At 35.7% G+C, this 72,089-nt stretch overlaps 2 protein-coding genes across 4 annotated transcripts in view; both read right to left on the minus strand.

The window, feature by feature from the left end:
- Positions 1-21,256: 21,256 nt before the first annotated feature.
- DCK (deoxycytidine kinase) lies at positions 21,257-50,321 on the minus strand. Its single transcript, XM_002919508.4, has 7 exons — positions 49,998-50,321; positions 46,101-46,216; positions 29,948-30,141; positions 28,589-28,736; positions 26,575-26,690; positions 25,694-25,784; positions 21,257-23,570 (listed from the first exon to the last, which is right to left on the minus strand). The coding sequence occupies exons 1-7, from the start codon at positions 50,086-50,088 to the stop codon at positions 23,544-23,546; spliced, it is 783 nt and encodes a 260-aa protein (XP_002919554.1). The 5' UTR covers positions 50,089-50,321; the 3' UTR covers positions 21,257-23,543.
- Positions 50,322-54,358: 4,037 nt separating this feature from the next.
- MOB1B (MOB kinase activator 1B) overlaps positions 54,359-72,089 on the minus strand; it is a 61,827-nt gene continuing 44,096 nt past the window's right edge. For all 3 annotated transcript variants that reach the window (XM_034671712.1, XM_034671711.1, XM_011225362.3), the window contains 4 exons: positions 69,242-69,335; positions 65,754-65,887; positions 63,290-63,453; positions 54,359-60,161 (listed from right to left, as the gene is read on the minus strand). In XM_034671712.1, coding sequence (XP_034527603.1) covers positions 60,084-60,161; positions 63,290-63,453; positions 65,754-65,887; positions 69,242-69,335 — 470 coding nt within the window. In that variant the 3' untranslated portion in view covers positions 54,359-60,083. The remainder of the gene's footprint in view (positions 60,162-63,289; positions 63,454-65,753; positions 65,888-69,241; positions 69,336-72,089) is intronic.

Here is a 72,089-nt window from a genome sequence, read left to right on the forward strand (position 1 = left end):
CTGCAACAAGATGGTCTGATGCATTTTGAGGGCCCATGATGTGTTGGTTAACTTTCAAAACCCCTTTATAGGACCACAGTTCTCCTATATCCAAATCTTTTCTCATGCTATCTTTTCTACATAGAATATATCCTTTTTTCCTTATAGTTCATCTAGGTTCTTAGAGAATCTTATTTTTTTCTTATCAAGATTTTCCAAATAATGGTATGAAAGGAAGACTTATTCTATCTGAACATGCGTTTTCCTGGGACACATACTTGGTTAACATAAATATATTTGTACTGATTTTTCTAAATAATGCATATTTAGCCATTAGATATATTTGCAGGATAGTAATTCTTTTGTCTGTTGTTGTATAGAAAACTCTTAATTATCTATTTTTGTTGGAAGAAACCAACGAAGCGCCGTAGGAGAAAAAATACCAGGAGCATGAGCCATAGCAAATCTTGCTTTCAAATTCTTAGGCATCATTAAGCTGAACAGATAACAACAAAACCAGCTGCTATTATATATAATTTTATATATATATATATAATTTTATATATATATATATATATATATATATATATATAAAATTAAAAGTATATAATCTGAAAAGTCCAGGACCAAATTTCATTATCCAACTTCATACAAAACCTTCACACATACCCTAAATTATATTTAAGTTCACTTCCATAAAATATTCTTTTTTTTTTAAAAGATTTTATTTATTTATTCGACAGAGATAGAGACAGCCAGCGAGAGAGGGAACACAAGCAGGGGGAGTGGGAGAGGAAGAANAGCAGGCTCATAGCAGAGTAGCCTGATGTGGGGCTCGATCCCACAACGCCGGGATCACGCCCTGAGCCGAAGGCAGATGCTTAGCCGCTGTGCCACCCAGGCGCCCCCACTTCCATAAAATATTCTATAAAAATTAATAACTACTAATGCTGAGTGACAAATACATTCCCATGTGCCACAGAAGAATTAAGTATATTAGAGGGAAAACCTGTACACTGAAGGGCCAAGGATGAAAGCAGATTCTTTTATTCATTCAACCAATATTTATCAAGCATCTGCTTCATTTTCCAGATACCATTCTAAGCACTGAGAACACGGGGGCAAACAAAACAAATCCATGCCCTTGTGGAGCTTCCATTCTAGTGGAGGAAGACAGACTATAAACAATATATATATTTGACAGGTGGGGTAGAAATAATAAGCAAACATAAAGCAAGTCAAAGGTAACAGTGAGAAACAAACAGTAAGAAGGGGATGCTACCAGATAGGTTAGTCAGATAACACCTCTTTAATAAGATGATATTTGAGCAGAGATCTGAAGATGTGCTGGAGAGAGCATGAATAGATCTGAGGGGAAAGCATCCCAAGCAAGGGCAACCAGCAAGGGCAAAGAATGGGACAAGAATGTGCTCGACATATTCAAAGAATAGCTGAGGCTAGTCTGCTGTGAATAACCAAGGAAGAAAGTAGTAAGAAGTGAAGCTGGAGATCATGAAGTGGTAAGGTCTTTTTTCTTGTCTCTGATTGAAATGAGAGACAAGAGATGGGATTACCCTTCTTTTAACCCACTGAAGAAGTCAGTCCTTTATTTCTATCTGGGATCAAGTGGAAGGAAGGTAAGGAATACATCACAGGAATCACAATGCCAAGGAGGGAACAGACTGGTTCTGACAAACAACAGACTGCCTTGAAGTCTACTTCAAGATCATAACATGTGGCTCTTGCAATTTTTTATCTGAAAACATCGTTAATAGCAGGGTGACATTTGTGATTTCCTTCAGTCTAAATGCAGTAACCTCCTATTTTCCCATCAGGTGAAATAGAAATGCTAGTCTAAATTCAGCCGAATCATGGTGCTAATAATAGCACAAATGTGAACAGCATCTTTGAGCTAGAGATCCCCAATTTCTGCTTCCGAATCGAGCTTTGTTATGTGTCCTCCAGGTTCAGGTTAATCCTCATCCTGTGGTGAACACACTTGAAGGAAAGGCATGGACACAATACCAGAGCTGGAACTTAGAACAAACCACTACCAAGCACTGGCCAGGCAAATGTGCCGCAAGCAGTAACCTCATCTTCCTAGTTGCTGTATTTTTAGCAGTCACTTCTGAGAAACTCATTTTGCCACATTGAAGCTACTAGAACAATTTTCCAACAAAACTTGCACAAAATGTCACCAGCTGATTTGTTTAAATCTTATAGTCTTTTCCCCTTCCTTCCTTCCTTCCCCCTGCCCTCCCTCCCTCTCTCCCTTCATTTCCCTTAATAATCATAGTTACATCCTAGACCTAAATGGTCTCCTTTAGATATGAAGTCTCTCACTACTTTAGTGAAAGAAAGATCTTTTACTGTGTTTAATTTTAATGGCAAATTAGGTACAAAAGAACATCTGTTTTGAGCAATATTAAGATTGTATCACTGCTCAAGTCCTCCTGGTGAATTCTCTTCCTAGTGAAATACTTTCATGGCCATTGCTGCAAAACAGATGAAGAATATTCTGTCCTTCCAAATGGATGCCAGTCAAGAAGCTACATGGGAATTCCTGCTGGTTCAAGTCACAGCCTACCACACCTGGTGCTTATCCCTGGGGTAGGAAGACTCTCATTCACTGTTCATCACTATGGAGAAAAAGACAATGTAACAGAAATTAAAAATGTGATGGTGTCACAAAACACTTTTAGATTCCACCTAGTTCTTCAGGTAATTAATTCCTATTCTATACTGTCATCTAATTAGATGCAAGCAAATGTCTCTTACAGCGCCTTTCCTGGATTTTTTTAGGAAGCTGCATCTATGAAGTATTTGTTGAGCATTATTATGTGCCAGCTATTGTTCTAGGTGCTGGAGATATAGCAGTAAAAAAAAAAAAAAAAAAAAAAGAAAAAANAAATCCCTGCTATTGTTTCCAGTGGATGGAAACATACATTATAAAATTAAATAATGAAATTCATAGCTTGGGAAATTGTGATAAACGCTATGGAGAAACATAAGCCAGGAAAGGAGAATAAGAAGGACGGGGGGCAGGGAACGTGCAATTTTAAATAGGTGGTCAGGGAAGGTTTCACTGACGATTCACTTGAACAAACTGAAGGATTCAAACCTATAAAATACCCTTTCAGGAAGCATTTTGACTTCATGTCATTTCTTCTCTAAAAACATATTCTCTGTGCTGGTTTTAAGGAAACATAGTTTATAACCTTGTGCATCACCTTACACAAATTCAAATATGTTAGCTTAAAGATGACCACTCTCACCATAATTATCTAACATTGTTCTGGACGAGACAGTAGCCAATGAAATTGGTCAATAGAAATTAGTATAAAAATAGCAAATGAGGAGGTAAACATCACAGTTTGTAGATTATCAATTGCTTCAACATAAAGGAAAGAGGGTGGGGAGCCAATTACAACTAAAAGAGAATTCAACAATGTGAACAGTTACAATATATGCGGACATTAATTGCCTTCATATGTATTGATACAAACAACAACCAGTTTAAAAATATAAAGGAAGATAAAACCCCATTTATGATAACAACAAAAGATGGCAAAATATTTAGGAAAAAATTTGACAACAAATATTTAAGAACTATGAAGGAAATATTGAAACACCACTAAGGAGTGCAAACAACCACCTTGAACACATGAAAATGAATATCAAGTTCATGATTAGGAAGATTCAACATCATGAAGATAGCAATTCTCCCTAATTTAAATATATAGATCTAATACAATCCCAATGAAAATACCATCAGAATTTTGGTTGGAAAATTAGCTAAGTGCATTTAAAGTGGCATGGAAAAAGAAAAAATCCACAAGGCTTTAGATATATCTTTATATCTAAAAATATAAAATTAATAATAAAAAGGGAACAAGTCTATTATATTATTTTTATTTTGAAACTTCACCAATTAAAATAGTGTGGTGCCACTGAATGAGTAACAGATGAATTAAACAAAATAGAAGGTCTAGAAATAGACATAAATATATTAGGGAATTTAGTATAAAGGTGGCATTGCACATCACTGGGAGAAAAGGTGGATTATTAAGTAAATGGTTTAGGAACAACTAGGTTAGTCATCTATTTAAAAAATGTATGTCATATCCTTTATATCAAAATAAACATTTGGTACATAAAAGTTATAAACTTAAAAAATATCACTAGAAACAAAAAGAATTTTTTAATAGAGTAGGTAGAGTCCTACTAGGTATAATACAAAACCTGGAAATCATCAAAAAATGATAGATTCAAATACATAAAAATTTTAAATTTCTGCAAGACAAAAACACTATAAGCAAAATCAAAAGGCACACACACACACACACAACAGATTTTCAACATGGATAAAAAGTAACATACATTGCTGGTGGATGTATAAAATGGTACCAATTCTATTGAGAGCAATTTGGTACAATTAAATTTTAAGTGTATATATCTTTGACTTAGAAGTCCTTTTAGAATTTTATCCCATATAGGTGATATATGTGAGAAAAGATATGTCCAATGATATTTATGCAGTATTACTTAAAATATCAAAATATTGAACAATTGGGATATATCCATATAATGGAATCAATGCAACCTCTGAAGAGTAAGGCAAATCTATATGTACTGATATGAAAAGATCTCCATTCTCTGCAGAAGCAGAGACCCCAAAGCCCAATGGATTAAGTGTGAGACAGAAAAGCTATGGATGTATGCTTCCAGCTTTTTTGTTCCTGAAGAGTAACAAAGAGAAGCTGAGATCAGGGCAAGTAGAGATGGAGAACGGACCTGGATGGGGTCCAGGACTGGAGGCCCTTTCAAAGTAGGAGTGGGAAATTTTTAGGTCCAGGAACATAAAGAAAAGGACTCAATGATGAGTTATTCTTAGTGTGGACTCCCCACTGATCCTTTGCCTGTGGACAGTAACCATCTTACCAACCTGGATACTCTTAAATAAATGTCCCTTGAAGAGAAAGTGGGACTTAACTTTGGACATCCTACATAGAGATGGATACCTAAGGGAAAATTCTGTCCCCTGACCAATGTGAAACTGAAGGGAACAAGTTGGAAATTTCTGTTTTTAAGAAGCAATCGATACCCCATAGCTATTATATATGTCATCCCAAGGAATTTGAAATTAGTCTCAATTCCCAAACTCTGTATCGATTATTCCCATTAACGATGTCTTCTATGAAATGCACTGTTAAAAACAGCTGTCCTGACCAAACTCATTTATGGTGATAGAAATCACAATAGTGGTTATCCTTAGGAGTAGGTAATGTCAGGGGGGGCTCATCTGAGAGCCTTCCATAGTCCTGAAATGTTACCTATTTTGATGATTGGTGGCTAGACATATATATATATATATATATATATATATATATATATATATGTTTGTTTATATAAAATGTTTGTTTAAAATGTTTAAAACTTACAGGCTTACTGTATATAAACTGTACTCCAATTTTTAAAAACTAGCCTGAGATCTCCTTCTATTTGACAACAACCTACTTAGACATGGGTTGTCCACATTCCCCTCTCTCTCCCATAAAGAATAAAACTCATCTATTCAGCAAAATTCCAATGCCAGGTAGTACAAATGCAAAGTCACAAGGAAAACAGAAACACAAATATATTTAGCTGACGGAGAGATCAAAAAAGAGTAAATAGTGAACTGTGGCTTCATCAAACATTTACAGAACAGTGCAGGGCAGAACAAAGTAGCTGATAATCAAGATATATGTTAGGATTATATTTGCTTTAGGGCAATTTACTTTTAAATTTGTAATTGGTTTTAAAGTCTTCATTTAAATCTAACGTTTTGTTAAGAGATTATGATAAAATTTTGGTTAATCATGGGTTTAGAAAACTATAATCTTTTAACGATTTTAAAAAGTGCTGTTTGAGATTTTTTAAAGACACTTTCCTTTCTGAGATGTTGCATTTGCATTGCCCTACTGCCCAAGAGCAGCTGCCAAACACTCTAGCAGGACTAAGAAAATAAAGTTTAATTCTTTTTCATACTGAATTTTCTTCTCTGCCTGTTTGGAAGACTTCTCCACTTTGGAAGGTGTTGTGAGTTGCTTTAGTTCTGGGTCTCTGCTTGTTTCAATCAAAAATACAACGGTCCCCACTACCCTATTCTCATTCCCCTTACTTCTCAACAGAAGTAAATTTTGGTGGAAGGGTAAAGAGCAAAGTAAAGTCATAGGCCAAGGGTGGCCAAAGTCAATAACCTCCAGGGCAAACCCACTAAGCTCCCTCCTACCAGAAGCCACAATCTGAGGGGTGTGGAATAAGCAAAGTCACTGCAAAACAAACTGCTGTAAGACGGAGGACTGCTGTAGGAAGAAGCTGCATCAGATTCACCCAGCAGCACCATCCTGTCCCATCAGCAATAGTATCTTTTGTAAGGATCCTATGCATTCTGAGCTCAGAGCACTAGGAGGCCAGGGAATAATCAGACACCAAAGAGAAGAAAGGACTTGCTAATATTAATAGCAATTATTCCCAACTTTATTTTTCTCTTCGTGGAAGAGATGGAAAAAAAGTATTTATGTTCTAATCCCAGAACAGAGAATACATGTTGGTACTTGGGAAAAAAGATGACAAGGAAAATACAGAATTTCATGTAGCCCTGCTAAAATACATCTACCTGAAATTATTTCTATTATTTATGAATCAAAAACTCCTGATCAATTTTTATATTTTCATCATCTAACCATTTCTGTGAAGACTTTACACCTTTGAACCCTCTAGAATAAGATAGCTGTGCTATTATGGAAAGGGAATTGAACCCGGGAATTAGAATATCTAATTTGAAAATCATGGCTTTGCCACTTAGTAGATATAAAATGGGAGAGAATACCTAGCTTCACAAGGCTTTCATAAGGAGTAAAAAAGCTTTGTAACCTGTAACAATTTATACAAATGTAAGGTATGAGAGAGGCTGCATTACCAGGTGGAAAGAACAGAGGCTCAGATCTAAAGACCTCCTGGTTCAAATCTCAGCAGTATCACTTTGACCACGTTAAGTTCTCTGAACTCAAATGCCCCATCTGGATTGTGGCAAGGATTAAATATTAACTTATAGAAAGGCCCGATCACTTAACAGACATCCAATAAATGATAGCTATTATTTTGAAGTTTTCTCCCCTTCCTTTAGTTATTTTTCATTCATTTATTCAACAAATATTTATTAATAGGCACTGTGCTAGGGTATAATCGTGAATAAGACATATACAATTCCTATCCTCATGGAGTTGTCATCTAGTAGTGGGCACAAACTGAAAATTATAATATAATTTAATATATATTGTTAATAGGGAAAGTATAGAGTCCTAAGAAGGCCCAGAGGAAAGACACTTAATCCAGACTCAGAGGCTTCTTGGAGAAAGTGACATTGAGCTAAAAACTGAAAGAGGAATAGGAATTAGCAAATGGAGAAGAGGGAGTAAGGGAAATTTTCTAGGCAAAGACACGTGCAGAGACCCAGAAGCAAGATACATCATGTTTGTCAAAAAAATACCTCAAAACATCTACCAACATGTACTCTCTGTTCTGGGATTAGAACATGAATACTTTCATATAAATTTTTCTGTCCTTTTCTTGTCCACTGACATTTTCATCTGATAAACAACCATTGCAGACCACCGAAGAAAACGTATTTTCATCTTCAGCCAAAATCCTACCATAACCGATCACCATCATCAAGCATAAATTCCTGGTTATGTGGTTTAATAACTCACAGCTTATATCCTTATCCCAATCTACTGATACTATAAACATAGCCTCAGACTGGATGATGATTACATACCACTCTTCAACGAGTTTAACAGTCTAATTAGAAAAAAAACATAAAATAGATTATGCAAAAAAATAGTACATGATAAAATATTAATCACAACTGGACCATGTCTGTAATTGATTTTGGTTGGGCAATAAATATAATAAAAATTTAGGCAAGGATAGATCATGATAAAAATCTTATAAATGCCACTGCAGCTTGGGAATATTTTTGTCATATCATTCAGTGAGGACCATGGGCTTATTATATACAGATACTGATGAGTTCATGTGTTTAGTCTTTCAATAAATATTTGAGGGTCTAATTTTATAATGTATACAACAGGTACAAAGGCAAAACGAAAGTCCTACCCATACAGATCTTAAATTTTTGTTGGCAGAGGAGGCAATAAACAAAACAAAAAATAAAGTGAACACTTTACATATATCTTATTTAAGCTTTGAAACAACTCCACAAAATAGGATTTATCATCCTCCTTCTACAAAGGAGACATGGGATATTGAATAATTTGTCCAAGGTCAGACAGCCAGCAAGTAGCACAGCCAAAATTTTAACCTATGTCTATCAGACTATAAAGCCCATGTCCAATGTGAGCCATTCCATTCCACTGCTGAAACTTTCCATTTCCCCGAACCACAGAGGTTGCTGGAGGCTTCTCTGGTACATGGTTTGTCCTGAAATGGTGGGCCCAGGACTTAGCCAAATGATTCTCATAGTCTTTCTTCCCATCAAACTAGGTTGTGAGCTATTTCTTACTCCTGCAGTGTTCTTCCTCCCGTCTGCCTTGCTTTTAATTGTGATTTTGGTGTCCATTTCAAAATATATCCATGGGTTCCATTCCATGCAATTCTCTTCTCTGCTCTTAACATCCTCCTCCATTCATTTTCCTCATTCATCCAAAATAGCTGCTAAGTAGCACTGTACTCCCCTTCAAAAGAATGGCACTAATGGGCAACGTGGCAACTGTGGTTATGTTGGAAAGACTACTGTATTTGGATTTATACATATTAACAATAGCTCTACCATGAAGCAATTAAGTGCCTGGCCCTTTTCTACATTATCTCATTTCACCTTTTCAATAACACTGTAAATTATTAAAAATTGTTCCTGTTTTACAGATGAGGAATTGAGGTTCAGAGAGGCTAGTTACTTGCTCAAGGCTGGGGTATAATAAATACAGGTCTTCCCATGTGCTTCCTCTACACCATGCTGTGATCCACCTAAAACTAGAGAAGTCACAGAAATGTGCATTTGAAAGGACCCCCTAAGATCTTTTACAAGATCCCTTCTGGTGCAGACGTCATGTAGGTATCCTTTCTATAGAACACTTTCCAGTCATCCAATCTCTTGAAATCCTGGTTTTGTCACATGCAAATTGGGACCTCTGTGAGCCTCATCTATCTCATCTATAAAAGGGAATACTACTATTTACCTCACAGTTATTGTGAGGATTTAATGACAAAGTACGGAAAGGTCCTTGGCAGACAATAAAGCAATTTACAAATGCTCCCTGAACTTCCTTTAAAGTAAGTTAAACCTGTAGAAAAATTTTATCCTTGAATTTAAGTCATTCTAAATTAATTCTCCTTTATATGTCACTAATTTCATAATGACAGATTTAAATAGAGCAATATATCCACAGCTTTTCCTACCAGGCAAAATAATTTTACATTATCACTAAGACGGAGCTTCCAATACAATCTTTCCTCAAACTGTTTTGGAAATGGAGGAAAATAATCAACTTTGAAACAGCTATGAGAAAGTGAATTTCATCTTAAATGTGCAGTTATGTAAAATAATTAAAATAGCTTGCAATAGGACTAGCTTTAAATCAATTTTCTTGTAAGCTTTATTAAAAGTTGTGCATATTTAAAAATGCCAATATAACTATAATAGAAAACATTTACTAAGCACTTACTTAACCATTGTTAACTCATTTAATAAAATTATTCAGTTACAGGAAAATGATAATTTAACAATTAAAGAAAAGTTTAACAGTTAAAGGAAAGTTAGCGTCAAAGCTATAAAATAATATAGGCAAAAGAAAAGCTATATAGCATATGTAAACCTGACTTTTAATAGAGCTTTTGGTAAATTACAAAACCCAACAACAGAAATGTTTCAAAACACTTCATAGAAACTATAGATAAAATAGGTTAAATTTTGTCATCTAGAAAATGCCGACATGTATGCTCATTTAAAACTGATCCATGGGTATAATATTGTCTCTTTATCCATGTAAATGGAAAATCACATATCTCTATTTACCTTCTATTTATTTCGCTTTCAAATTCATCTTAGTATATTAATCTTAAAGTCTGTCATTTCCAGGATTGTTTCTGTGCTTCTTTCCTTGGCATTCATATTGTTTCCTTTTCTTTTCCAAGGATTTTATTCTAAAAAGCCATAAAAATGTGAGCAAATATGTATTTATGTGTGTGTGTGCATGCATGCACAATATAGGCATCTTTTTCTAAATTAATATTTCTTTTGATAATGAATATAAATTAAATCAGGACAGAAGGTTCATCCCTTCCTCACCCCCCATTAAGGCAAAAAGGTAGGAAATACATCATGTCTTTTGTACTGCATAAGCCCATCTCAGTAAATGAAAACACTTAGTGTTTTACTTACAGCCAATGTCCTTCAAATTGCTTGTGGTGATGTTTTTCTCAGCAATGACGTCTGGAAAATCAAAGAAATTCAGTTTTCCACCTTCTAAGCTTCTTATATCTCTGAATGATGCAGGCTCAAGAGTTGCCAAATGAGATGGGCAAAGGCAGCCAAATAGGGCTTCCTAGCCAATCTAAAAATAGCAGGTGGTGGTGGGCAGATATACCATTTCTCTGTTGCTCTTTTTCTTTTTTTCCCTAAGAGCTAGGTACCATAAACATGGCTTTTTCAATAATAAAACAGTACAAAAAGAATTATATTCTCTCTTATCCTAAGATCTAAACATGTGGTTAGGAAAATTTGTACATTTTGCTAAGAAAGATGTTAAAGTCAGCGCAAAGCTATATTCTGTATTTCTTACAGGAAAGTTTCCATATCCAGTTTCCATTTGCCCTGAAAGGAAATCTGACCATAACTTCTGGAATCAAGAATTGCCTTTGCCTTTTTTCTTTCTTGGAGCATCTTGAATAGTAACTATTAATATTTGTATGTTTCGTAATTTAAGAAGTCTTTCCCCTGATTTTTTATTGGCTCCTTATAACAAACTTGCGCCTTAGAAAGGTTCTAGCATTATAATTTGAAAAATGAGAAAACTGAGGCTCACGGAAGTTGCAGCTTGCCCAAAGCTATCCAGATAAAAAAGAGGTAGATCTTCTGTCTTTGAATTCTACTTTTGTCACACACACACACACACACACACACACACACACACACACACTCTTCCCTACAGATTCCGACATAATGGAAGTTAAGGTTTGAACTTTTAAAGTTTCACACATATGTAATCATGCACAAATATACATATAACAATTATGGGGAAAATGTCACAATTTTTCTTGGATTAGAGGTCCTTTACAAATGCAAAAGTTCTACAAAATATGAAAATATGAATTTACTAATTATATTATGTATAAAATGATAAGTTTCTTTAAAGAATTCATTTTTCAAAATTATTATCACTTGTGCTCCTTCATACTTGTGCTCGTTCGCAGCACATACACAAAATTATTATCACTTACAAAAGAAACTAAATAAAGAACTATCATGAGCATTTAAATTTTGTTTGAAGGTGGGAGCAAATAATTCAGAAGGAAATAAGAATATGTAGGTTGGTTATCTATCTCTCAGTGGCAGGATTACAGATATTTTTTTTCTTCTCATATTTTCTGTAGATTTCAAATTTCATATAAGCAAGAAATTATAGGCTTAATTGCATTTTCAAAAATGACTTAAACATAAATTTTTTTTTTACAGTATGCTTTAAGGGAAAAAGGCAGGACACAAAACTGAATCAATAGTGCCATCTCAATTTGGTAAAAAAAAAAAATGTTTCTTTGTAGATGCAAGTATCTAAAGCTGGAAGGTAACAGTTTGCTAGAACAGTGTTGCCTCTGAATGATGGGATCCAGGAGTTACCTTCTTATTTGAAATTGTACAATCTGCAAATTATTCCAATGAGCATATTATACTTTTATAAAGAAAAGGAAAATATTTAGGTTTATTATCACTTCCAGTGGGAAATTAAGTGGAAGTAAAAAAAAAATCATCTCAAATTATAAATCAATGGAAAATGGGGCACCTGGGTGGCTCAGTCGGTTAAGCAGCTGCCTTTGGCTCAGGTCATGATCTCAGGGTACTGGGATTGAGCCCCACATCGGGCTCCCTGCTCAGCGAAGAGCCTGCGTCTCCCTCTCCCTCTGCCTGCTGCTCTGCCTACTTGTGCTCTCTCTCTGTCAAATAAATAAATAAAATCTTTTTAAAAAAATCAATGGAAAATATTAGTACACTCACATTCTAATTTATAAAACTTTTGGTTTTATGTCCATTAAGTTAGGTACAGGTATCTCTCAAGAAACATAAAAGACGAGGGTAAATAAATCTGGGCTTAGAAAAACCTAAATGATTACATTTTCAATATGGAATTCAGGATTTGGAGCCTGAATGTAAACAAAAGCCCTCTGAAGATCACAAATATACACCAGTGTACAAATTAGGTCTATGTATATACATATGTGCACACACATGAGGATATATACACAGTGGATGGTGCAAAGATGTGGAATTTCTAGACTATACTTTTTTCTTTATAATTTTCTAGGTTTTTAAATTTTCCATACTAAACATTGTTCTAGGACCCATGAAATTAGGAATGCCTTTCTCTCCTTTTCCTTGATTACTTTGCAATAAAACAGAAACTGCAGAGCACCAATAGAGACGAAAGGTTTCATTCATTTTCCTTTTGGTCCCTATTAAATAATATTGAGTATTACCCTGCTATTACCTGTACTGCTCCACCAAAGAAGGCATTCTTTAACTGTCTGAACAGTCCTGAGGTCCTAACCACATATGAAACCGATGCAAGATTTTTCCCTGCAGCTTACAACCAAACCCTTGCAGAAGCAACTGGTAAGAGCTGGGTAGGATGAGGAATTGAGTATTCTGTCCCTTTTACCACTAACCCAGGGCAGAAATATGATTCATAACACTAATCATAATATTTTTTTATTCAGGGGCACCTGAGTGGCTCTGTTGCTTGAGTGTCCAACTCTTGGTTTCGGCTCAGGTCGTGATCTCGGGGGTCACTACGAGTTCCCCACTCAGCACGCAGTCTGCTTCAGGATTCTCTCTGTCCCTCCCTTCGCTCATGCTCTCCTCTAAAATAAATATATCTTTAAAAAATATTAATATTCTCTTATTCAAATAAGAGAAGAGTAATAGGCTTCTAACTTCTACAAAAATAAAAAGAACAAGGGCAATTTCTAAACACACAGACTTTATTATAGATACTGAGAGTTCTCTTTTTTGCAACCTATGCTCTAGGAAGGAGCACAAAGATCTTTATGTACCTTGCTTGAAAACAATACATAAAACCATAGCCTATTAATCTCATCTACTTCCCAGGAGAAGGAAGGTCTCTTGGTGTTAGGGGAGTATCAAGTATCAATTTCTCCTGAGAGTTTTCTATAACAAATATTTATTATTTCCATAATCTGAATACAATAAAGCTAAGCTACTTTTATACTTTAAAATTAGAACTTTTATATTCACACATGAAAAATTATAATTTTCTGAAACATTAATAAAGACACCAAAAATGTTTATATTCAGCATCACTCAAAAAATAAAAATACAGAAAATAAAAAATAAAGGAAAATACTAAGAACTTAGGTAGCAATCTAATCTCCTTTATGTAGCTTCAAAGTTCCTCAAGGGGAAGAGTAACCATAGCCACTTAAATGTTCCTTCATCAGTCCCTGGCATGTAGAATGAGATTAATTTACAGAATGACTAATTTAATATTAAATGAATTGCCTAATTTTTAATTTTTATACCAAAGACTTTCTCCCAAGAATCTCAACCACCACTCCAATCTCACTCATGAGAGGCAACCATGATGAACAGTTTGGTGAATCTCTCTCTACACAAACATATACCATACACACATACATACACACATACCATACACATACACCACATATATGTATATGTATAGATATGTATATATGTAAATATACATATATATATAGAGAGAGAGAGAAACATACTACCTATAGTAATAGACGGATAGATGTAGACCTATCTCTATAAGTACCTATCCATCCATCTATCTATTGAGAGAGAGAAAGGGGATCATACTATAACTATTCCACATAAAAAATACAGTGGATTTCAGTCACCAAGATACTAAATGAAAAGAAATAATAGCAATGGCTAACATTTATTGAGAATTGTTCTAAATGCTTTATATATATTAGGCATTAAAATTACACAACTTTATATGTGCATACTATTACTTGTGTCCCCCTTATAGGTAAGGAAATTAAAATACATTACTTGCCCAAGGTTATAATGCCTTGCCCAAAACTAGACAGTAAGTGGCAGGGCCAGGATTTGAAGCCAGCTCTCTGTCTTTGGAGGCTGTATTATTATTATTATTATTGTTATTATTATTATCTAAAGATTTTATTTATTTATTTGACAGAGCGAGAGAGCACAAGCAGGGGGAGCAGTAGAGGCAGAGGGAGAAGCAGGCTCCCCACTGAGCAGAGAGCCCAATGTGGGGCTCGATCCCAGGACCTTGGGATCATGACCTGAGTTGAAGGCAGACACTTAACCTACTGAGTCACCCAAGCGCCCCTGGAGCCTATATTCTTAACCAATACTGACTCTGTGATGTTAAAAATATTACAAATAAATTCTTAATAATGACTGTTGGTACGTACCAGATGTAAACATAACAGAACACAGTGTTTTGGTGTGTGCTTTTTTAAAAAATTATAACCAGAACCTTCCATACTCAGTAGTGCCTTCAAAGTAACCACACCAAGAGGTTATATATTTAGTTTAGAGTCTGCCATTAGTCAAAACATTTGAATTAGCAAAAAACATACGAATTTCATTCACATATATTTCATAAACTTAAGAAAAGAGATCTGAGAGTCTTACTATTACCTTCTTTTATGGTCCAAAGCAGTTTTTTTCCAGTTTTACTACCCATTTTATTCACTAAACTGTCATTAAATGATTTATGGTCATAAAACAAACAAACACATTATTATATCCAGTCACAAAAAAAGAACCTGAATCACATTTTTGAATATCTGACTCAGACTCTAAACTCAGATCTAAGAGTGTTTTGAATAATGACAGAATCTTGGAAATAAACATATAGTCTCTCAAGGTAACTATTCTGAAGAGGACACTATTCAATTGTCTGTTTCAGGCCAGTCTGTTAAGTTAGTTACCATACTGAACAGATTCATTTCATTAACTAATCCAGCAACCAGTTCATGTCAACAATCAGCAAAATAATAACTTATGCCCATATTGGCTATTCTGTTCCCAAGCCAGATAGCTAGTATTCTAAGCACTGTATAACTTAACAAAATAGCATTTCTGTGCCAAGTGGAGCATAAATTGTTTTGTAACATTATACAATTCCTAATTTACTCTAAATTACTCTAAACATAAAGTGATTCCACTCCAGCTGACCATAACAGCAAGGACAAAATGGCAGTTTTAAGAGATGCTTTACCTTTGAATGAACCTTATTAGTTTTAAACAAGCAATGATGGTAAAAACAGTGCATACATACACATATAGATATAATCAGTATCACCAAACCAGCATCACCACCATTTTGAAATGATGCCAATCAACATTAAGAGGTGATAAGTCTAGGGGCACCTGGGTGGCTCAGTTGGTTAAGCAACCAACTCCTGATTTTGGCTCAGGTCATGATCTCAGGGTTGTGAGGTCCGGCCTGCATCAGGCTCTGCACTCAGTGTGGAGTCTGATGGCGGCTCTCTCTTTCCCCCCACCCTCCCGTCCCTCCCCTGCTGCATGCCTGCATGTGCACACTCTCAAATAAATAAAAAATCTTAAAAAAAAAAAAAAGGTGATACATCTCAGAAGAATGGTCAATCAAAGATCAGGTTTTGACTACTTCTATTACTCAACCACTTTCTTGATTTTAGTTTTGTTAAGTAAATCTTTCTTCCTGGAAAAATAATCATGTCTGAGCTCCATGTAGATCCATAGAATAGTAAAAATAAATGTAAGCTTCTTTGTATATACAATTGCTAAATAAATGGCCAACAGTTTGGCAAGACAGCCCTTAATATAAAGTCTAATGAGTAAACATTAGAAAATTAAATTCCCTGTCAACCTGCTAATAAGCATAATTATCTAACCAAGTACTATCCCATAAAAAAAAAAAAAACAATTGGTATTCCTCAATCAAATACTTAGAGAAGCAGCAGGGAGTTGTATGGCGGACTTTCTTATAGTAAAATAATTCTAAAAGGCCTTTTGATTACCTATATTTAATCCAGAAGCACATTTCTTCCCCCCACATTTGAACACATAAAATACCACTCAATGAAGTATTTATTAATCGATTAATGTTTTTTCTCTAGCAATAAAAAAGACCTCTCAATCAACTCCTCTATCTATTTCCAAGGACTCACCATCAAAATTATTTTGCTTGGATTATAGCCAGAGCAGAGGAAAGAATCAAGTATATAATGACCTCATGTGGCAAATGACTATAACTACTGGTTTAACTATGAAATAATCATGGGCTTTATTAAACTACTTTTGTTATCAAATTTTTGTTTTTAAATTGCTATTAGAGGGGCGCCTGGGTGGCACAGCGGTTAAGCGTCTGCCTTCAGCTCAGGGCGTGATGCTGGTGTTGTGGGATCGAGTCCCACATCAGGCTCCTCTGCTGGGAGCCTGCTTCTTCCTCTCCCACTCCCCCTGCTGTGTTCCCTCTCTCACTGGCTGTCTCTCTCTCTGTCAAATAAATAAAATCTTTAATAAATAAATAAATATATAAATAAATAAATTGCTATTAGAAACAGGCATTAAATACTGTCCAGAATTAAGGAAGAAGAGAAAAATGACCTTAGATACAAAGAGCAGAGGTTAAAAAGAACAAAAACAAAAAAAAAGCAGAGGTAAAAATAGTCATTATTAACTAAATATAATGAACCTACATGATAGAGTCAAGTATTTGAATTCTTGTTTCAGCTTTGTTAATTTTTGTGGGATCTTGAGAAATCTCTTAGCCTCTCAAATCCATGAAACGGTGGTAAATTCTGTCTCCTACAGACTTGTGAGGCTAGAATGGTTATATGAAAGGATTTTATAACATATTATATGGTACTTTTATCTTACTTATGGTACTTACTATTCTACATATAAAATATTTTTAGCTCATCATAAAAACTAAACCAAAAACCAAAGTACTGTTACCTAGTTTGACTTGTAATTGTCACCTTTTATTCTAGTGCAGAGGACACTGATTGGTATAGGACTTATATACTAGGCATAGAACTAAAATTAAATAAATTCAAAGAACAGCCATATTACTAATAAACTTCCTTGAGGATGGTCTTAATTCTTAAAAATAAAAAACCACACTTCAATATTTACCAATTTAAAATCTGCCAAAGCAGAACTCGGGTGTTAATTTTTTGTGAAATCCCTGAACCAAATCCCCATCTTCCTTGATATATTCTGAGGACAATATCATATTAAGAATTCATAACTCGGGGCACCTGAGTGGCTCAGTTGGTTAAGTGTCTGACTCTTGATCTCAGCTCAGGTCTTGATCTCAGGGTCATGAATTTCAAGCTCCTCATTGGGCTCCAACACTGGGTGTAGAGCCCGCTTAAAAAAAAAAAAAAAGAATTTGTAAGTCAATAAACATACAATTATAGAGCTGCAGCCACAATCATCTAAAAAATGGTGGGAGTAGGGAAAACTTACTCAAATTCAAATTACATACCTATCACTCACTGTCTTTATTCCTGAAAGCACTGTCACTAAGTAAAAAGTTTTATTTTTTTTTCAAGATTTTATTTATTTGACAGAGAGAGAGTGCAAGCAGGAGGAGAGGCAGGCAGAGGGAGAGGGAGAAGCAGGCCCCCTGCGGTGCAGAGAGCCCAACGCTGGGCTCAATCCCAGGGCCCTGGGATCATGACATGAGCCAAAGGCAGACGATTAACCAACTGAGCCACCTAGATGCCCCACTAAGTAAAATGCTTTAAATGAAAATTTTTCCCATTAATTTTAATAGGACATGTTATGTTATATACCAAGATTACAGGATATTATAAACCAAGATAACAAAAAAGCAACAACTGAATAATAAGAACAAGTTTATAAGCAATAGACAATATGGATAATATATATATTGTAAAAAAGGTTGACTATACTTGCCAAGATGGAAAACTTGGTAGTGGGTGTGGTTAGTGGAGAAGAGGAATAAAGAAATCATTCTTTGGAAAATAAATTCTGCTTTCTATACCATGTCTCCCCACCAATTTTCCACCCTTCTGGGGACTAATGACTCAAACCACACTTAAAATTAACTTATAACACAACATAAAAAAAACCTTTAGGGAACTTCAAAACACATGGAAGTGCCATCTGCACATAACAGACTAGAGTCCTAGAAGACGTAACCTCTTCATTCCTCTCATTTGACATACTTACACAAAGCAAAAAAACCTGATGCATAATTCACGTTTTAAAAATGATAACCTCTGTACAGAAAGTGTTAAGTAATTTAGTATGTTTTTACTTGAGATTGTAATGCTTAAATATTGATTTTTATTGCTTGTTTAGTGTATTTTGGTGTACAGAAAGTCTTGGTACCCAAAGAGAAAAAAGGTTGATTGTCTGTAGAGTGATATAACTTTCCAAGACATATTATGGCAAAAAGTTATTAAATGAACAGTTCTTATGGGGGAAGACTGGATTTGGCATTACTAATCTCAGTACTAATACACTTTATAATTAATGACATTGTAAGGAACTGCACAAAATAAGGAAAAAAATTAATTCAACTAACTGAAGATGAGAAAAAATTTCATCTTACAAGTAAATTCTTAAAAAAAAAACCCCCAAAAACCCGTATTCGGATAGCCTCAAAAAGCCTCCAAAGTGTTACTAAACCTAAGTAGCTCAGGCCTCTAGGAAACACAAAATTATCCAACTTCAAGGCTTAATACAGGGGCGCCTGGGTGGCACAGTTGTTAAGCGTCTGCCTTCGGCTCAGGGCATGATCCCAGTGTTCTGGGATCGAGCCCCACATCAGGCTCCCCCATTAGGAACCTGCTTCTTCCTCTCCCACTCCCCCTGCTTGTGTTCCCTCTCTCGCTGGCTGTCTCTCTCTGTCAAATTAATAAATAAAAATCTTAAAAAAAAAAAGACTTAATACAAAGCTAATCAAGACAGTATGATATTGGCAAAAGAATAGACAAACATATCAATGTGTACATCATCAGTGATCTTTAACAAAGGAGCAAAAGACAATACAGTGAAATGAAGATTATCTTTCTAACAAATGGTGATGGAACAACTGGACATCCACAAACAAAAAAAAGGAATCTAGACACTGACCCTACACCCTTCACAAAAATTAACTCAAAATGGATCATAGGCCTAAATGTAAAATGTAGTTCTAAAACTCCTAGAAGATAACAGAGGAGAAACCCTAGATGACCTTGGGTATGGCAATGACTTTTTAGAAACAACACAAGACAAAAAAAAAAAAAAAAGAAACAACATAAGATATAATCCATAAGAGAAATAATTAATAAGCTGGATTTCATTAGAATTAAAAATTTCTGCTCTGTGAAAAACAACGTCAAGAGAGTAAGATAAACCATGGACTGGGAGAAAATATTTGCAAATGACACATCTGATAAAGGACTTTTATCTAAAATATACGAAGAGGGGCGCCTGGGTGGCACAGCGGTTGAGCGTCTGCCTTCGGCTCAGGGCGTGATCCCAGCGTTATGGGATCGAGCCCCACATCAGGCTCCTCCGCTATGAGCCTGCTTCTTCCTCTCCCATTCCCCCTGCTTGTGTTCCCTCTCTCGCTGGCTGTGTCTATCTCTGTCAAATAAATAAAAAAAATCTTTAAAAAAAAATAAATAAATAAAAAATAAAATAAAATATACGAAGAACTCTTAAACTCAATAAGAAAATGAACCCAATTAAAAGTGGGCAAAAGATCTTAAAAGACACCTCACCAAAGATAGACAGATGGTGAATAAACATATGAAAAGATGGTTAATATCATGTCATTAGGAAATTGCAAATTAAAATGAGATACTACCATATACCTATTAGAATGGCCAAAATCCAAACCACTGACAACACCAAGTACTGGCAAGTTTGTGAGGCAACAGGAACTCACATTCATTACTAGTAAGATAGCAAAATGATACAACAATTTTGGGAGACAGTTACAAAGTTTCTTAAAAACCTAAACACACTCTTACCATACAATCCAGCAATTGCACTCCTTGGTATTCACCCAAGTGACCTGAAAACTTTTGTCCACACAAAAGTCTACAAACAGATGTTTAGAGCAGCTTTATTCATAACTGCCAAAACTTGGAAGCAACCCAGATGTCCTTCAGCAGGGGAGTGGATAACTATGGTACATCGAGACAATGGATTATTCAGTGCTCAGGAAAAAAAAAAAAAAACAAGCTATCAAGCCATGAAAAGAAGCCATGGAGGAAACTAAATGCAAATTACTAAGTGGGAGCCAATCTGAAAAGTCAACACACTGAATGCTTCCAACTAAATGACGTTCTGGAAAAGGCAAAACTATGTAGACAATAAAAAGATTGGTGGTAGCCAGAGGTTGGGTAGGGGTGATGAACAAGCACAGACGATTTTTGGGGCCGTAAAACTATTCTGTATGATACCACAGCAGTGGATATATGTCATTATTCATTTGTCAAAACCCACAAATGCACAACACTGAATAAACCTTAATGTAAACTATGGACTTCGAGTGATAATGTGTCGATGTAGGTTCATTGATTAAAACAAGAGTACCACTCTGGTGGGAGATGTTGATAGTGGGAAAGGTTGTACAAATATGGGAGAAAAGAATATATGGGAACTGTACTTCCTACTTAATTTTGCTGTGAACTTAAAACTGCTCTAAAAAATAAAGTCTATTTTAAAAAGTTAAAAGAGAAAGAGACTGATAAAATCCAAATAAGGTCTGTACTCTGGTTTAGCATTTCTGGAGGAAATAAATTTATATCTCTCTATAAAAAATACTTTGAGACTCTTTGTCCTTTAAAATATGACAGACCTAATTTCTAGGGGGTTCAGTATATAGTGCTCAAATTTTCAGACATAGATGAAAATATTCTGATGAGGGAATGTTTGCACAATTAAAATTACCTTCTTAAAAGAGTCAACTATAAAAATTAGTACATAGAGTCTGATGTAAGATGATATATGGGAAATAAGATCCAATGAGATAATGCAGACCACTAGGCTCAATACTCTTATACCAACTCAATGGTACAGCTTTTATTTTGAGTCATAACAAACAAATTTTTTAAGCTTTTATTCAGTTCTACAGACTTAAAAAAGGCATTAAGTTATTAAACATTTCTAGAGGTTACTAAAAATCTCTAAATTATGTCTTCACTTAAAAAAGTCAATGTTATTTAAACCACTGTCACCTTTTTATATTCAAAAGTTTTTTCTTCAAAAGTAGAATTTTAATTTTAAAAAGATATAGTCATTTCAATGAGTATAGCTCCATCACAGTTCATGAGATTTATACTTATTTATTAAGCTAATATTTAGTAAGCAAATTCATTTGTATCAAACACAAACAAAAAAAACCCATACAATATCATGAGATAGTTTCAATATTCATGGTGAGTATAGGACTTGAAACAAAATCTCCCTCTCAAAGATCAGTGCATCTGGAATGTTTAACCTACAAAATTATCATCATTGATTATCAAAAAACCAAAACAAAAAACGACATTTTAAAAAGGAAAATGAGTTTCAAAGTCAAAGTGACTCTTCCCCTCATTTCAAAAACAGAATTCTTCCAAAATGTCAGGTAGAAAGGTTAAATGCATAGACGAGACACTGCACACCTTAACTAAACAAACTTGAAAATTTACCTACAGACGTAAAATGAATCCATGCAGATTTTTAAAAATTACAACTATTCTACCTCCTTGTCTTCTTTATTATTATATGTATTTCCTAATATACATTTAACAAAAATGATAATGCTTTCAAGGTACAGAACATATAAAACAAGATGATTTTTATCAGTAATTTGAAGGAAGAAAAAACCCTAAGGTACAACCCTACGGACAAGCGAAGCAAACTGAAGTGATGAGTGATCATGATGTCCTCCAAGTAGAAATGTGTGACTTTCGTTTAAACTTTAAAATAACAGGCTGCCAGGCTGTCTGGCTGCTCAGTCAGAAGAGCATGCAACTCTTGATCTTGGTGTTGTGAGTTGGGGAACCACGCTAGGTACAGAGATTACTAAAAAAATAAATAAAGAAAAAAAATAAAATAAAATAGCAGGCTGCCTGATTAATCCATACAGTAAGGAAAGCAGGGTAGGGCGGGAAGTAAGAGCGGGGATAAAAGAGACCACACTGCTAAGAAGATAATCTACCTTGTCTTCAGTTTCTCTTTTGACTTCTCACCAAGTATCAAGGTAAAGAAAAACTACTCATTCCCAGTACAGGGTCAACAAAAAATAAAATAGAAAAACTTATCCCTTGCTATGTTCCACTAAATTTTTACCTATAAAAATGAGAAATTTAGGGAAAACTATACTTTCACCTCAAATGAGTTAAAGACAATCATATTTTAAATCAATCTTCTAACTATAGGAGTAATATTCCATTCTAAAAGAATGGTCTGAGAGAAAGTAGGTAACTATTTTAAGCTCCATATAAATTGAATCTTTATACTCATTTATCTCTTAAGTATAGAAACATTTTAAGTTATCATTTCCTCTTTAAACCTCTAAAATCCCATGCAAAAAGATGCAGTCTCACCCATACCACAAATGTGGAAACAAAATCAGAAAAAAAGATTAAATATTGATAAGATAGGTTATAACATTACAAAATGGGAACAAAGTCTGACCTCCTTTATTAATGAGTTGTAGACACATTCATAAATATCAATGAGGTGATTAAATACTAAAGTGGTCTTATCTTCCACATAAATTAAGATGGAAGGGGAGACACTTGATCAAAAGTATTTAAAATAAAACTTCATAATCCTTTTTTAGGGATTCCTTAAATCCCACTTTTCAGCTTGGAATAGGTACACTAATTTACACAGGACACATTACCATTTACTATGTAATATTAAAGTTCTCAAGAAACTGGTCACCAGTGAAATAAGAAGCATGGGGGGCGGGGGGGGTGGAGAAGCCAACCTGCTGAGGAGAATAATAGAGGGGAAAGACAGAAGGAGGCTGGGTCCTTTATAATGTGATTTAGCCAGTACTTACTCTGGAACCATCTACCTCCAGAATATTTGTTGTGAGAGATAATTAGATGTCATTATTTTTCTAAAGCAAAAAAGAAAAGAGACTGCTCATCAATTTATATAGAATTCGTCAAAACAATTTTTTTTTCTTGGAACAAAATGTTAAAAAAAACTGGGTTTTCTAGAGAATTGTATGAATATTGAGCTACGAAGATACACAAAGCTGAAGTATCTGGAATCATTTGGCTGCCAGTAGTCTTCAGCAAAATCACAAAGTGCTCAAAAATTCTTTGACCTGAGGGGAGGAAATAAATATTAATGTAATTCCTTGACTAATTTGAAATGTCTAATATTCATCTCTATTTAATAGTATATAACAGCTGAAGACCCCAACTATATAAGTAACTCCATCACAAAGCCACAACATTTATTTTCAAAAGATATATTAATACTTCAGTAGTAAAAGATAAATGACCTAAAATGTCATTACAGGAGTTATTAAGTTTACATCTAAGATTGACACAGTTCTGTAACAGCCATAACACATATTTCATAATTGCTTTATAACATAGACCACTGACATGCAGCTTTAGCACCAAAGTAATTGCGATGGTTTAAACAACTCTGAAAGATCCAGACATGTAAAATTTATAATTTTCCTAAAGCACAAATTTGAATCATGTCTACAAATCTGTAATGTTAAAATACAAGGAAAGGTCATGTAAGTCATGAATGAATCTAACCACTGACCAACACCACATTGCAAAAATATTCTGTTCTCTATAAATTCTAAATGACACAGTAATTCTTCTGAAGAAATGAAGATTATTGCCTTGTAAAAATACCTAAAAAATACCTAAAAAAGAAACACCTAAAAAATACCTATTGTAATAATGTTATATGGTGACAGATGGTGACTACTCTTACGGTGGTAAGCACTGCGTAATACATAGAATTGTTGAATCAGTATGTTGTATGCCTGAAACTATATATAACATTGTATGTCAGTTATGTATTTCAATAAGAAAAAGAAAGCCAACTACTAGAATTATTAATGAAAGTAAAAATAAACAATAACATTTAACGATGCTTCTTAGTCAAAATACAGAAGTGTTAGATAAAATTAAAAAGTAGTTTTACAGATTCACTCAGTTAAAATGTTGGTTGGCTGTTAGTATAAGAATGGCTGATTTAATTTTATTTCATTTATTTTCATAGTATCATGAATGAATTATATCCTATACTTTTTTTTTTTTTTAAAGATTTTATTTATTTATTGGACAGAGATAGAGACAGCCAGCGAGAGAGGGAACACAAGCAGGGGGAGTGGGAGAGGAAGAAGCAGGCTCACAGTGGAGGAGCCTGATGTGGGGCTCGATCCCACAACACCGGGATCACGCCCTGAGCCAAAGGCAGACGCTTAACTGCTGTGCCACCCAGGCGCCCCAATATCCTATACTTTTAACACCATTATGATATGAAGAGATCATCTGAATTTTCCACATATGCTTTACTTTATTTATATCATGAGAAAAACAACTATAAGCTACAGAGTAGTTAATAATAAACATTGAGATTTTCAAAATTCTTGATATCGTCCTTTAAGAATGTCAGGTTCCTATTATAGTAAATAGCAGGCATTTTACGAAGGAGGGGAAAAAAATTAAATTTCTCTTAAAACTAAACAAACCAAAAAAATGTGGCTTAGTCTTTAGATCTTGGATCATCACTAAGTTAATTAACATGGAAAGTGGGATATTTATTATACAATTCTCATTACTATTCTCTCTCAAGTGTACATCAATAGGTTTTCTCCCAGTCCCTTTATCAATCCAGGCACCACTCATTAATAGAATATAATCAGCTCCCAAATATGTAGAGGATAGATGAACTGTGATTAAGAAAATGACTCAATGATCAGGCAATGAGGGTTCATCACTGACAAGGTTCCACATATAAGTCAAAACTAAAAATCCTTTAATCTCAACACTTTAGCTAATATAAAAACGGATGAAATCTTTATCCTACAACTTCTAATATCTTCCACACTGAATTTAGTTGAAAAAGATAAATTTCACAAGAAGTTTATTATTCAAGTACCTAAAGATTAGTGATAGAGGGAAGAGGGGAAGAAGAGGGAACAAAGCAGAGGAGAAAGGGGTGAGCAAGAACTTTTGTTAATGTGGTTATCCCTATACTACAGATAAAGGGACTGAACCTCCTCATTCTAGGTAAGGCCACAAAGCTAGAATTTAAAGTTAGGATTAGAATCCGAGGTCTAAATCCCTCTAAAGCTCTTAACTATTTCTTACTGTAATTTTATGTATTCTTTTCTGTTAGAAAATTGTTTTCTCACAAGTTACACTTTTCTAGATAAGACAAAACAAATGTTAGTGTATAGCCTTTGTGTAAATCTACCTTTTCAATCAGACCGTCGTGTTTATCTTTAAAATCTTCATTAATATCCAGTGTTAAGATAGGGATTTCTTGTAGAAAATCAAAGTTGGTTCTGTTTTTTAAAAAAAAAGAGAGAGATGAACAAAATAACTAGAAAAAGCAATAAATAAAGACAAGCACTAAAAACTCACTCTTATACTATCTTTGGAAAATCAAAATGCTGTCGATCATTTTATATTAAATTTATCCAGCACGCACTTTATCTGGAAGCCCCTTTCTTTCTCCCCTAGACTTACTATTATATAATAATACTAATAATATCTAAAAATCTCAAGTATAAAATACATAAAGCTAGGCATTGTGACATGTAATTCTTCTAAAAAACCAAAAACTTCCCATAAAGTAAGGAATGTTTGCATTTTGAAGATAAGAAAACTAAAGCTCAGGGAAGTCACTCTGAGGCCCAGAGGGTACCTAAGTTTACACACTAAGAAATCTGGATTTGACCCAAGATCTGACTAATGACGACAAAGTCCATGCTCTTAACATCTATGCTATACTACCTCCAAGCCTTGACCTAAAAAATAAATTTGCAGTATCTTATCTTAAATTCTCTCTGAAAGGGAGAACATAAGTAATGCACACAGAAATATTTCCTACCTCGTCACTTAAATTCCATATATTATGCTATCTGTACCATTGGAGGAGATTAGCTATAAAAATTTTTAGAAAATAGGATCTCATTACATTAAAAAGAAAGAAAATTCACACCTAATTCTGGGAGATCCTATAATATTAGTTTAAAATAAAAATAGCTGAAAATGAAAATCTGTACATGTTTTAGATTAAAATTTGATAAAGGTCTTTAAAATAAATAGTAAATAAGAATAAGGAAGTCTTACTTCAGTGTTCTATGCAGTAGCCAGCTCTCATGTTTATAGTGAAGCTTCTCTAAATATTCAAGAGGAATGCCTTGTTCTTCATTTCTTCCCCGTAAATATATCCTATTCAAGCATTTCTAAAAGCAATCAATAAGAAAGGGGTTGGGGGCAAGGAACAATTATTCTTGTCTGCGGCCATTAAATTTTTCTTCTCTAGTGTCTTTTTAGTTATGCTAGCCAAAATCTCCATTTATTCCTTCTAGAAAGTTGAAATATTTCATTTTTCCCTCCCTGTACTTTCCAACCATTTGGTGGCTCTACACCAAGTAGTACTTTCAGAATAAGACTATAAACTTAACGAGATCCATACTTAAAAAATACTGTATAAAATAAGTTTGGTAAAAAGTTCAATATAGAAACTGTGCTTCAAAATTCATTATAATCCTCTTTTCAAACACTTAAATGATCCTACAATCAAAAGATATTATAAATAATATTGATGAAATGAAAGTTTTGTGTTTAGACTTTAAGATACTGACTGTATTTTCTAACAAAATGAAATTATTAGTATTACATTCTGCATTTGCATTTACTATTTTCGTAATAAAAAACAAAAAATTCTTTTCAAAACTAAAAGTGAATTTCAAAATTGTTGTTAAATTCTGGCTTCCTTGATATTAAAAAGAAGAACAAAATCATCACTTGGAATCAGAAACCTAGTTTCTTTGAAAATTCAGCTTCAATAGCAATACAGCATTCTTTCAGGCTAGAAGTTATGACATTTATATTCAACAGAGCTTATCTACTTTGTAGCTTAGGGAAGATACAGGAATAAAAAACAGAAAAACTGTATTGTAAGCACGAAAACCAGAAATTTGTTAATAAAGTAAGCACTTATTTAGGTTAGCTTTATGAAAAGAATCCACTTCCTGGATTCATTACATAATTTCAAATATAAACAAGAATGGGGGCGTCTGGGTGGCTCAGTCAGTTAAGATCTGCCTTCTGCTCAGGTCATGATCCCAGGGTCCTGACATGGAGCCCTGCATCAGGCTCCCTGCTCAGCAGGGCAACCGCTTCTCCCTCTCCCCACCACTCGCGCTCCCTCTCGCTATCTCTCTCTCTAATATCTTAAAAAAAAAAAAAAAAAAAAAGAATGGCTATGTTATCACCTATCATGAAAGGCTCATTTTCAAGTAAGCTCCCTTAATTGAAAATGGAAAGGGTCCTCTATGTCTCCTCTCACCTGAAGCTGCTATCCAGTCCAAGCCATGAACAAACAAAAGATTTCTTGAAATGGACTCCCATCAACTTTGCAATTCATTCACAAATATTTGCTGAGCTCCTGCTATGTACCTAGGCCCTGTTCTAGGCAATGGAAATTCAACAGTAATTAAAATACCCAGTCTCACACTAAGAAGCCTATATTCTAGGAGTTGCGTGAGCAAATTTTTAAATCTAGCTGTGATAGATAAGAGTCCTTGCAAAAGTTAGGAAGAAATAATGAAGAACAAAACTGAGGAAGCACAGAGGAGGGCCTAAAAGAGCAACTAGCCAAATTTGGGTTTCTTCTTTGCTGAGAAAAAGAGAATGCTTCTATCTACACAGTTACAAGTTTCTAATTTGGATGTGGGAAGTAGAGAGTAGGGAGTGGAGTTAAACTAATTTGCCTTCACTGCATACCACTAAAAAGACTTCTAAATATTACTTTAAATTGTCAATGGAGCAAGCAAATTTTTTTAAAACACTTTTTTTTGAAGAGTTTATTTATTTATTTGAGAGAGAGAGAGAGAGCATGAGCAGGGGGAGGGGCAGAGAGAGAGAGAAGCAGACTCCCCACTGATCAGGGAGCCCAACTCATGGCTCTGACTCAGGATTGATCCTGGGATTCTGGAATCATGACCTGAGCTGGAGACAGATGTTTAACCAACTGAGCCACCCAGGGATTCTGGAATTATGACCTGAGCTGAAGACAGATGTTTAACCAACTGAGCCACCTAGGCACCCCAGGAAGCAAATTTCTATTGAGTCTCACCTCTGGAGTGGCTCGAAGATAAATGATTCCATCCAGTACAAGGCTTTGGCCAAACTGTTGATTCATCCAATCATGCCAGTCTTGATAAATTGTCCACTCTGTTTCATTCATGCATTCAGATTCATACAAATTAGATGCAAAGACATACCTGAAAGAGAGTCTACATCAAAACATAATTCCTTTCCAAAAAACACAAAGAAATAGAAAAGAGAAAATAAATCTACTAAATGGACATGGAACATTCTCCCAAAATCCAAGGTAGATAATGCCTTAGCAGAAAAAAAATCAACAGAATATCTCCAACTACAAGAAATATATTCTTGGCCAGCAGTTCTCAAAAATGTAGTGTAAGGACCACTGGACGTCCCCAAGATCTTTCCACGGGTTCCATGAGAGGCCAGATTACTGTATATACAATACTTCAACCAAAAGAACATGGTACACACATTGAATATAGAAGCATAAATGAGAATCCAGCTGTCTCCCATTAAGTTAGACATTAAAGAGATTTGCAAAAATATAAAACAATCCTCTTCTCGCTAATTTTTTTGTTTTGAAAAATATAATTTTTGTAAGTATGTTATTTATGCTAATATTTAATAGGTTTATTATAACTAATTTTAAATAAATTAGTAAATGTTCTTTATATTTCTCATCTTAATTTTTTTTTAAAGATTTTATTTATTTATTTGAAAGAGTGAGTGAGAAAGAGAGCATAAGCAAGTGGAGGGGGGAGAAGCAGACTCCCCTGCTGAGCAGGGAGCCCGATGTGGGATGGGGCTCCATCCCAGGACTCTGGGATCATGACCTGAGCCGAAGGCAGTCACTTAACCAACTGAGCCACTCAGTCACCCCTCTCAATCTTAATTTTTAATAACATAAATATCAGTAAGACACAAAGCCCTTTGGGCTCTTTAATTTATTAAGAATGGAAAGGGATCCTGAGACCAAAGTTTGAGAACACTTGTTCTGAACCAACTCTCTAGCTTAAAAGAATCCTTGCATAAGCAGGGTAACTCTAAGGCCCCTTGGAGATTTTTGATCTTGCTCAAGATGCAAGTCTTGAATACAGATCCAGATTTAACCACAGTAGATAAAAATTTTAAGAGGGTTGGAAGAAAAAAAACTTCTCTGCAAATCTGAATGAGATGGCTATCATATTCCCCAAAGTTTCCATGGAAGCTAACAATTATTAATGCCAGAACTTCTCTAATGCCATTATTACCAAACTGCTAATAATGTTGCATCTCAGATCCTCAACACAGCCTCTCTTATTACTTTGATTACCAGGAAACAGAAAAAAAATTCCAGTCACAAGCCATGATTCCAGAATGACAAGGGCAAGTCATTTATATATACCTGTCACTATATATAGATCGTTCAAAAAATAATACAGGTTTCTCTGCATCTTTGAGCTTGCCATCAAGACAGGCAAGCTGGGCTCGTATTCGACTGAGGCAGGCATATGACTGGAACGTAAAAGACCATCGTTCAGGTTTTTCGTACATCATCTGAAGAACATTTCCACCACTTTCCTGAGACGTCGTCAGTTCCTATTTTGAATTTGAAAAAAGGAACAAAAAGCAAAATTAATAATCAATAGGGCTATTTAAATTTTTTAGAAAACTCAAAAAGAGAAGTTAGATAAATAAATGGATCACAATTAGCAAAACCAAGGTCCTCATCCTCCTGCTCTTTCCCATTGCAGTTTTCAGGTTGCCTGAGGTCTGGAGGAACCTCAAAGGCTAGCTTAACCATCAGTTCCTTAGAGTTTTTATACAAATTTATACACAAACTAAAAGCCTATGGCAGAAAATACTCGTTTAGCCCTTTGAAAAATCTGAATTAGTTGTCAATATTTATTTAACTCTTTTTAAGGTTTTATTTATTTATTTGCCAGAGAGAGAGAGAGAGAGACCACAGCAGGGAGAGTGGCAGGCAGAGGGAGAGGGAAAGGGAGAAGCAGGCTCCCAGAGGAGCGGGGAGCCCGATGCGGGGCTCGATCCCAGGACCCCAGGATCACGCCCTGGGCCAAAGGCAGACACTTAACGACTGAGCCACCCAGGCGCCCCTCTAGGTAAGTCTTCTAAGGCAAGGGAACAAAACCAAAAATAAATTATTGGGACTACACCAAAATAAAAAGCTTTTGCAAAGCAAAGGAAACCATCAACAAAACAAAAAGGCAATCTATTGAATGGAAGAAGATATTGGCAAATGATATATCCGTCTGATAAGGGGTTAATACCCAAAATATATTTAAAAACTCATACAACTCAACACCAAAAAACCTAATCTGATTAAAAAATGGACAGAGGACCTAAATGGACATTTTTCCAAAGAAGACATACAGATGGCCTAAAGACACATGAAAAGATCCTCAACATCACTCATCATCAGGGAAGTGCAAATCAAAATCACGAGATATTACTTTATACCTGTCAGAATGGCAAAAATCAAAAAAGATAATATGTGTTGGCAAGGATGTAGAGCAAAAGGAATCCTCATACACTACTGGTGGGAATGTAAATTGGTACAGCCACTGTGGAAAACAGTAGGGAGGTTCCTCAAAAAATTAAAAATAGAATGACCATATGATTCAGTAATTCCACTACTGGGTATTTATACAAAGAAAACAAAAACACTAATTCAAAAAAATATATGCACCCCTCTGTTTATTGCAGCATTATTTACAATAGCCAAGATATAGAAACAACCTAAGTGTCCACCAACAGATGAATGGATAAGGAAAATGTGATATATATATAAAATATAATAAGATACAAAAATATAAATAAAAATACATATAGCAGAAATCACACAGCCAAAAAAAAGGATGAGGTTATGCCATCTGTGACAATATGGATGGACCTAGAGGATATTACGTTAAGTGAAATAATTCAGAGAAAGGCAAATATATGATTTCACTCATATATGTGGAATCTGAAAAAAAAATGAATAAAAAAATAAACAAAATACAGAATCAAATCTATAAATACAGAGAACAAACTGATGGCTGCCAGCAGGGAGGAGGATGGGAGATGGGCAAAATGAGTGTAGGGGAGTGGGAGATACAAGCTTCTGGTTCTGGAATAAGTAAGTCACAGGAGTAAAGGGCACAGTATAGGGAATATAGTCAATGATAGTGTAATAGTGTTGTATGGTGCCAGGTGGTAAATACACTTGTGGTGAACAGTATAAGACATAGATTTGCTGAATCACTATGCTATACAACTGAAATTAAGGTAACATTGTGTGTCAACTATACTCAAATGAAAAAAAAAAATTTTTAAATGTGAAAAGCAAGCAATACTGTGCCTGTAGCTCCTCTCAATAAAAAATTACCTAAACCAAGTCACCCATGCTTCCATTAGGTGGGACATATGCTCTCCAGTTTATCAGTCCCTGTCATTCCCTGTTGATTCTCACAACAGACCTGATTTATTTGTCCAGCTACCTGGCCCCTCTAGGCATTTTAGGTCCCAATCTTCTAATAACGCAGAACAAGTCCTCCCTAAAATTTTGTGATTTCATAATCATATTGTTAGAACCAATATTTTTAGTTTAAGAAAAAAATATAGAATAAAAAATAAAGTAAAATCTCTGTAACCTAATTCTTTTTTTGAGAGAGAGAGAGATGGAGACCATGGGCAGGAGGGGCAGAGAGAGAGAGAGAGAGAGAGAGAGACTCCTCAAGCAGACTCCATGCTGAGTGTGGAGTCTAACATGGGGCTCAGTCACATGACCCTGAGATCACGACCCAAGCTGATACCAAGAGTAGGATACCCAACCAACTGTGTCACCCAGGTGCCCCAATCTCTGTAACCTTATAAATGAATTTGAAATAGCATCTAGAACTCATGAATTATTTTCCTTTCTATAAAATACAGTTTACCTAGCTCTGTCCACCAAAAGGCCTATAAACAATGACAACCTTTTAAGAATAAACATAAATGTCACCCAGATTATGATCTCTAAATACCATTTCCCACTGAAAGGATTTAGGGTCACATACCTGATTCCACATCTGAAGAAAGAAATGTACAAATGAGTTTAACATATCTTGTTCCAGGAAACAAGTAACTGATCAAATTCTGCTGAGGTTCTACCAAGGGCAAGGGAGCCAACATGTCAAAAAGATAGGACCCTTTGAACATCCCTGAATGGTGAATGGAAGGCAAAAATTTATAAATTCATAATACTAAAGAAAACCAGAAAACAAAAAATCCAAACTCTTCAATCATCTTTGGAGGTTGCTAGGTCACCAATTAATTACTCTGGAAATTTCTAGGTAGAAAGAAAAAATTACCCAAAATTTTATTCTGGCCCTCTCTACACAAGTGTTATTTCAGGTTAATGGAATAGATGAGGAAAAGGTCTTTTTTGACTGAAGAATCTCAGCTAACAGGCTTGATTATTAGAATATCACCTTTTCCAACACCAACTAATATATTAGAGTAGAGCAACAATCAGCAGTAGACCCTAAAATCATTAGAGAAAAGCTAATAGGGAATTTTATAACTTGTGAATTAGGCTGACAAAACCTGAACAGACCAGGGAAATGCAAATCAGAACGGACTGATTGATTTTAACCTCACAAAACACATCCTCCTGATGGAATGTGAAAGAAGAGACATATCAGCACCTAAGACTAGACGTCTAGCCAAAAAAGAACTAAAACCAAATCTAATCAAAGCTTTAGAGATCTAACTACAAATTTACAGGAAATACAGAGATTGAGAAACATGTTAAACTATACCACAGAGGTGCACTCAGCCAAGACCAGAATGACGGAAACTGTACAAGAACAAATGACCAGTTTCTTCAACTAATAAAATGCAAAGAAAAGAGGAAGAGGAACCAATAGATTAAAATTTGAAAGGCATATCAACTAAATATAACATGTGAACCTTGTTTGACTCTTGATATCAACAAACTATAAGAAAATTATGAGACAATAGCAAAATAGGAACATAAACTAGATGCGATGACACAGTGGAATTACTAATCTTTTAGATGCAGGGGTTTGTTTTTTTTTTTTTTTTAAAGAATCTTATTTTCTAGAGTTTCTATTGAGTCTTTAATTTCTACAGATAAATATATTATCCAGAACAGAGGTCGTCAAAGTGTGGCAGGGGAAAGCCTGAGGAGTTTCTGAGATTCTTGCAGGGGTCTACAAGGAAAAAAGCAAAACAAAACAAAACTACTTTAATAATAAATGTACCTTTTTCCATTCTCATTCTCTCATGAATATATAATTTTCTTTCTTTTTTTTTTTTTTAAGATTTTATTTATTTATTTGACAGAGAGAGACAGAGTAGAAACAGGGGGAGTGGGAGAGGGAGAAGCAGGCTCCCGGATGAGCAGGGAACCTCATGTGGGACTTGATCCCCGGACCCTGGGATCATGAACTAAGCAGAAGGCACATGCTTAACTGACTGAGCCATGCACTTGCCCTTAAGTATAATTTTCTAGAAGCTATGTAACACATGATATTGCAACAGTTTGAATGTAGAAGCAGATATGAGAACTCAGGTTTGCTAATAAGTCAGACATTAAGAGATGTGCAGAATGTAGGGGCGCCTGGGTGGCACAGCGGTTAAGCGTCTGCCTTCAGCTCAGGACGTGATCCCGGCGTTATGGGATCGAGCCCCACATCAAGGCTCCTCCGCTATGAGCCTGCTTCTTCCTCTCCCACTCCCCCTGCTTGTGTTCCCTCTCTCGCTGGCTGTCTCTCTCTCTGTCGAATAAATAAATAAAATCTTTAAAAAAAAAAAAAAAAAAAAAAAAGAGATGTGCAGAATGTAAAACAATGTCACTTTTCTCACTAAATTTTTTTTGAAAATATTTATGTTAACATGTAATGAGCCTACTACTGTGATTTTTAAATAAATTAGCTGATAAATTTTTAAAGTGTTTCAAGTTAAATTTCTAATATACTAAATATTGATAGACCTACTTAAAAGTCTTTGGTTCCTCAATAATCATAGAAGAGATATGTGCAGAGCATATGTCCCACCTAATGGAAGCATGGGTGACTTGGTTTAGGTAATTTTTACTGAGAGGAACTACAGGTACAGTATTGCTTGCTTTTCAAATTAAAAAAAAATTTTTTTTCATTTGAGTATAGTTGACACACAATGTTACCTTAATTTCAGTTGTATAGCATAGTGATTCAGCAAATCTATGTCTTATACTGTGCTCACCACAAGTGTATTTACCACCTGGCACCATACAACACTATTACACTATCATTGACTATATTCCCTATGCTGTGCCCTTTATTCCTGTGACTTACTTATTCCAGAACCAGAAGCTTGTATCTCCCACTCCCCTACACTCATTTTGCCCATCTCCCATCCTCCTCCCCGCTGGCAGCCATCAGTTTGTTCTCTGTATTTATAGATTTGATTCTGTATTTTGTTTATTTTTTTATTCATTTTTTTTTCAGATTCCACATATATGAGTGAAATCATATATTTGCCTTTCTCTGACTTATTTCACTTAACAATACCCTCTACCCAGAAATTTTTATTATTAGATTTTTATATAGTCTGATTAAAGTAGTTTATATTAGGGGATATCTAATTTAATATGTGGATTTTTTTTAAAAGAGACTTGTTATTCTAAATGAATCTCTAATTTGTAAAATATATAGGAGATAATTTTGAGCATTTGAGGACTGTCTATTGCCACTTCACTACTATACGTCAAAGTCAATAAATCCTACCATTCCACACTTATCATATCAAAATAAGAGGATGAACAAAAAGAAGCCACTGAAATTTCTTCCTTTTTGTGGCAAAATTCATTCTTTCTTTCACAGTAATAGAATATATTAGAGCACTTTAATATTGAAGTTGTCAGATTATGAAAGAAAAAACAAAACCCAGGACCTCCAGTTAAATTTGAATTTCAGATAAACAACAAATAATTTTTTAGTATAAGAATCTCCCAAATATCCATGTACTTTAACTTAATTTACAACACTTTACCTTTCCAACCCAGTGGAGTTCCATTTTTGTTTTCTTATTTAATTCTTTCACAAGCTTGATTTCTCCCATTATCATTTCCATTTTACTGATAAAGAAAAGTTTAGAAAAACTAAAGTGCTAAGGTTACATGGCTAAATAGTAGCTGAATTAGAACTTATAAATATTCAGATTATATGTAAAATTTTATTGCAACAGCATATAATGTAACTGAATTTCACCTACAATCTTATCATTAAGCATATGCTTCCCTTTTTAAACTTTTAAGCCCCATTTTAGGAAGGAAAATCAAACCAATTCCAATTTTATCTATAAGAAAAAGGACAACCTCACATACCTTGGCATATGTCAGCCACTCTCACTTCCTAATATTCCCTCTCTCTACATTCCAGTGACCCAACAGTAATCCCTAAAAGAATCAACACATGCCAAATCAAACATATGAATCTAATGCTTCCATTTACAGGAACCATATCCCACTATTATTAGTTCAACTGCAATTGCTTTAGCAAAGAAGAGCTTTTATTCATAGTCCAGACAACCAGAAGGCAAAACATCTTAGGAGAGAAGTTCTCTCTTTGTGAACTAAGGAATGATCATTTCCCTGCCTGTCAGAAAACCAAGAATGAGCTCTGCCCTAACAGCTGATTATCTTGAATACTATTATTTTTAGAAGAAAAAGAGTTTATCCACCACGAGCACTGTAGGGTGAAATATTTATCTATAGTCCCAGACAAAAGGAAGGAATAAGGAGCTATCTTCATAGGTCCCTATGGAGGGCAAAGGATGCTTCCTCAGCTTTTCCTTAATGTCAAGCTATATAAAGGTTCCCCAAAAAAGGCGTATAAAGTCTTTAATCTTGTATAGTAACTTTCAAGGAATAAAATATGATGGATTAATTCCTATTCTCAATCCTAGTCCAAATAAACACCCCTGAATACTTCCTAGAAATTCATGCTCAAAGTAGGTGGTTTTCCTCTGGGGGAAGAAATTCAGAAGTGTAAATATTGACCTCAAAGTTTCAGTTAAGAACTAAAAACCACACAAACACATGGCACTCTGAGGCAGAATTTAAATTACATACCACAAACCACATAATTAACTGAATCTTCTTCCCAAAATTGAAAAAAAAAGCATAAAAGAGCAAGAAGCTAACCGTCAACAATAGATCTGTTTAGAAAAAACTCTCAGCAGATGATGAGATAAAGGGGTAGTTAGTTGTCTTCCCAAACTGCTTAAAGAATAAATTTATTAAATTTCATTAAAAAGGCTTTGTTAATTTAATTATAAACTGACTTTCCACTTATTCAGCATCCTCAGGGGGAAAATGTTTTATACAAGTGAATCTTTTCAGCTAAATGAAGTTTATCAACTTAACCACTCTTTTATGTAGTTATTTTTATAGGGAGAAGACATTAGTATGTATTTTATTTTCCTACCCTTGTAAGGATAGCATTTTGAAAATTACTCAGTAATAGACACTCTTAGACAACTTTATAAATATCGACTGCCAGATTTATAAAAGAAGTTAGCAACAGAACACAAGACTCCAATGTACACATAAAATATCAAACACAAACTGTTCAAATTGCTATTCAATCTTATACTAAATCTATACCCAAATTGGTATTCGTTTTTAGTTCTTGTCTATTTTTCAGTCTTTCTATTTCTTCCTTTGATGTCAGGTCATAGACGTGGCCATCTCTTTACAGTCCTTCCCTTGATAACCCCTTCTAATCAGAAAATAAGTTTATTAGATTGTGTCAAAGTAGATACCCTATGAAGCAACCACATTAAGTTTAATGCATAATTTTGTGACCTCCATTTGGGCCATTCAAATGATTTGTTTCCTTCCTTCTTCTCAGCTTATTTGTACGTGACTTATCCAGTACTTTCAACTATTACAAACATTCCCTCTTAAAAGAAAAGGTAATTAAATATGTGTTTTTAAAGCACATTTCCATCATGTATTGTCATTCAAGCAGAGTTTGGCAACCATAAAATAATTTGGTAAACTTTTTATCAATCCAAAAACATTTTCTCTTAACAAAACTTCTTCCTTTCTTGGATGTCAGCTACTCCCCCTCAAAGAGGGTCTATGAGTAGACCAAAAAAAAAAAAAAAAAAAAAAAAAGCATAAACCTATAATGTGAAAAAAACAAGACAAAAAACAAAAAAACTCCAATAAAACAGAACTACCAGGTCATATTAAATTTCTTTCAGCATCGACACCAGCTTTTAGGCACTTCCCTAGTTCTTCAGAAAGGTAGTAGATGATTGTGGTTATTTATTTTAAAGTAAATCAAATTCAAGAATACCTTCAGGGGAAAAAAGAGTGATATAAAATGATGAAAAAATTGAAAAATAATAAAGTAAAACAGATCCTCCAGGATTTCTCCCTTTGTACAATAAATTAATCAGAATATTAATGAGTCACAGTTGATTTCATGAGTTACAGCTGATTTCATGACTGGTGTTAGCATTTATCTGACAGCAAAGTAGACTCTAAGCTTAAGCCTAACATCATTTAAAGAAGTTTTTTCACTCACTAAAGGAATTACATAACCTTGATGCTAAAGTAGAGGGGCAGGGTGGTAGTGGTATCCATGTATACACAGAATTCTCTGCAGCAAAAATGTTAATTCAAAACACAAAAATTTAAGTCTTGGATTAGTTTGCTGTATTCCTGGTCACATTATCCCTGGCATGTTTTTATAAAATGAATGTGCTTAGGACTGTGAGCCAAAGGGCATATTTAAGTTTTTCTAATAGCTTATTTTTTTTATCTCTTAGAAGTAGAAAATAGAGAATATTTGTTGAAGATCTCTTCCACATAAATTAATTAAACTTGGTACTTCTGAGTTTAAGTTACATTAAAAAATAAACTTAACGTACTCGTATTTAGAAATATGTGTGTGGCAGACACTGCTATGTGCTGCCTAAAGCCACATTGTTTTTCTTCCTGGACAAAAACTAAGTTTTATTTCCCAGCCTCCCTTGTAGTTGAGTGTAGCCATGTGACTCAGTTTCTAGTCAATGGAAGTAGGGCAGAAACAATGAATACCATTTCCAGGCTTCACTCTAAAAACCTCTTTCTCCATCAGCTACAAGCAAAAGACACCAAGACCCTAGAGGGAAGGCTCTCAACTTTAGCTCCAGGGCAAGGGTAATGAAGTATGGTCTTCCTAACAGGAATATCAACATCACTTGGGAACTTGTGAGAAATGCACATTTTTAGCACCCACTCCACACCAGACCTATTAAATAAAAAACTGGGGGTAGGGCCCAAATATGTGATTTAACATGTCTTCCAGGTCATTCTAATAAACATTTAAGTTTGAATGGTTAAATAAGCCACAATTTAGAAAGAGTCTGGGTCCCTGAGTCACACAGCATACCATGCCATCCACCAAATACCATACTGCACTGTTCTCTGAGAAATAAAATTTTATTATTTTGAACTACAGAGATTTTAGAGCTCATTATAGCAGCAAGTATTACCTTAAATCTACCTGATACATAAACTTAATAATATCTATTAGAGGTGAACTTTGTTCATCTGAAAAACACAGGATAAATTTGCTAGGCACAGGGATAACAAAGTAGGTTACATATATAAAATGGGCTTGTTACATAGTGAGAAGTTTTAAAGTTTTTTGAAGAACTTGGAGGACAATATGCTAGGTGAAAGAAACCAGTCACAAAAGGACAAATACTGTGTGATTTCAATTATATCAGGGTATCTACAATAGTCAAATTCAGGGGCACCTGGCTGGCTCAGTGGAGCATGCAACTCTTGATCTCGAGATTGTGGGTTCAAGCCCCACAACAGATATAGAGATTGCTTAAAAATAAAATCTTTAAAATTAAAAAATAAATAAATAAAACCTTAAAAATTAATTAATTAATTAAAGTAGTCAAATTCACAGATATAAGAGAGAAGAATGGCAGTTCCCAAGTGTTAAGGGAAAAGGGCAAAGGAAACTTGTTTAATGAACATAGTTTTAGTTCTACAAGATGAAAAGATTCTAAAGATCTATTTTACAACATTGTAAATACACCTAATACTACTGCACTGTATATTTAAAAATGGTTAAGATGGTAAAATTTATGATATGTATTTTTACCACAATGAAAATATTGATCACAAACAAAAAGAGTACACATCTCCTTTTATTTGGCTTTTCCAATACTCTTTTACTCTTGCCCAAAGTAATTCCAAAGTCTACTACATGAAAATAATTTAGAGAACCAATACTGACTCATCACCCAATTATAAAAATAATAATCAGCTAGTTGCTCTAAAAATATAAATGCTTAAATTAAAACTAAATCAAAAATCTGCAGTACAATTTCACAGCTCTCAACATGTTAGCTGTTGTCTGAGTTTAACTACACCAAATTAGAAAATTAACAGTAAGCCAGGATATCATTTTCCAGTTTTTCAGGGTAATCTAAAAGCCCATACAAAATGTTTTCTTTTTATTCTATGCATGAAGTTTTGGAGACTACAAATTGCAGGGTTGTTTGTATGCAACTATGAATGTTAAGAATAAAATACATATTAAAAATTTATCCAAAAAGACACTGTGTATCATTTTTACCAACTTGAGTATAATTTTATCAGTTTTTTCCCCTCTGAAAAGGATCCAGATAAAAATGTGAATGCCTCAGGGTCAAATTATATTATGTAAGAGTTGATAGAATATCTCTAGAAAGCAGCTTAGTTATATTTATTTTTAAAAATCTATATTCTTCGGCCTACTTAATTTCACTTTTGGAAATTTGTCTTAAATAACCCAGAATACAGATTTAACCACAAAGATGTTTATCATATTACTAAGCAAATAGGCTATCGTTCCACTATTAGTAGGCATTTGTATTATATAAATACTAGTACATGCACACAATAAGTTAGGTTGCCTTTAGAAAGCATTTACAGAATGTCATTTTAATTACCTTTGATATAAACATTGGGGGGGAAGCAAAGCACAAAACTGTATACTGTTGTGCCAAGTAAGATCTGTAGTCTTCTCTAGGTAATAAAATTGCAGGGAAGTTTTATTTCCTTCCTTTGGTAATCTATGATATTTTCTTAACTTCAAACAATGAACACATATTATTGTATAATATTTTTAAAAATTATGTCTCCCCCCCACTGCCAATATTAGATACAGTAAATTACTATCTCCACTATACATAAGATACATATAGGGTGGTGGGATAACAGATACATATAGGGTGGTGGGATAACAGATAAGTTTTACTCTGTTTCTGTCATTCATATCTGTAATTCTGTAACTCACTTCATGATAGAATACTTCATTATTTTGCAGAAAGCACAAGTTATTGTCAAGATAAGTGAAAACCAGTAATATCGAGTAAAGATACAAAATCATTTATCTTTTAATTCTAAGCTAACCTTTGTAAACAATGCAAAAGAGCTGAATTAAGTTCAATCAAAAAAGATTAGAATCTACCAAACAAGATAATCATAAAATAGTCAACAAAAGTTATCAAGTGATTTCAGAAGGTATGAGAAGTACTTTATCAAGCATTCCTAATTAATTTTCAAGAATGACATCAAAAAATGCTGTTATTTGAAAAACAAGTATATTTTATCCCTTCTTTATCATACTTCTAATTTCCAGTAGCTTCTTAGTGGTAAAAAGTGTTGGATAAAAGTAAAACAATACTTCACAATTAATAACAAAGATCCCCTAAGACTTCAGCTCCATAAGAAAAACAGGACAAAGCAGAGAAATGTTCCTAAGAACTTGTCCATCTCAAAAATAAGCTAAAAGGAAGCAATTAAATCAAAGCTCTGGGCCTAAATAATAATATAAACCACCAAATAAGCGACTATTTGAAATAAACCTTCAATTCAAAGATTGAAGATCATCTGGGTGGCACCTCTAAAGATAATCTCGCCATGGAAGGGGAAAGGAGGGAAGGCTACATAATCTTTTTAATCTGCCTCATTATTTTGCTAAAATTGGTGCAGCTTATCAATAGTATAGCAACATTTCAGCCACTAGGTGGCAGGTAAAAAAAAAAAAAAGCTAAAAAACAAAATGCAGGGGCACCTGGGTGGCTCAGTCGTTAGGCATCTGCCCTCGGCTCAGGGCGTGATCCCAGAGTCCTGGGATCAAGCCCCACATCGGGCTCCTCTGCTGGAAGCCTGCTTCTTCCTCTCCCACTTCCCCTGCTTGTGTTCCCTCTCTCGCTGGCTGTCTATCTGTCAAATAAATAAATAAATAAATAAAATCTTAAAACAAAACAAAATGCAAGCAAAGCATGCAGGTGCAAATTAAGTTACTGCCTAGGGTAAGAGATCAAAGGTACCGACAATCCAACTCTTCCAATTCTACAGCAACTGCCAAGAAGTGTGATTAAATGAATAGGGGCGCCTGGGTGGCACAGCAGTTAAGCGTCTGCCTTCGGCTCAGGGCGTGATCCCAGCGTTCTGGGATCGAGCCCCACATCAGGCTCCTCCGCTATGAGCCTGCTTCTTCCTCTCCCACTCCCCCTGCTTGTGTTCCCTCTCTCACTGGCTGTCTCTATCTCTGTCGAATAAATAAATAAAATCTTAAAAAAAAAAAAAGTGTGATTAAATGAAGAACATCCAAAGTAGGACTGACCCTGCCAGGGTTGGGTCTGAAGACCGTCACTATTGACAGCCTTCTAAGAAAATTGAGATTTGGACCGTGGATGATTCACACTATAACGCTAAGGAATCAATCAGAAATGAGTCTGGGGAAGAAGTGCTCGAAGATGAAGGAAGAAAATCCCATTCCTCAGTTTAGTGGAGATGTGGAATAAAGGAAGAAAATATCCAAAGATACAGAGAACCCACCCATCACCATCCTCACACTCCACAAACTTATCCCAAAATACTATCCATACTGTCTGAAATGCTACCTAGAAGTACAGAGGAGTAACAACATAGACAGACCCCAATATGTACACAAAAATAAAACTATTTGCTAAGAACGTGTACCAATTAAGGTTATCATGGAGACATGACTAGATTACAGTAAACTGCATGATGAACATATAGGTTCATCCACATGGTAGTTATAAAGGTCAATTTGGAATTCTGACTCCAGTACATGGGAAGAAAATGCCCTACCCATAAACATGAGTATCAGACCCATGAAACCAAGAGTCTTAAAACAGAGACAGATGCATCAATGTATCATGATACAGTCTGATGATATCAGTCATTAAGATAATGTAACTAATTCCCCCGGAATCTGATTCTAAGCTTAATAGACAACCTGTTTATTATAAATCTGTCTTCCCTTATATATTAATGCAATGTTTTCAACTTCTCCTCTCCAACATAACTAAAGGGGTCAATATAATCCCAACACTAACAGTGATTCACTAGGCAGTCATTTTTAACCAGGAGGTATTCCACATAATAAAATTCCCAAGGGATTGTTTGTCATTTTATAGAAAACCCTAAAACTCTGAGATTCTTACGAGTTGAGAATTATGGGCATCCACAGAGAATACATTGACCTAATTTGGTGAATCTGATAATTACACTTCTCTCTACAAATTAAAATTTTTGGCATTTTGGTTTTTATATGTCAGTTTCTGCACCCCAGATTAATTACAGGTATACGGAAAGGCAGAGATGTGCCTTTGAGGTGCCAAAGAACCAGTTATACATATTTAATGAGTTAGAAGCTTAGGACACTAAAACTAGAATGGGCCTTAAATGGAGGTCAACTAATCCAATCTAGTCTCTCAAAGAAAGAATCCCTTTGGTATTTCTGACTTTGGTTTAATTTGTCTACTTCCAACCTAACATCTGAGAATAACTGTACTGATAGTTTACCCCAAAAATGAGGGGGAAAGAGGTGTTTTTAGAACATAGGTCTCTCATTTCTAATGGTAAGCAAACCTGAGCAGGGCACTTCAGTGAAAGAGGCCACAAGACATACTTCGGGAGATTAAAATGCAGAATGGAAGGAAGACAGAAGACTCAAAGGAAAATGACAAAAGGACCTGAACAGGGACTTCACAAAAGAAATCCAAATGGCAAATAAATTAATTAAATAAAGGAGCACAATCGCATTAGCAATCAAAGAATACAAATCAAAAACATAAAAGATATTAAACACCCAATAGAATGACAAAAATTAGGAAGCTGGATAATAACCACTTTGGAAAGCAGGCATCATACAAATAGCCCACCAACCAGGGATTTTACTTCTTATTCCTAGAGAAACTCTTGCATGCGTGTACCAGGATTCATGTTTGTGATAGGGCTGTTTTTACAGAAACTAAACTAGAAATCACTCAAAAATTGGTCAACAGATAGAATAGACAAATACTGATGTACGAATACAACTGAATATTATATGGCAATGAAAATGCACAAACTGCAACTGAATGCAACAAGATAGACAAATTTCATAGACTTAATAAGCAAAAAAGGCAAGAGGAAAAAGATTGTGAACAGCTGTTTTCATTTATATAACATTCAAAAAACAGAAAAACGAAATTATATTTCTTAGAGATATATTCACGTACGGGTCAAATTATTTTTAGAAAGCAAAAGAAGTATTACTGCAAGAGTTATTTGATGTGATTGATTACCCATAGGAGAGTTGTTACCCCAACTGTAACCTAAGGACAACAGGGACTTCTAGAATATCAGTAATATTCTATTTCTTGACCTGGTTGATGATTAGCTTTCCAATTGTTCTTCAAACTATACATAAGTTTCCTATACTTTCCAATAGTTATTTCATGTGTCAATAAAAAATGTTGAAAGAAAGAATTTACCCACTTTAAAATTCTACTTAAGGCTAATCTTTCCTTTCCCCACAGATCAGACTGAAATATCAATTTCTTAATGAAAAGATATGGTCTATATGGAGTCTATATGGAGAGGAAGTCCCTTCAAGATTTAATCCTGGATTATTCTAAGGATCAGAGTGTACTAAGCTGCACCCCTAAATTTAACAATGCTTGACAAATTGTTGTGTGAGAAAATATTTTTGGTTATTCAAAACCATATATCCTAGGGACACCTGGGTGGTTCAGCTGGTTCAGTGTCTCCCTTCAGCTCAAGTCATGATCCCAGGGTCCTGGGATCGAGTTCCGCATCAGGCTCCCTGCTCGGTGGGGCGCCTGCTTCTCTTTCTGCCTGGCTGTCTCTGCTTGTGCTCTCTCTCTCTCTTTCTAATGAATAAATAAAATCTTTAAAAATATATACATACTCAGGGGCGCCTGGGTGGCACAGCGGTTGAGCGTCTGCCTTCAGCTCAGGGCGTGGTCCCGGCGTTACGGGATCGAGCCCCACATCAGGCTCATCTGCTATGAGCCTGCTTCTTCCTCTCCCACTCCCCCTGCTTGTGTTCCCTCTCTCACTGGCTGTCTCTATCTCTGTCGAATAAATAAATAAAATCTTTAAAAAAAAATAAAAATAAAAAAAAATAAAAATAAAAATATATACATACTCAAAGTCTACAGAATATCTTGCTAATGATTTACATTTTAAATACTCAATTATTATTCCCAGATTTCCTTATACCAACAGCTAAACTTGAAAAACAGACATTTTTGTTCAATCCTCTATCTTCTGCAATTCTAACAAAGTAAGCTTCTAGAACACATTGCCATTTTGAAGATTTCTACTATGCTGCTTTCAATTTCAAGTCTCATTTCTCCAAAAATGAAAGTTTAGCAATCAGATCTCTTTCCTTCATACACATCCAATAAAAAATGTTGCCATAAAAAATGAAATTTAACGGTTATTCCTTCTTTCTTATTTGCAATGTAGAATGGAAAGTGCTGGGAAATTGACGGTTGTGTCCAGGGTGAAAGTCTGGCAAGAATAAAAAGTACAAAGAAATAAGAAGAAAAGTACAAAGAAATAAGAAGATAAATGCTTCTCTCTAATACAAAAGGCTCAAAAGGTAAACTAATAGAGGCACCTGGCTGGCTCAGTAGGTTAAGCGTCTGCCTTCGGCTCAGGTCATGATCTCAGGATCCTGCGATTGAGCCCCACATTGGGATTGGGGTGGGGGTGGGGTCCCTGCTCAGCCGGGAGCCCACTTCTCCCTCTTCTCCCTGCTCCTGCTCTCAGTCTCTCTCTTTCAAATAAATAAATAAAATCTTAAAAAAAAAAAAGGTAAACTAATAAAATTCAGTTACTGGGTAGTTATTTTGGTCTTTGTTTTCCTTGTTCACTTGTTTTTAAACAAAACGTAAAAAGCTACTCAAGAAATCTAATTTGCAATTAGATTTTTTTAACTTTTTAATTAATTTTTAAAAACCCTTAAAATTCTACTTAGATGCAATGAGTACATAAATCTTAAGTGCATAAGTCAATGAATGTTTACACACACACATATATACACACATCCCTGTATGAAGATGAAGATAGACTTAAAGCTAGATTTGAAAATTTTATTAGAAAAAAAAAACCCCAGAAGGTTAAATATCACTGGTCCTCTAAAGCAAAAGATATTTATTTTATTTAGTTAATTTTGTTTTCATACCTCACAGTCACCTTGAGCATTCTGAACATTGCACCACCTGGCAACAGGTTCCGGAACCACTTCCCAATCTTCGCAGACCTGTTTAAGGATATTCACAAATGTTGTCTTCCCTGAAGCTGTTGTGAGAGGAAAAGGAAAATTGAAGGAGACTCAGGGAAAAAAAAAGTCAAAATAGTCATCAGCTTTTTCAAAATTTATACTAGGAAACAACACAAAAAACCAAAAATATTTAATTTCTTAAATTTTCTCTTTAGATTTGTCTTAATGAAAACTAAAAGGGTCCCTACCCACCAGTATTAAGCACATTTGTTATTGTTTTTAGCTTATCAAAGCCACAGAACAGAAGAATTTAAAACTTGGTGAAGTTGTAGGCAAGGTGTTATGGGAGGAAAAAAAAAAAAAATCCTAGTCCTAGTCTTTCCTTAACCAAGTAATTAGAGATAACTTTTAAAGCTATTCTTCCACTTAATTAGATATGTGATTTTGGGTAAGTCACTGAAACTCTCTGAGCCTGTTTCTTCATAATACAATGGAAATAATAATAATATCCTCTTTATGGAAACTGTTGTGATAAACAAGCTATGACTATAGTGACAATCATTATAAGCTCTGGCATTTTCAAAATTTCTCTGTCTACTGGCTCTATTCTCTCAGTTTACAAACTTAAATCCTTCCTATCCAAAACCAACTTAGAAACAGCCAAATGAACTATAAAATCAATATAAAGATGTACCCAATACCTAGAGTTTTACAATGAAAATTAGTATGATTATATGACACTAATTATATAACTATACAACATTTAGCCATAGTACCTAACAGAAATTATAAAAACATTTTTGCAAAGACCCTTATAAGGAATAGCCATGTTTTCTCTGCTTCACTTATCCAACCCTTAAAAAAAGAGTTGTATGTACTTTGCTTCTCCCTGATCATTCACTAGTTTCTGAGACACCTACAGGGAAAATAAAGGAAATAGTTCAGGTATAATCAGGACATTTTATATTCACTATTTTAATATTACTTGGGAATACATTCCATTTAACAGTAGGGGAAGTCTTGACCTTGAATTTAACAGGGTATAGCAACACTCCTAATGACCACCACACCCTTCATATCTGAAGTCACCAAATGTGGTTATATTAGACCTCCTTGGTCAACATAATGTGTTCTCTTTCTTTTTTCTCCATATGTATATAAAAATACACACACAGAGATTAAAATTTAAAAAAGCAGCTTCTGCAAGCTTACAAGGAAAGCTTCCTCATCCTTATAAACGGGATCCAAAGAGGGCAAAAAAACCTTACTTTTCACTTGAAGAACTATATTCAAACCTAGGACATTACATAGGCAATAGAAAAGAAGAAAAAACCAAGAGAACGTTAAAAGATCACACATAGAGGGATGCCTGGGTAGGTCAGTCGGTTGAGTGTCTGACTCTTGGATTTGGCTCAGGTTATGATCTCATCGGTCATGGGATCAAGCCCCATGTCAGGATCCAAGCTCAGCGGGGAGTCTGCCACCATCTCTCTCAAATAAATAATTTTTTCAAAAAGATCACACATAGAGCAAAAAACAGGGATGGGGAGGAAGGGGGTCAATAAGAAGGTAACATAGAACAGAGAATTGTTCAGAAGCAAAACACAAAGTCATATTATCACCACAGGATAGGAGAAAAAGTTTGAAGAATAAACTAGATGATCATTAAATTTAATCACAGGAAAAAGGCTGATGACCACAGATTTCGTATGGAGCATTTAGAATGGTAAGTGGAAGCATATGAAATGATCACTGGACATTCACTGAGCTAGATGGAGGAAGGAAAGGAAAACATGTTCAGAAAAAGGATCCAATTGGGATGCCTGGGTGGCTCTGTCGGTTAAGCACCTGTCTTTGGCTCAGGTTACCAACCCAAGATCCTGGGATGGAGTCCCACATTGGGCTCCTTGCTCAGCAGGGAGCCTGCTTCTCCCTCTGCCTGCTGCTTCCCCTGCTTGTGCTCTCCCTCTCTGACAAATAAATAAATAAAATCTTAAAAAAAAGAAAGAAGAAAGAAAGAAAGAAAGAAAGAAAGGGAAAGAAAAGAAAAAAGAAAAGAAAGAAAGAAAAGACAGCAAGAAAGCAAGCAAGAAAGAGGATCCAAGGAACATACTAAAAAAATCAGGCATCAGCCAGAGTCTGAAAGCATNAAAGGGAAAGAAAAGAAAAGAAAAAAGAAAAGAAAGAAAGAAAAGACAGCAAGAAAGCAAGCAAGAAAGAGGATCCAAGGAACATACTAAAAAAATCAGGCATCAGCCAGAGTCTGAAAGCATTTAAAGTTAGAAAATCCAGATTTCTTCTGACATGCCTGACATATTAGGAAATTATTTCAGGTGCTAGAAAGATTAAAGATGCTTGGGAAGTAGTAACTTTCTAATATGATATGTTGCTTAATTGGATTTAAGAAAGGGAAGGGGATTGATTCATTGTGGTATTGATCTGAAGGGTTGTTCATTTAAATTTACTTTTGAAATGGCTTTGTTCAACTACTTCCTCCTTTACATATGTTCTTCTTTAACCAATATGTAGCCATGAGGAATCCTACTAGTAAACATTCAACTTCAAAGAACTTATCCTAGGAGGAAATGAGAGTCTATTACAGGGATCTTTTCCACTGGTGCCTGAATACTGGAGCAATGCAACAAGATCTCCCTTAAGAGTGTGTTCAGCTATTTTCTACTCCTTGTAACGCTGCTGAAGCATCTGCTTTGTCCCATCTTTTTAAAGAAGTACAAGAGCTCGAATGTGGTAAGAATTAAAAAACATTTGCTGTATGCATGAATGGCCTGTACCCAACTTGGAGCCAAAAAAATTCTATCAGAACAGGAAGTGTCAGGCATAGGTTTCCTGTGGTAGGAAATACAGAAGAATGTAAGTTCAGATGTACTTTGCAAAATGACATGCATGGTATAGTCTGCCCTCATCTGGGTTAGGAACAGAAACAGTACTGGTCTTTGAATCATAAGCCAATGTTTACTTGGATGTGGGGGAAGGGGTGAGGAGCTCCATGATATTGAGATCACTAAAAAAACCTCTTTCTTTGTACTCAAATGTTTAGAGCCATTTTATCCATAATCGTCAAAACTGGAAACCATCCAAATGTTCACAACTGGGAGGAGATAAACTGTGGTATATCCATGCAATGGAATACTACTCAGCAATAAAGAGAACTACAGATTCAAGCAATATGAAAAATCTAAAAGCATTATGCTAAATAAAAGAGGCAGACACAAAAGGCTACATACTCTGTGATTCCATTTATAGGACGTTCTGGAAGAAGGCAAAACTAACAAAGACAAACCAGATCAGCGGTTGCCAAGGGGTAGGAATGCAGAGGGAGCTGACTACAAAAGAGCACCTCGGAATTTTTTGAGGTGCTAAAAATGTACTGAATCTTGATCATGACCGCAGTAAAACAGCATTATATGTTTGTCACACCTCATTGAAGAGGACACCTAAAAAAGGATAATTTAATGTATGTAAATTACACCTCAAGAACCAACACACACACACCCTCAACAGAAAAACAAAACCAAAAACAACACTTTCCCTTGCGCAATCCCTACAAGAGGAGGAAAACTAGCCCAAAGTGCACCTTAACGAGGCCTGAATGCCCAGGCATGTACAACCCACCGTCCCGGGGGCCATCGCCACCCTCGGGGAACAGGACAGAAGCTGGGCAGGACAGGGCAAAATGATTTCAGAGCGAAGGGAATTCGAGGCCGTGTCCGCATCCACCCAGCCAGGCTGGAAGAAAGCCCTCACTGAAGAGCAGTAGAGAGGCAGCGAAGGGGCCCTACGGCTGCCGCCGCCACCGCGGCTCCCCCTGCTTTGGGAACATTTCCCAAGACTCCTTACCAATGTTCCCTTCGATGGCAATTTTCTTGATGCGGGTCCCCTCAGAACCGGTCGCGGGAGATGGGCAGCTCCTCTTCGGTGGGGTGGCCATTCTGGTCTTGTGGCGGCCCCGAGCGCATCCAGCAGGGAGGGCTGGGAAGTGGCTACAGGTGCGCGAGCCGAGGCTCGCGCCACTGCAGAACGTGACCTGACACGCAAGCTGAGCTCCCGCTTGCCGCAGGTTTTCCAGCCGGCGGGTCCTGGGGTTTGATTTTGGCGCGCGGAGGCAGCGGCCGATGGGGGCGGGTCTGCGGCACGGCCGCCCGCCCAGAGGGGAAGCCACGCCCCCTCCCTCACCGAGCGGGCAAAGGCTCCGGAGACCCCTCCGCCTTGGACGCCGCGGGAGGGGCCCCTGCGTGCCCGCCCGGCGCGTCGGGTCACGCGGGAGCGCTGGGCGGGGACGCCCTTGCGCGCCTCTTCCCGGGACTCGGGGCGGGAGTTCCGGAGGCCCGTGGAATCGAGGGCGACGGCCGAAGCTGGAGGGCGAGCGAGGGCTGGGGGGGCCACCCGCCTTCGTCACCAGCCGTGGGCCGGCCTCGACTTTGGAGAACGGGCCTTTCCAGTAGGGCCTGTGGAAATAGAGCGTCTGGAACAGAACCGGCTGGGAACTAGTGTGTGGTAGAAAAATCAAACGGATAACCCTGTGTCGTCAGCCTGGAGGATAACCATCAGGCCTAAGTGCCGCTGGGCACACCAGTCCTCGGGAAATGTATAGCACTCTTGCTGAGGCCCGGGCGCTGTTTCGGGATCTGTTCTTGAGTTAACTCGCGGTCCAGGGCGGGAAATCCCACCATTAGCCCGACTTAGCAGTGAGGAACCGCACTGAGAGGCTGCTTGTTCAGTCTCCAAGGCAGTGAGTGAATCTGACACAGGAATTTACGCAGTCAGACGCCACTCCACAGCAAACTTTTCCTGATCTCTCTCAAACCCCTCTCCATTTGATTTGAGTCCCATTTATGTTGAAAGAGAATATGCCACACCAGAATATGCCACTATGGCACATAGATGACTGTGAAACAAAGGTACTTTAGAAATAGTGCAAGGACACTCTGCCCCTCCTTTGTTCCCACTAAAAGCAGGAGATGAATCTATGTGAAAGCTATCCTCCCTGTACCAGGAGGGTAGAGTGCCTCCTTATCACCAGGTAGAGAATTTAGAACCGAGAACGCCTAATAACAAAACTTGCTACCTCACGAATTACCCCAAACCCATTTGTCTTGTCAATTCTAATTTATTGTTTGTCTAAAAGATACAATGACCTACTTTGGTCATTCCTTTGAATTTCATATGTTTATGGAGCTCCCATATATATAATTAAATTTGGTTTCCTCCTGTTGATCTATGTTGTGTCAGTGTAATTATTAGACCAGGCAGAACTTAGAATGAAAGAAGGGAAAAAATTTTCTGTCCCTACAATGCTATGCAGAAGTTACCACACTGTGTAGGTTTCTATTCATCATGACTATAGATAGGTTAACTTTACATGCCCTACACCTGGCACATAGTTAACAAATGCTGAATTTTTGAATGCACACGTCTGTGCCGTGAAATTTGCTAGAAGACTCATCTAGCTAGGGATAGGTGCAGTGTAGAAACACCCAGAATTCATTTTTAGTCTTGGTAAAGATATGGTAAACACATGGTAAACACACTATCCACTCTAGAAGTTCCTGAGTTCAAATGGTCTATCTATAGAAACCAAAGACCCTGTTACTCTTTTTTTAACCTTGCAATTACCATCAGACCTGAAATGCATCTTAATGGTGAGTCAGAAGGGGAGTAAACGGTGAATCCATTCTAAGAAGGCAGAAATGAAAATGTGAATTCATGGGGAACTCTAGAATAAAAACAGCAAAGATCATTCTTTGTTAACATCCCTGTAATTATTTTGTTATTATGTTTATTACTTTTATCCCCCTAGTGATTAGCAGTAGGGTCCTTGAAATGAAAAAGCCTAATGCTTGTCATCAGGGATGGCAAGGAAGCCAGGGAAACCACAGGGCGTTACATTCCAACCCAAGCTTAGAAAACCCATGAAATGGTAAAGATATTGGCAGTACTGAGAGAGAAGTAAGGCAGGGTGAATGAGACGTTCAACAGGAACAATGTAGAAGAAAAGGAAGAAATTCCATATGGATCTGATAAAGATGTTTAGAGTTGAGGAGTAGGATTACCCAAGTGTGGTTTCCACAAAAGAAAAGTAGCATCACGCAAAGACTGAGAGGTTTAAGCAGTGGAAAATTAAAAAACTGGTTTCAAATCCCAGCTCTGCCAGATTCTGGCTGTGAGAACTTGAGTTCCTCAAAGCTTAAAAGTGTTCCTTAAAAATACGAAGTAGATGGGGGAAAGAGGGCAACCTAGCTTTCCTGGCATCAGGTTCAGCATAATTTACCATTTTCCTAAATAACCTTTGGATAATGCAAGGAAGAAATAAGAGAAAAGCACTTTTAAAATCTCGATTTTGGGGGCACCTGGGTGGCTCAGTTAAGTGTCTGACTCTTGGTTTCAGCTCAGGTCATGACTGATCTCAGGGTCATTTAGTCGAGCCCTGCATTGGACTCCAGGCTCGGTGCAGAGTCTGTTTGAGATTCTTCCCTCCTCTGTTCCTCCTTCTGCTCCCACTCAATCTCCAAAATAATAAATTCTTTTTAAAAAATTCCTCGATTTTTATCCACGACCCCTTATCTGAAACCCTTGCAGCCACGTTTCAGAATGCAAAAATTTTTGGATTTTAGAAAAGAAATACAGTCGAGTAGTACATATATATGTAACCTCCCTGCAGAGGTATTAAATCAAATACACAGATAATTTGTAGTGAAACACAGGTTTCACATTAAGTTGAATAAAAACTATTAACTTCAGATCAGGTTAAGTTTGCGTGAAATTCAAGAAAATACTTTGTTTTCCAAGCTTTTCAGATTTTTTTAAAATTAATTAATTAATTATTTATTTGCCAGAGAGAGAGAGCACACAAGCAGGGGGCGAGGCAGGCAGAGGGAGAAGCAGGCTCGAAATTGTGTATCATTGGATACTCATGGGATCATGACCTGAGCTGAAGGCAGCCCCTTACCCAACTGAGACACCGAGGTGCCCCATACTATAGGTGCAATAGCAAAATAACATGCTAGAAGGGCATAGCAGGGAGCCATCAGTCCTATATAGTTCCTTATCAAAGAAAGCTGAATTATGCTGCATGCTTGTAAAGGTAAACTTAGGTCATCAAGAAAACCTGACGCTGTACTAATTAGGCTGTTTAAAACAGGAGTATAACATTTATTAAACATAAACATGGTTGCTTAAAGGAATATTTAGAACTTGATACCAAAATGCATCATTCCAAATAATATTATATAATGAAGAATTAACTATTTAAATTTAGTACAGTAGAGGCAAATGAACCTAATTATCGAAGTATAGTTAATTTTTACAGGGGATGTGTTTATTTCTTTATACACAGCCGATGCTTTGTAAATACTGTATGTGCAAAATAACAAGGTGTTTTTATTAAAGTATGCAGGCACAAATCATATCAGCATGGACTAGTATTTCTACTCCTAATCTTTTCTACAAATACCAGTTAGTGGTATTTGTAGTGGGTGACTGCCTCTAACACAAATGCCTCTAAACTTAAGTATCTCTAAATAATGACACTCTGAGAATACTCTAAAATACACAATTCCTTTTGGATTTTAGGTATCAGGGGAAAATAAAGATCTTCCAATACTGTGTATTAATATTCTTTAATGGCCTATTGTGAAAACAAAATATTAGGTAAACGCTTGATAGAAAGACCAACAAATAATTATTTTGCTAACTGTTCTCATGGCAGTAGGATATTTAAAGAAAACAAACAAAAGCACTGGCTTCAAGGTCAAGCCTATTTGGGTTTTTAAATCCTAGTCCTAATCAGTGACTATACAATTCCTGAGCTTACAATTTTCTAGTATGTAAGAGAGTGAGATACTAACCTCTGGTTGTTGTGAACTTATTAAAAATATTGCCTAACAGGGGCACCTGGGTGGCTCAGTTGTTAAGTGTCCAGCTCTTGGTTTCGGCTCAGGTCATGATCTCATGGGTTGTGAGATGGAGCCTCATGTCAGGCTCCATGCTCAGCAAGGAGTCTGCTTCAAGGTTCTCTCTCTCTGCCTGTCTTCCAACTCGCGTGCATGCATCCGTGTGCTCTCTCTAAAATAAATAAATCTTTAAAATAATGCCTAACAAATTTTAAATGTCCAACTTTTCCATACTTTTAATATTTCCCTAGGAATGTGTTTAATGTGGGAACATCTATAACAAAAATAATCAGTAATGCAAAGTCAGGATTCATGGCCAAACATAACTATTTATTAATTTTTTAAATAAACATTCAGTTTCTTCCTTTAAAAAAAAAAACCTAGACTTTAAATATTTCCCATCCCATCACATACAAGTCTCTATACATTATTTACATCTCTCAATTAAACATATTACAGATTTTCTGACATCCAGTATCCTCTTTTAAAATAAAATGATGAAGCAGTTAAAACTTTGATCCGTAATAGCTAGAATTTGAATAATGTTGGCACAGTTTTCAATATAGTGTTCATGTTGCATTTCATATTTTAGACCATTTCCCCATCCAGCTACTTAAAATAGAGAAAAATTGTGTATCTCCATGAGAGCAGGATCCCTGTCTTTTGCATTCTCTGCAATATTTACACATTGTGAATGCTGCCACTATGTTTCCATTATATGGCAGTGGCAGTATTCAGCTTTTGTCTTCGGAAATGATCTCTATTCAACTTTTAAGTCTTGTCATGTTTATTGTATTCTCTCTCAACTAGATTTCATGACAGTTTCTTGATAATTTAAGTAATAATGTATAGGAAAATTTCAAATAGAACAAAAGCTAAGTGTTCCCCACAGGATTAGGGCCCTTACCACCTTAGTTATGCATGTACAAAAATAACAAATACAATCTAGTGGTTGTAAAAAACTATTTCCCCTAAAAATAGTTATCTCTGCCGAACAATTTAAGGAGAAACATGTTCTTAACATGAAAACGCACTAATCTATTTTACAACCTGCACAAGTATTTTAGAACAAAATAAAAAAGAAAACATGTGCAAAACACCAACATATAAGAATTTAATAATACACAGAAGAAAAATTAAATATTAACAAAAAATTTAAATCACTAATAATCTCAGGTTCCGTGACATAATTTAAATGAAGCTGTCAACCATAACAAACCAAAAATGCTTATATTATATAAGTTGCACCTTCCAACCCTTCTGCCAATGTACTGACAGAAAGTACTTCAGAATCACTAACAAGAAGGACCCGCACAATCAACCTACCTATTTTGTTTTCTTAGTGCTATGGGGATCGGGAGGTGGGAAGTCAATAGTGTAAGAAGTAATTTAAGGAAAAGGAGATGACAGAATGAAAAAAGGCGAGTGATTTCAGTATCTTTGAGAATTGCAATCTAAAATTTTCTATTGCATAGCATTACATGCAGAAAAAAAACTTGCTTCATACTTGCAAAACTTAGATTATTCAATATTTTAATCTGTATTTTCTCTCTTTGTCAAAATGTAAGTACCAGTTCAGATATAAATGGAAGACATGGAACACAATATTATACCTTTAAAATAAATTATTCTCTATGATTAACTCATAGGAACATCTTAAAAATTCAAATTGTTTACAGTCAGAATTGCTATATCTTAAACTTTTCCATTAAATCTTGACATATCTTTATCTCTAAATATTAATCTCATACACCATTAAACTGATCCTGAAAAACAGTAATTCCTATGGGTGAATCTTAACATTATGACAAAACTCTAATATTTAGGTTATTTTAGGAGTGGTTCTTAAAGTACAGATCCAGAATAGCGTTTCTAAAAATTGGGTCTATTCTTTAGTATTTCAGATTAAGTTTCAAAATAAGTTTTCCCTTGGTATGCAGTCACATTTTCAAATTACAAATGTACTTCTGGTCCCACATCTTTTAAAAAGACATTAAAAATTTTAAAAGTTATAAATGATATATGAAATGATTATACAATTTAAAATATTTTATCTGTGATATGCAGGCTTAACTCAGCATAATTATTATATAAAATTTATTCCAATTTCTTTGTACAATGATCTGTAGTCTTTAAAGTCATATTGTTCATTTGAGTGAAAATATGTTTAAAAAGTAAAGGCTGTTGTTACCTTAAGCTACTTCTATCTTAAATATTGGCTCCATTTTTTCTTACTATCCCTTCAAACAAAACTATCTTGTTTTTTAAGATAAAATTCAAAAGTTATCAGGGAAAGAAACAAAAGTAGAAAACAACAAATAGACTTTGATTTTTTTAAATTATTATATTTAACTGTAAGGTAATTAAACTAAAATTTTAAAAATTAAATAAAACCTATACATCCAAATGATACTGTCTGCTTCAAAGTAGTGACATCAGGAAACTATTCCTTTATTAAATGATGCTACCAATGCTCAAAAAATTCTCTTCTGCAAATTCAGAACCTACCTACGGCAGTCTTTTGAACTTCCCTAATGGTTCAGTTCTAAGAGAACAGTAAAGTAGAGTTTGTTTGGTGACGGAGATAGGTCATAGTAAGCTGCCAAAAGTTTTCAGTGCAACTAAAATAATGAAATAGATTTTTTGCATAGTCATAAGCCAATTCTCAAGGCATCTCTAAAAATGTTCCAAAAACATTATACCTTCGAAACATAGCTGGAAAAAGTAGTGCTCCTCCAGGAACCACTAAGAAGATCAACTCTCATTTGGATGTTTAAGGTATGACATACTTATTTTAAAAGAAAGTCCTACAACTTAGAAATTGTATCTCACATATTTTACCATTTCAGTGGTTATCAAAACCTCTCTCAGAGAGGGTGTCCACAAAGGTAAAAAAGAAATGTCATTTTGCTATTTTCCCATAAGCAAGGGAAATGCTAATACATAAAATGGAGTTTGGTGATTACATGTAAAATATAAATATCCACATCATCTGTATTTCCTGAAGATAGGAGATTGTAGTGTTTTATCTTTCCTGATAAGCCAGGCAGTAACTCAGTCTGAGATATATTACACACTACACTTGTCTTCTCCCACCTAATATATTTTATGCTGACCTTTTAGAATTTACAAATGACAAAAGTAGAAAGAGCAATCTAAAATCTTTCAGTGTAAAGTAAACTGACCGCCAACACCTCTACCAGCTAAACTAACACATGCTACTCTTTTAATGCAGGCTAATGCCATGGTTTTTATGGGAAACAAAATAATCAAGTCAGCAGATGAAATCCAGTAGCACCATCTACTGCTTAGTAAAAGATTTTCACTCTTTGTTACTAATTTCTCTCCACCACCATTACTCCATCATTTAAAATCATTCCTAAAACTTACTTCAACATTTAACCAAAGCATTGTGACAATACTATGTTAACTTACTATTTTATATTTTATGCTTTTATTAGTGGATGAAAAAACCAACTTTTGCTCTCTATCTCTGTATAAAGAGCAAGGGGGAAAATCATTATCTTCCTTATTTATAAATTAAGAGATCTGGAAAGAATCTAATTCAAATTTATAAGCAAACTCTGCTGTAAAACCAAGATTTGATCCTTATTCTATAAAGGGCATCTTACTAATGTTCATGGGAACTAATCAAAGCAATGTTTTGTTAAATCCGTTATTTCTCACATGCTCTCGTGAGTGTTTCCTTACCTATAGCCATGTAACACCATGTACAATTCCAGGCCTCTCCCTGGGAGAACTTCTCTACTTTGTTACCGTATATACACTTACACATCTCCTTACTTCCTAATAATACCTCTGTTGAAAGGAATACTCAGAAGAAGGCACCTGAGATTCTGACACAGTGACAACAAACTCCTATCTACATACAATAGGAAAGTAGGACCTACTACTAATTAATTTATAGAAACATTTTTCCATTTTTACAGTGTACTACTGTATAAGGCTTAAAAAGAGCAAGAACAATTTTTCACTATTCTCTACACTTGGCTACTGCAACCCCTTTGTTACTGGGTTGATACAAAATCAAATGCAGTATGGAAGACTACTTGAAAAATCACGTGCTTCATTTTCATAAAGAAATAGGACCCAAAATTATTTGACACCAAATTTTATTTTTGAATCAACCACAGTGGCTGATGTCACCTATTTGGATAATAAAAGATTTATTTTAAGAAAATCAGCTTGTTCTCACTGCAATTTGTCAATAAACATTACCAATAAGTGTCCAATATTTGCCTCTGCCAGGCTCTCCTGTACTTCTATTGGTACTTGGAGAATGATTGTTAGAAATGAAATGGAGAAAAAGGCAGTTCCTAGTGATAATCACAATGACATTAAATTGTATCACTGCTCTCCTTGTTAATGGCAAAAACAAACTGATTTCATTTTAGATTCTTTCCTACTGACCATTTTTAGTCTACGTAATTTCAGAACAAGGCTTCTATTCTACTAGGAAAAAGGTGTGTATTTCAAACTGAAGGAAGAGCATATATAGATAACTGAAGGAAAGAGATTTATTAGAAATGACAAAATTAAAATTGGAAGTCTGAAAAAGATATTTCTTGAGAATAAAACTGAAGTAAAAAATGCTAATATTATTTTAAAAATTAAGTTTCTGAACTTTTCTCATGGGAATAATTCATTAGAAAGTCATGACAAATAAAATATAAAAGTTACTACTACTGAATTAACACTTTCATTGTTTGATATCACTGCAAAGAAAAAGATTTCCTTTGACAGTGTAAAAATTAGAAGTCAGAATGCTTCAAATTGGGCCTATCATAAGCAAAGAAGGTACTGTATCATTTTAAAAAGACAGGCAAACACCAGCTCCATTCACTGAATGGAAATGCTGGAGCGTTATCAATTTCCCCAAACAGTCCTTTAATTCCACGTTTAATGTCTACACCTAAAATTAATAATTTATTTTTAACTTCTCATGGAAGTTGATTCCCAAAAGGAAGTCTCTAAGACTTTGTTTACAAGAAATTGATTAAAATCTTCATGCCACTCTATTCAAGGATTTTAAGACAAGACTTTTTGAACTTGACTCACCATACTTATCCCATCTACAGCTCCCCATACAAATTAACCCTCCCAACCAAACACACACTCCTATCCATCCCCTCCTCTTCAAAGTAGAAGGGAATTCTGTAGACTTATGGCTCATTTGGCAATTGCTAAGAAACCTCACAGTTCAGCATCACCTCTGAAGATGGCAAACCTATATATAACCTGAATTTTTACACCTACAGTGCAGTTAACATGTAGAAAGAAGCTAAAATGCAATAGGTATTATACTTCAACATCCTTAAGTATCAATATCACAGATATTAAGAGATGGAAAAAGACCTGCTTGTAGAACTTTAAGCATCTGTTGAACAGAATTACCACCAATATCAAAAATAATACTAATTTTCTATGTTCTACATGCACACCTTTACAAATTGTGTTTCTTCAATGTAGTAAAAGCTGGAAATAACCAATTTAGGTAACTATGGCTTTTATCATAGATATTTTAAAACATGCATCAGTAAGTGCCCTGGGTAGTAGTCCTAATATTTCAAGCCCTGTTCAGTTCTATGTCTGTGCTTTGCACCTCAGAAGTGAGCCTGCCAAGGCACTTAAAAACATAAGTCTTTTGGGGACTTCAAAAATTGGCCACAATTTACACAACACAGAACCCCCATCCGTCAGCAGTCCAATCAAGTAAGCATTTTCTTTCAACACACAGAATTATCAAAAAGTTTGCAAGTAATCAAACCAAGTAATAAAACAAAAACTGTATGCCACTAGGACAAAATTTACCCCTATCAAATATAGAAAGAATGGTTCTTGGCTTCCTCTAGCAACAGAATATGGTTTCATTTATTCAGAATTAAGAAAAACTAACCCAAATAAGCCCCCCAAATCTAGGACAAAAATGACTGAGATAAAAATAAAACACAACAAAATCCATATACACTCCACACACTTCATTTGAGGGACAATTTGCACAGCTCTTCATCTTTTATCTGTCCTTTGAGGTGAGTTTTTCAATCAGTTCTTGAAGTGGTGCAAGTTCTCTTCTATCAATAAGGTTGAATTCCTATGCATGATAAAGACAGGAAAAAACAGTCATTCCAAAGCGGATTTCTTTTAACATTTGTTGGAAATTAGCTTTCAAAGTAAATAAAAGTCTAATCTTTTTTTCAAAAAAATGTTTTTCTCTTCCCTAGCTGTGTCTTCCTTAGACAAATCACTTAAGCACTTTGGATATTATGTTGTACATGTCTATAATAATATTAGGGTAAATCCCCCTACCTCATAAAATTACGGTGGGGATGAAATGTGATACTGTGTGTTAACCACTTCATGTAACCCCTGGCATAAAGTGATTACTCAGTAAGTGGGAGCGCTGCTTCTTGTTAAAAGGGAATAATCTGAGTATCATTTAGATACAGTCAACCAAGTGGGGACCAAAAAATCTAGCACCTCAGGCAAATTGCAGCATTATAAGAAGAGTGAAAGAGTTAACACCTGCAAGCTATCATGATTGGGGTATGAGAATAATGTGAGTAATATGGAATCCACAATGATAAATAAAATCCTATAAGAAACAAATTAGAAAGCCTGGATTTAATTTTTGCTTCTTTAGAAATTCCACCCATCATGCTGAAGTTCAGTTCTGAATAGATTTCCCTTGCCCTGTGAAATTGTAAGGCTAATAAATATTGACTGTCTATATACTTTGATCTTCTGCCATGGTGGGGCATTCTGAGCTCCCATTTTCATTCCTTTATTAACATGATCATATGCCAACCACTACAGTAAATACTGGGGGGAAGCATTAAGGGCATTAAGAGCAAGCCTACTCCTAAGCTTTGTGGGATCTGGCCTAAGAACACAAATGGATATATATCATATGACTATTTAATTTTACATTAAGCTAATACATTGTTAAGTAAAACATGTTCTATTTTCCCGCCTTGACAAATGTGCCTTCATAGGGACCAGGAAAACAGATTCAAATTTAGAATTCTCAAAATTCCTCAGGATTCTGCACTGGAAAGAAGTAACATGAGGAGAGCCTGTCCCTGACCCCTCAGCAAACCTCCCTGATCTTCCAACCCCCAGCTCCACCCTGCACTCCAAGGGGAGTGTGACACCTGGCTGGTTTATATATGCCATGGCCACACACCCTCACAAACTGCTGCCATCTGACTACCCCCCCTAGATCTAGAGGTACACATATCAGAGATGTGACCTTCCCTTGAAAGAATGGACCCAAGGATAAGATCCATGCTGACGCTGGAAATACAACTGGGACCATGTGGAAAGGAAATTCTGACGTGTCAGGTACCTAAGCACAAACCAGTGGAATCTGGGAGGTATGTTCTTTGCCCTATGGGTCCCTTACACTGCAGGGCGTACAGCTAAAGAAGGGTCAGAATAGGGTTCTCTAAATAGTGAGGTCCAGGGCAGAGGCCCCTCTTGCTCAGTCAAGGGGTGACTGTATAACTAATGGACCTACCTACCTTTAAGAAGGTCACAGTGTCTTGAGATATAAAAAGGCTCAGATGTGGTAAATGCTATATTTATCAATCCCCTACTATTTGCTAGGAGTTGAGAGATAACACTGTACTTTAAGATAAGGTCATACAGGGGTGCATGGGTGGCTCAGTTGGTTGGGCCTCTGATTTCAGCTCAGGTCATGATATCAGTCGGGGTCTGGGATCAAACCCCATCACATGATGGGATCTGCACTCAGTAGGGAGTCTGCCTCCCCTCTCCCTCTGCCTCTCCCCCTGCTCATGTTCTTTCTGTTTCTCTCTCAAATAAATAAATAAAGTCTTAAAAAAAAAAAAAAGATGAGATCATACAGTAAAATAAAACTAACCCTTCTGGTGGAAGAATATCCTCTCCTAAACCACTAAAACCTGAACATTGGCAATCATGTTCTGCCTAAACCAAAGCACAGAATCAAACTCTGAAATAACATTCTTTACTTCTGTGGGTGGGATACCCACTCTGTAGATGGGATACCATGGTGAAGTAACTGCTCCGGGCAGTACTTTTGGCAAGTTAAGATCTCCTAAAATGTGTTTGTATAGGTGAAATGAAGACACAAAATGTGTGTGTTCAGTATAAGAGGCAGGTAACGAGGGAAAATAGATACATTTTTCTTTAGTGGAGACGGGGTAAGGGGAGGGCATTTATAAGTATATGTCCACAGATATAAAAAAAATTACACAGATTCAAGACTTGGACTTCTGCCTATCATCTACCCTCTCAACCTCCACCAAAAAAAAGATGGTCAGCTTCAACATTTCCACCTCTTTTTCACACCTGCCTATTAGTGGCCTAATTATTACAGCAGGATGAAAATATCCAACTTCTCTTAGTCTACACCTCTGAGCACTAAAGAAAGAAGGAAGAAGACTCAGAAAAAAGACTAATGGACCTCTGGAATAGCAGTACTCTTTGGGACTTTTTTTCGTCTTTGTATATAATGAGTAGTACCTAACTTAAAAATTATTCAGAACATGGTTTTAAAAAGGAGGAAGGGGCGCCTGGGTAGCACGGCGGTTAAGTGTCTGCCTTCGGCTCAGGGCGTGATCCCGGCGTTATGGGATCGAGCCCCACATCGGGATCTTCCGCTATGAGCCTGCTTCTTCCTCTCCCACTCCCCCTGCTTGTGTTCCCTCTCTCGCTGGCTGTCTCTATCTCTGTCGCATAAATAAAAATAAAATCTTTAAAAAAAAATTTTAAATAAATNTTAAATAAATAAATAAATAAATAAAAAGGAGGAAAAAAAGGTATTATATACAAAGTCCATTTCCAGGCCAGAATATGCTAAAAGAAAAAAAAATCTAGGGCACACAGGAAGTGAGGGTTAAGACGATTAGGAGGAATGCTAATATGCTAAAGGTACCAACTTCATCTACAGGCCTGCCAAACTAGCCAGATTCCTAATTCAGTTCCTCCATATAGCCTGTTAAATGAAGCAAATTCAAGGCAAGACCTCTCAGATCCATTTTAGACTTGCATGCCACCAACCTGGAGATGAATGGAATTCAGAAACAAAAGGCCTTGTCATCATGGCAAGTATAAAAGAGGATAAAGACTAGACAGAGAAGGCAGATTTTATCCTAACAGTATGGATGCAGGATTTCCCTTGGAACTCTGCTGATAACTGGTTTTACCAAGCAAAAAAGGCCTCCTAATTCAACTTACCTGGACAAAAAAAATAAAGTGCTTGAATGATGTATTGAGATGCGCTTCCTCCTGAAGCTGGATCACAGGGTCAAAATGCTGATGATAAATGTGAGCATAAACCCTAAAGAGGCGTTTGAGTATTGTTTTTGCTACAGACATGAAATTCTTCGGGAACGGGACACCTAATAAAGAGATAAACAACGCCCTCTATTAACAAGAGACAAGAACAAGGCAGTATGAGTTTGTCAACAAATGGCAACATAAATTTACAAGATAAAGCTGAAAAGAAGTATTTGTGAATTACTAATAATACCCACTGTACTTTTCAGAAGTTCTCAACATATCATGAATGAAAATAAACTTCAAAACTTCCACGGAATAAGAACTAGACATTAGCAAGACCCTTAAGCCTCTTATTTACCTACTACTTTACTAAAATGAAATATATTTATGCCTAAGATGGTAATGAAGCTAAAACTCACACTCATCCTCAGATTTCTTAACATCAAGTCTCAATACAAATATTAGCTGAATACAAACAATGTATTAACCATGTTCAGGTTTGCTTACAATGTTTGCGATATATTTTTATATTTTCTCTATGGAAATTATTTCATTACCCTTCCAGGTCTACATTTATTCTGAAATTAGATGCAGTCCCTCTCAATGAGGTTCATTGTTTTTACGAATAAGAGCACTTTTACAGCATTAAGCAAATACAAGACTAGAAAAAAATACAAAATTCCATGTCCTTTGTTAAACTGGCTAAATGACTCAGATTGGCAAACACAAGCCAAATACTAATACTTCTGGATTCAGTGTTATCGCATTGCCTGCCACTCATTTAAAAATATTATAGGTCACCGGGCGCCTGGCTGGCTCAGTCAGTAGAGCATGCAACTCCTAATCTTGATCGGGGTTGTAGGTTCAAGCCCCATGTTAGGTGTAGAGATTACTTTTAAAAAAAAGTCTTAGATATACCGATAGAAGGTATATAAGATAAACAGATTATATATATATAATATATATATTACATATATATATCACAAAGATTATATATATATTTTATATATATATATATATATATATATATATATCACAAAGAAACATAAGACAAACCAAAAGGAAGGGACACTATTTAAATTAGTATGCTTATACTCTTCAAAAAGATCAATGTCACGAAGGACCAAAAAAGACTGAAGCACACATATTCCATACTAAAGAAAGCTACAGAAACATGACAAGTGAATGAAAACAAATGTCAACATTTGTTGGGGACATTTGAAAAATCTGAAGAAGATCTGTAAATTAGACAATAGTATCGTATCATCGTTAAATTCCTGATTTTGATAGTTATACTGTGATTTTCTAAGAAAATGAATAATGAAGCACATTTGGATAAAGGGGCATCATGCATACAACTTATTCTCAAACAGTTCAGGAAAAAGAAAACATGAAGCTGTGGGGAGGAGAGAGAAGACAAATGTGGTACAACGGTAGCCACTAAAAAATTTGGAAGAAGAAAAAAAATCTGGAAGAAGGATATGCAGGAATTCTTTGCACAATTCTTGCAAATTTTCTAAGCCTAAAATTCAGTCAAAATAAAAAGTAATAAAATATATTATAGGAGATAAAAGATAAGCTGATAGCACTTAACCAAAATGACTATGATGTATGTTAAGTAATGCAGTCCTGAAAAACAGATCTTTTATTACAAAGGCTCCAAAGTAGTTAAAACATTCAATAAATGTGTCTAAAGCAATCCATAATAACAGCAACTATTTACATTGCTGTCTCCTCCACCATACCCTTCTTTCAAACTCTAAAAGCATAAAATATACTCAAAAAGTTGTTGAAAGAAGAAAAAATTATTTTTTTCAGAAAACACAAGTTGTAAGAAGTTTGAGAGGGTAAAATCACATGAATTATCTAGATGCAAACAATTTCCACTTGAAAGAAAATATAATTTCCTTAAAAGCAAATATAAAAAAGCAAAAGTCACTCAGTAGATAACAGGCCAACCAGTCAAATCTTGTTTTCTTCTCATCTAGCTTGATTTCACGCTGCAAGATTCACACTGTCGTCATAAATTCAAACTCCCTCTCTGCCACAAATATACTGTAAAACTGGATATAAGTCATATAAACTCCTTCCCTAAACAAGAAATGGATATAACTCAAGCAGATGACACTCCCTGCCTACCCAGTATTCAGTATCTTTTTTCTGTAACAAAGGCCAAATTCTGTTACTATCCAAGATACACTAATCTTCTTCTCATTGTTTAAAATTAGAGGGGGCTTTCACTTAATGTTCATGATAAATTCAGTGTGAAAAAGATAAGACACTTTTAAAATTATAAGGTTAGAAATATTTTGATAGGTATGGTAGTCTAGTATGGTTCCTGGAATAGAGAGCCAATAAGCTCCAGAAACATAAAATTAGATAAATCATAATGGATTCCAATTATACAAAACAATTATACCAATTTTTGATGGAAATAATGTCTCATCATCCAACTGGTCCTGAACCCAAGTCATCAGGTAATCAATATACTTTGGCGCAGAGCACTTAATAGGCTTCTTTATGTTTGTTCCATCTGCCCAATGATACTCATATCTGTATTGGAAAGATAATAGACACACAGAATATCAGTATATACCTATACAAAATGGGTATATTTTTATATTATATATGTATGTATATTATGAATGTACACAGGACATGTTTTAAACAATCTGCTCCTCTAAAGATATTTTGCACTTGGCATTTAAACTTAGAGCCTTTAAACTGTTACTGGACTATTTTGCATTTATCATGATCCAAACTAAGCAGGTCCCATCAAACTCACTTATTGTAAGCTTTTCTTTATATACAGCATTTATATTTTAGAATCATACACTGCCATAGTAGAAAACCTAGCTAACTTGCCACTTCTCCACTTCTCTGATAACCACCTTTAATCTTTATGGTTGTTTTTCTTCTTTGAAAAACATTTCTCCTTATGCAATACAATTCTTTAACTTGGGGCTTTAAATTTGGGGTTAAGGATAGAGAATGACATGGAAACTCCAAAGTAACATGCACGAAGAGAATAAGTCAATATCTGAGTACATCTGGTTGAGGAGCTAAATATGCCTTTAAAGAAAAATGGCAACCCAAATAAAGATGCCTATAGGACCTGGGTATTAAGAGAACACTATCCTTTGGTATAATCAACATTTAATGTGCACCCACTACCTGAGAAATACTGTTCTTGACCAAGGGACACGAAAATGAAAGACACTTTCCATACTGTCAAGAATGATAATAGAGTTATACATACACCTGCACCTACACACAACCATAACCTGATTTTTAAGATAAGGAATAAGCACACAGCTGAAACTCCAAAGCATAAAAATCTCTAAACTGAACTATCATTTTGTATTTTAGTTTCGAGAAGATTACTTCTACCACTTAGCTTCTCTCCTTGAATCAATTTTGTTATTCTAACCTTGTTCCAGTTTGAACTGACAAAATGATAGGTCAGTGAGTCTAATGAAGAAGGTGAAAGAAAAATATAATGGAAAAATACTACAGAGTATTTTAAATGATGAAAATGATCTTGAGAGGTTCAATAAGGAAGCTTTCCATTTAATCATAACTACTTACAACTGAACAATAAACCTTAACACGATACACCTGAAAAAACATTCTAACAGCATACCTCATTGCCAACCCTGGGCAACAGGGATGACTGTCAAGTCTACTTTGAATGTCTTCAAGAGGAGATTCCCCAACATTTGGCATTCTATTCCACTGCTTAATCACAGTTAAGAGATCCTTTCTAATCTGAAACTAAAATTCTGAGGGTGACACAAGCCTGTTCTTATTTGATCCTCTTAGGAGACAGAGACAATGAATGGTGGAACTTCCAGCATCATTACTCTTCACTTAAAGACAGGGACTCATCCATGTTTTCTCCCACATGTTAAGAACCCTTAACATTTTTGCCTTTCCTCCCAATCATATTTTTCATTTTGTTAGTGATCAGGTGTTACATACTCATTTTTAAATGCAAAAATCAAAAGCAGACCCAGTTGGCCTAAAAATCATTTTCAATATTCTGAATTTTTTTAAGCATACTAACTTTCAATATCCAAAAACTTTTTGAAAAATAAAACTATACACTGCTTATACTTCTACAGTATATAGCTATGATTTCCTGATCCATTCTTCTTCTTGTCATGTTTATACTTAAGATGACTTCATCTTGTAACTCTATTTTGCCCACATTTTTTTTTGTTCCACTTTTGACAGACCATTCTCTTTGAAATGTATTTCTGTCATCATGGTATGAATTTATCAAATACAAACTGCAAAATATTCATCATTTCTTGGTTAATAATAATAATAATAAATAATAACTGACAAAATTCTCTGAGCCATTACTCAATAACACCTCGCAAGGGGCCAGTACTAAGCTACCAACAAATGCCTCTCCTCGGTACAATGCCAAGAATCTTCTGCTAAAGATGGCAAAGCATGAGGACAACTGTGTCTTCTCAGCATTAACAATGGACAAAACTTAAGACTCTCAAAATAAAAAGGAAGGGAGGAAGGGTAAGTGGAAGGAAAGGTGGAAGAAGGGAAGGAAGGAGAAGGAAGGAAAGAATAGAAGAAAGGTAGTTAGAAGGAAGGATGGATGAATGGAAGGAAGAAGAAAAGGAAGATCATTTTTTGTTTTTATAGTATCTTTAAAGAGATCCTATGCCTGTTACTTTTGAAGAATTACATACATTCTTCCTAACTAGCTATTTAGATAAGGTTTCTGTGGAGAAAGTGATCACAGCAGTATTCTAAGTGACAGTAATTCTCCCTAGTTCACAGGGTATTGGTATAACATGAGAAAACCTCACAGTAAAATACTAGTCAATTTCAAGGGGGGAAATGACAAATTTGAGGTAAAGAAACCTTGCAGACACTAAGATGATAAAGTCATCAGGGTTAACATCACCAGCGATGGGATGGTTGACATAGTGTGCCCCCGATATGATCCTCTGAGAAAAAAAATGATCATTTCTATGGTGTCCTGCCAAGAATGCAGAGCCTGAATATGGTCATAAGGAAACATCAGACAGTGTCAGGGGTCCCCAAGACCACCCCCAGGTTTATTGATCCAAGCAAACATTTACCAAGTGCTAACTAGGTGGCAGGCACTGTTCTTGCACCAAAAGGGATTAAAATGAAGAGGGAATCTAATAGGTTAAATAAGACATGTATAAGCAGTATAAGTATAAGATAACAAAGATATGTAATCACAAAGACAAAAAAGTTAAATAGATCAGATCTAGTCTGAAAAAATCAAATGGTTCATAAGAAAGAAGGATTTGATGTGGGGCTTGCAGATGGGTAAAATTTTTTGGAACATAATAGATAATGATTGGAGGGAGATGGAAGAGAAGAAAAATACCCAAGAAAATAATGGAATGAGCAAGCTTTCAGAGTGTAAGCAATGGAGGGAATAGTAAGGTGTTTGCAGTAATCCAGTTTGGAGAGACCAGAGGAGATTCATAAGCAAACAGAGGAAAGGAGGAAGGAGAATTACACAAGGAGGGCCATAATGCTCTGGCTAAGAAACCTGAACTTAATATATCAGTCATTAGTGAACCACTGAAGGAGATGCTAAGTAGAGAAATTATATGGTCAGAAACTTTCTTCTTGGGGCGCCTGGGAGGCACAGCGGTTAAGCGTCTGCCTTCGGCTCAGGGCGTGATCCCGGCGTTATGGGATCGAGCCCCACATCAGGCTCCTCTGCTGTGAGCCTGCTTCTTCCTCTCCCACTCCCCCTGCTTGTGTTCCCTCTCTCACTGGCTGTCTCTATCTCTGTCGAATAAATAAATAAAATCTTTAAAAAAAAAAAAAAGAAACTTTCTTCTTATCTAAGAACTTTTAAGTAAAAATGAGAATTGATCATAAACCATGTCTTACTTTGGGCCAGCTGACATCACTGGACAACTTTCCTCTGTACAGAAATCTGTTATTGTTCCATAAAGCATATTAATCTGATTGAAGAAATCCACAGCTGCAAAGCAAGTAACGGTTATAAGTAAAAAATTAAATTTTAATTTTACTCAAGCAGAATCCTAGATTTATCAGTGTTCTTTCCTCTACAAAGAAGAGGCAAAAGGGGTGCCTGGGTGGCACAGCGGTTAAGCATCTGCCTTCGGCTCAGGACGTGATCCCAGCGTTCTGGGATCGAGCCCCACATCAGGCTCTTCTGCTATGAGCCTGCTTCTTCCTCCCCCTCCCCCTGCTTGTGTTCCCTCTCTCGCTGGCTGTCTCTATCTCTGTCAAATAAATTAAAAAAAAAAAAAGAAGAGGCAAAAAGCATACACAGAAATCACAATACTTGGCTACTCAGAAATTGGGGGTTTCTGTTTATTAAGTGACTCCCTTAGGAGGGTAAAAAAAACAAGCACAGAGTGGGAGAAATTCTTTGCAACACATATAGCCAACAAAAATTTGGGGGCACCTGGGTGGCTCAGTCAGTTAAGCATCCAACTCTTGATTTCAGCACAGGTTATGACCTCAAGGTCCTGGGACTGAGCCCCACATCGGGCTCATCGAGCTCCGGCTTAAGATTCTCCTTCCCTCTCCCTCAGCCTCTCCCACCATCCCCACCACCTCCCCATCCCCACTCGTACTCTCTCTTAAAAAAGAAAAAGATTTTGTATTCAGAATATATAAAGAATTCCTATGGATTAAAAAGAAAAAGACAACATAGTAGAAAAATGTGAGACAGTTTTGAACCAGCACTTAACAAAAGAAGTTTCCAAATGGTCAAAAAGCACAAGAGATTGGTAATCATGGAAATGCAAGTTTAAATGAGAGTGGGATGCCATTCCATGGCCATCAAAAAAGCTAAAACGTATCTGAAAATGCAAAGAGCTAAGAATATCCAACATATTCTTAAAGAACAAGATGAACATCAAAATTTATGAAGCACAATGAATAAAACAGTGTGGTCTTAGCAGACTAATGGAACAGAATGGAGACCAGACACAGGTAAGTATAGAAGAAACAGCAAGCATAGAAGTGTATTAGTTTCAGGTGTACAATATAGTGATTCAGCAATTCTATACATTATTCAGTGCTCATCACATTAAGTGTGCTCTTAATCCTCTTCACTTATTTTACTCATTCCCCGACCTACCTCCACAAATAAATTTCTTAATAAGAGCACAAAAAGTATTAATCATAAAGTATAGTTTTCTATGTTTCACTGGATTTATTCCTAGGTTTTTTATATTTTTGATGCTATTTCTGATTTTTATATTGACTCCTGTAACAATCTTATTAAATTTACCTATTGGTAATAATAATCTTGGTGTAGTAATAACAATCTTAATATTTTGGTTTTGCAACATTCATTCATATTGACTATAAACGAATATGCTTTCTTCCAAGAGAAATTAAGAAAACAATCCCACTGGAGTGCCTGGGTGGCTCAGTCATTTAAGCGTCTGACTCCTGTCCTGGGCTCAGGTCATGATCTCAAGAGTTGTGGGATCAAGCCCCACACTGGGCTCTCCTCTGGGTGTGGAGCCTGTTTAAGATTCTCTCTTAGGGGCGCCTGGGTGGTGCAGTCATTAAGCTTCTGCCTTCGTTCTGCCTAACGCGTGATCCTGGCGTTATGGGATCGAGCCCCACATCAGGCTCCTCCACTAGGAGCCTGCTTCTTCCTCTCCCACTCCCCCTGCTTGTGTTCCCTCTCTGCTGGCTGTCCCTGTCAAATAAATAAATAAAATCTTTAAAAAAAAAAATTCTCTCTTGTCCTCTCCCTCTGCCTCGCCCCCCTCATGCAACTTCTTTCTCTTAAAAAAAGGAAGGAAGGAAGGAAGGAAGAAAGAAACAAAGAAAGAACGAAAACAACCCCATGTATAATTGCACCAATAATAATAAGATACCTAGGAATAAATTTAATCAAAGGGGTGAAAGACCTGTACTCTGAAAACTATAAAACACTGATGAAAGAAATTAAAGATGACTCAAAGAAATAGGAATGTCTTGAAAGGACATGGATTGGAAGAGCAAATATTGTTAAAATGTCTATATTACCCAAATCAATTTACAGATTTAATGTAATCTCTATCAAAATACCAACAGCATTTTCCACAGAACTAGAACAAACAATCCTAAAATTTGTATGGAACCACAAAAGATCCTGAATAGCCAAAGCAATCTTGAAAAAGAAAAGCAAAGCTGGAGCTACCACAATTCCAGACTTTAAGGTGTATTACAAAGCTATAGTAGTCAAAACAGTATAGTACTGGCACCAAAATAGACACACAGATCAATGGAACAGCATAGAAAACCCAAAAATAAATCCACAATTATATGGTCAATTAATCTTTGACAAAGCAGGAAAAGAGTAATGCAATGGGAAAAAGTCTCTTCAACAAATGTTACTGGGAAAACTGTTCAGTTACATGAAAAAGAATGAAACTGGACCACTTTCTTACACCAAACACAAAATAAACTCAGAATGGATTAAAGACCTAAATGCGAGACATGAAACCATAAAAATCCTAGAAAAGGGCACAGGCAGTAATGTCTCTGACACAGAAGAGAGCTACATTTTTCTAAATATGTCTCCTGAGGCAAGGGAAATAAAATAAAAAATAAACTATTGGAACTACATCAAAATAAACAGCTTCTACACAGCAAAGAAAACAACCAACAAAACTAATAGGCAACCTACTGAATGGGAGAACATATTTGCAAATGGCGTATCTGATAAAGGGTTAATATCCAAAATATATAAAGAACTAAAAAA

Source organism: Ailuropoda melanoleuca, chromosome 11 (genome assembly GCF_002007445.2).
Source record: "Ailuropoda melanoleuca isolate Jingjing chromosome 11, ASM200744v2, whole genome shotgun sequence".
Taxonomy (NCBI): Eukaryota; Metazoa; Chordata; class Mammalia; order Carnivora; family Ursidae; genus Ailuropoda; species Ailuropoda melanoleuca.

What these genes read in the sequence shown, in the direction of transcription:
- DCK (XM_002919508.4), bottom strand. Translation starts at nt 50,088, where the DNA reads ATGGCCACCCCACCGAAGAGGAGCTGCCCATCTCCCGCGACCGGTTCT. An exon ending in TGCCATCGAAGGGAACATTG is followed by an intron (nt 46,217 to 49,997) that starts GTAAGGAGTCTT and finishes CTCTCACAACAG; the next exon opens with CTTCAGGGAAGACAACATTT. An exon ending in ATGCTCAAGGTGACTGTGAG is followed by an intron (nt 30,142 to 46,100) that starts GTATGAAAACAA and finishes AATTCAAAATAG; the next exon opens with GAACTGACGACGTCTCAGGA.